General features: G+C 38.0%; 6 protein-coding genes across 11 annotated transcripts in view; 5 read left to right on the top strand and 1 right to left on the bottom strand.

Moving 5' to 3' along the window:
- Positions 1 to 23,447: 23,447 nt before the first annotated feature.
- RpS4 (ribosomal protein S4) lies at positions 23,448 to 25,718 on the top strand. The gene is made up of 6 exons (XM_046624785.2): positions 23,448 to 23,533; positions 24,119 to 24,377; positions 24,666 to 24,763; positions 24,841 to 25,012; positions 25,129 to 25,258; positions 25,541 to 25,718. The coding sequence occupies exons 1-6, from the start codon at positions 23,531 to 23,533 to the stop codon at positions 25,665 to 25,667; spliced, it is 789 nt and encodes a 262-aa protein (XP_046480741.1). The 5' UTR covers positions 23,448 to 23,530; the 3' UTR covers positions 25,668 to 25,718.
- Positions 25,719 to 26,128: 410 nt separating this feature from the next.
- On the bottom strand, positions 26,129 to 33,324 carry Spt5 (Transcription elongation factor subunit Spt5). The gene is made up of 14 exons (XM_046624779.2): positions 33,144 to 33,324; positions 32,488 to 32,755; positions 30,910 to 31,001; positions 30,748 to 30,835; positions 30,480 to 30,647; positions 30,121 to 30,353; positions 29,546 to 30,044; positions 29,118 to 29,469; positions 28,667 to 29,032; positions 28,361 to 28,584; positions 27,908 to 28,266; positions 27,406 to 27,807; positions 27,138 to 27,313; positions 26,129 to 26,968 (listed from the first exon to the last, which is right to left on the bottom strand). The coding sequence occupies exons 2-14, from the start codon at positions 32,721 to 32,723 to the stop codon at positions 26,726 to 26,728; spliced, it is 3,438 nt and encodes a 1,145-aa protein (XP_046480735.1). The 5' UTR covers positions 32,724 to 32,755; positions 33,144 to 33,324; the 3' UTR covers positions 26,129 to 26,725.
- A 901-nt stretch (positions 33,325 to 34,225) lies between these two features.
- ND-B17.2 (NADH dehydrogenase (ubiquinone) B17.2 subunit) lies at positions 34,226 to 35,912 on the top strand. The gene is made up of 3 exons (XM_046624787.2): positions 34,226 to 34,585; positions 34,736 to 34,818; positions 35,482 to 35,912. Exons 1-3 carry the CDS (start codon positions 34,491 to 34,493, stop codon positions 35,718 to 35,720), a joined length of 417 nt encoding a protein of 138 aa, XP_046480743.1. The 5' UTR covers positions 34,226 to 34,490; the 3' UTR covers positions 35,721 to 35,912.
- A 5,044-nt stretch (positions 35,913 to 40,956) lies between these two features.
- On the top strand, positions 40,957 to 48,223 carry ImpL2 (Ecdysone-inducible gene L2). Of its 2 annotated transcripts, XM_046624781.2 has the most exons (9): positions 40,957 to 41,145; positions 44,360 to 44,474; positions 44,814 to 45,035; positions 45,377 to 45,441; positions 45,527 to 45,611; positions 45,982 to 46,171; positions 46,755 to 46,954; positions 47,036 to 47,158; positions 47,256 to 48,223. In XM_046624781.2, the coding sequence occupies exons 3-9, from the start codon at positions 44,814 to 44,816 to the stop codon at positions 47,274 to 47,276; spliced, it is 906 nt and encodes a 301-aa protein (XP_046480737.1). In that variant the 5' UTR covers positions 40,957 to 41,145; positions 44,360 to 44,474; the 3' UTR covers positions 47,277 to 48,223. The 2 variants fall into 2 exon arrangements, with proteins under 2 accessions (XP_046480737.1, XP_046480736.1); XM_046624780.2 differs by lacking the exon at positions 44,360 to 44,474.
- An 18,609-nt stretch (positions 48,224 to 66,832) lies between these two features.
- On the top strand, positions 66,833 to 68,893 carry LOC124218252 (uncharacterized). Its single transcript, XM_046624788.2, has 5 exons — positions 66,833 to 67,044; positions 67,127 to 67,365; positions 67,439 to 67,553; positions 67,637 to 67,690; positions 67,765 to 68,893. The coding sequence occupies exons 2-5, from the start codon at positions 67,195 to 67,197 to the stop codon at positions 67,806 to 67,808; spliced, it is 384 nt and encodes a 127-aa protein (XP_046480744.1). The 5' UTR covers positions 66,833 to 67,044; positions 67,127 to 67,194; the 3' UTR covers positions 67,809 to 68,893.
- A 2,201-nt stretch (positions 68,894 to 71,094) lies between these two features.
- Positions 71,095 to 71,706, top strand: part of LOC124216152 (uncharacterized) — a 10,283-nt gene continuing 9,671 nt past the window's right edge. For 4 of the 5 annotated variants that reach the window (XR_011176850.1, XM_046620336.2, XM_046620337.2 and 1 more), the window contains exon 1: positions 71,095 to 71,467. The gene's annotated coding sequence lies outside the window, so the exon portion shown is untranslated. The remainder of the gene's footprint in view (positions 71,468 to 71,706) is intronic. The other variant, XM_046620335.2, reaches the window with a different exon arrangement.

The following is a 71,706-nucleotide window of genomic DNA, read 5'->3' as shown; positions in this document are numbered from 1 at the left end:
TAAAACACAAAGGGGTGACAAGCCCAACGGTATAGTGTAAAAACAGAGCGATGCGTTTTTTCCAAACGTACATCTTAATCAATTAATTATTAAAATTGAAGTTGATAATGTTAAAAATTGATAATGTTATTACGTTCCGAGAGGAACGTTTCGAGTCGATTCTGATTCACTGCGTGATTTAAATTATTCTCCTGACTTTCGTAGTTGGTATATGTAAATCTCGGGAATCCGCTGATTAGCTCCTCAGATCTTCTCATTCAACTCGCCTACAATTCTAAGAGTTTGTTAGGTAAGGCTCGTGCCAACCATCACTACGCGTGATTGAAATAATTATTTATAACAACACTTGGGTTAACTACACATTTATTAACAATCTCCTTCTAGATCTCAATGGTAGTTTTACAATTGTGGTACAAACTGATGTTAATCACTATCGCAGTCACAAACTGTTAATAAGTCTCGGAGGTTCTGAATGTGATTTAATTCTAGGATTTCAGTAAAGTTCTGATCTGCTCTCTATGATGTCTGAATCTTCTCTTGTGTTCTCTATGATATCTGAAGTTCTTCTCTTCTATTCTATTCTCTGGAAGGGTTGAATTGGAGGGAAAGTAGGAGAAGTTCAAAAGGAGTCGCGGTTTCTCGCAGGTCTCGGATGATTGGTTAAGGATGATGAAATAATTGGGGGTAAGGTTTCTGGTTAGTGCATGAGATCTCGGTGGTGGATGAGCGCGAGGTGGTTGGTTTACGGAAGCAAGCGGCGAAGCGCTAATTGATCTTATCGTCATTAAAATGAAGGCGCTATCCTGAATTCTGAGAATAAGGGTTTCTTTCTCTGTGAGCTATCCATGATTTCTCTTCCCACGTTTCCGGTGTTTAGTCTACTCGATTATCTTAACTATTGCAGGTGTTAATGGTTTTGGGTTATTGCGGTTGAGATCGTAAATCAAAGGTTTTATGTGAAAGCTAATGTTGAAAGGTTAATGTTTAAAAATTATTGTGACCGAAAGGACGAAAAATAATTTGAAAAAGCACATGTGGATCATCCGACGTGTGAGCGGGAAAAGAGTTAAAGGTAAGGTAAAATTAAGGTAATAGACAGCGCGGCAGCTCAAACTCAAAGAGTTAAATAGATAGGATTATAGCATGGTTAAAGGTAAACTCAGTCGGTATTGGTTAGGCTCTATGTATCAGTGGAGTCTAAATTATGCTAAGATGTTCGATGTCCTGTCTTAAGTTAACAGCATTAGAATGTGCAACAATATTACACATTTCTAACAGTATACGTTTATAATAATGCGGCTCAACTTCTAAGGTGCTGGCTTGATCATAATTAAAAGCATGATCAAATCCGATAGAATGTCTCGTGAGAGCTGTGTGATTGTCCTCATGTTCAAAAATATTGCGTTTGTGTTCCTCTATTGTGGTATGCAACCGTCTGCTAGTTTGATCTATGTATAGACTGTTGCATTATTTACACGGAATTTTATACACGACGCAAGAACGTTTATCCAAAGGTAACAAATCTTTACCTGAGTCGAATAAGGAAGATAAGTCGTGAGTGTTTTTTCCGACAAATTGAAGGTTGAATTTAGAAAATATTCTGTTAAGTGTTTCAAATAGACCAGCCACATATGGGATGCTAACAAAGTTTTTTTGAATGATAGGTGCGACGGTTGTGTTGATGTTGTCAGAATCAATAACCTCCACAATTGACTTATATTTCGCTTGTATATGTTTCTTAAGAAGGACGGGAGCATAAGCGTTCTTACGTAATACATCGTCTATCAAGGACAAATTCTTATTACGAAATTCGCTACTGGATAATCTGATTGCTCTGTCAACCAAACAATTGGTCGTTCTGATCTTGTATAATCTGGGATGGTGAGAGTGAAAATTCAGGTACCTTTGTGACCAGGTGACTTTGTGGAACCAATCAGTTTTGATGAGATGATTTTCCTTGATTATTAGAACTTCCAAGAAACTATTCATCATTAGTTCTTCTACCTTGGAATCCCATTTTTTGCGTCGTCTCTTTAGGACCTGTGCCATCGCCTTGCACTCAAATACTTTGAAATTTCTTAAATCCGGTTTTAGACCGGTCCACATTTCTTCTGGAGTCTTCCCAGTGATTTCTCTGATTGGAGATCTGTTATTCAGGTAAACAGCCGTAGCTACCGTTTCTCCCTCTCTCAACGATAGTGCTGTTCAATCTCGAATCACGAACTCACCTTCGTTGTTGGATCAGATGTATTGTATTTCTCTTCCGGTCTGTTTTTCCACAAACGTTTTCATCTCCGTGGTGCTATCTTTCTCTTGGTCCTTTTTTTTCAAGAAATAGATAAACACTTTACGACTGAAATCATTGATTAAGATTATGAAATATCTCGATTCTCCAATAAATGCACTCTCCATCGGTCCACATAAATCTGTATGTATGACTTCGAGCATTTCCTTAATATATTTTCCTTCCTTTGGTAATGGTTTTTTTTTGCAACCTTAGCCTTGACGCATGGAATACTAGGTTATTCTTCAATGTTACTCAGCTTTATTCCTGTTGCTAAGTCGTTACTGAGTTGTGATATACCTCGGTAATGAAGATGACCTAGTCTCCTATGCCAAAGTTCCACTGTTGGTCGCTCTATTGCGTAGAAAGCCTTCTCCTTTGCCATCTTGAGTTTGTATACACCTCCTTCTAACGACATTGTGCCTAGGTTGTTCCCCTCATCATCGCAGAACTCGCTGATCTTTACAGAAAAATCTACAGATAAACCCTCTTTAACAATTTGATTTACTGGGAGCAGGTTGATTGTGCTTTTCGGCATGTAGAGCAAGTTGTATCTCTACACTTGTACTCGTGGGAATCTCTAGGTTCATATCTCCGATTGACCTTGCTGACATACCTTGGTTTTTTCGCCATAGTCACTTTCTTTACTGAGCATATCGTCTGGTTTTTCTATCCCTCATCCTTTGTCGAAATATGGTTCGATGCACACGAGTCGACGAACTAGTTTCTACCATTCATTCCCGTCGATGGTAGGAAATTCCAATACGCTTCACCTTGTGTTGGCGCTTTCATCCTTTTGCTTTATTCGCCTGTACTCGGTTTTTCGATTAGCTTCGCTTTGCATTCGCCAGCAAAGTGTCCTATGCGCTTAAACCGAAAACACCGTACACTTTTCGAGTTTGGTTTTGTTCCGGTTGTGTAGAATGCCGTATCACTGTTCGCACCCTTAGCCATCTTCGTATTCTTGATGTCTTGCAGCAGTTTTGTCTTTATCGAATCTGCCGTTATCGCTGTTCCAGAGTTTTCCAGACCCATAATCATGGGGCGATATTCGTCTGGTAGTCCTGTCAGAAGTAGCGTTCCTACCTTCTCGTCCAGTACCTTAAATCCTACGCCGTTGAGTTTGTGGGCTGTTGTAATTATAATGTCTACATAGTCTTCAACGTCTTTACATTTTTGTAATTGAGGAGTTACTAAGAACCTTAAGAGGCTGACCTTGTGCGTCAATCCCAAGTCTTTGAAAGTAGTTTGAAATTTTTCCCATACCTCTTTCGCAGTGGCGCACTCCTGAATATGCACATAATTTATGGGGTCTACTGATAAGATAAGTTTCGACTTAGCCTTTGTAGCCTTTTTCTCGTCAGCTACGTACTCTTCCGTATCGATTACGTACGCCCACAGGTCATCGTGTTCCGGTAATGCTTGCATCGCGAATTTCAATGTTGGGAAATTTTCTCTTCTATACAGCTTCTCGACGAGTAGTGTTTGGTTTAAGCTCGATATTCTTTACGGGAATGAAATTTGTTAGCAGCGAATCGCCAATTATTGCTGAGAAATAACAGAAGGCTTTCACACGTATCTCTCACGTTGAGCGGCAAGAAAAGTTTTTCTTTTGAGGTTAGGTTACCCACGCCTCGTATTTTTTATTTATTTTTTTTTGCTCCGTACGTACTGATACAAAAATAATATGATTGACAAAAAAATAATAATAGATTGAAAAATGATAATAGAATAAAAGATATATTGGATACAAAACAAGACGGCCAGTGCTGGCCTCGACTGTCGAATAAGCGCGAGGGGTTTTAAATCATGAGTTTACCTTTTCAACATTTTGTGCTTTCCCAGATTATTTCTGCTCCTATGACCTCTGCTCCTTGTGGCATTCTGGACATTTATGTTCTTATGTAGTAGATTTTTGTTTATCTAAGTTATCAGACCCCCGCATTTACTGCTGCTTCATCTTTCCTAATAATGTTTAAATTTTTAACTGCTGGGTTGAACCTGGAAGTTAACGATAGTCTGGTCTCTGGTAAGCATAGTATATCACATTGTTAAGCTGATTTATCACGTCGTGATATTTGGAACATATTCCATTTAGGTTCCACCCTATAATCTCCATTATCCTTTAGTCTATTTATTCTCAGTTGAATTTTAATTAAGTTTCCAGAAGTTATGTGCCATACAAATTGAGCCCGGGGCTTCTATCCTCTGGAGCTGAGAGATCTTGATTCGGATGGATTCCTCAGTTACCCCTCTCTTTTCCCAGAGGGGGTCGAGGACCTGTCCTACGTAGTTCCAACTCAGGCAATCTTGTGAATACAAGATGACCTAGCCATCTGGCCTGGCCATTATCGCCTGGGATCGCCAGATTGGTTATTTCTTAGAAATGGGGGAAGAGATGAACTTACGTCCTGTTTTTTCCATTACTTCATTAATGGCCAGTGCCTCTGCTTGGCTCAATATTCTCAGTAATTCCGAATCCTTTCTATGCTGACTTACCAATTTTCTTCCAATATCCTCGACTACCTCCTGATTGATATTAACTTTATCGATTTTAGAATTTAGTTCTGAGGTAGAATGACTTGTCGCAATCTCCTACTTACGAAATTCTCCTGGCCTGCTTTCTTTGTCTTGGAGATTATTAATACTGACTGCTCCAGCACTTGGCGGAAGGTCATCACTGGGTTAAAAACTTAGCTGTTCCTGTTTCCGTGATCGTTACTCCATGATTTGCGCCGAAAAACTGCAGGGTCCACGCCTCCGTCTCCTTGTAGTCGGTGCCCAAGGAATTTCTAAGTTTTATCCCCTCTTCGTTATAATTAAATATAATACAGTTATCGTCCGAAGCGCAGTGTGTTTCCGAGCAATTGGCACATTTGACATGATTATCGCAGCCCTTCGCCTATGTCCTACTCCACATCTGTTGCATCTCATGGGGTGGTTGCAGTTGGCTTTATGTCCGAAGCGCTGACAGTTAAAACACCACACTCACCTTTTGAAATGAGGTGAGTTTAAGAATATCCAACAGATTCTTTCAATCCATCTATATCTTACTCATGATCATGAAAATTAGAATTAACTTGTCTGCAATAAGTTTTCCTTGTGAGAGAGACAGAGAGAAACGGGATTATTATAAGTCCTGGGACACTACGATCCCCGAAAGACTTTGCACCAAGTACACACAAAGAAGATAAACAAAACCAATAAAAAAAAAAGAAACAAAAATTACGATACATCAATAAAAATAAATAAAATGAGGAGTAAAATAAGAAAATTAAAAAGTAAAAATAAAGAGTAGTTAAGAAAATAAAGATTGAAAAAATAAAAATAAGAAAACAAAAAATAAACAACTAAAAAGCACGAAAATACAAAGTACAAAAATGATGCTACCCCAAAAATTCAAACATCCAGTTATAACTACAGCTTAGGGTGGTCCTTATTTTGGGTAAGTCGGAATTTCAAACCTCTCACCCCTTGCATATCTCCCATTTGCCAAAAAAAAAATGTGTGCAAAGTTTAAGCCCAATCGGACAACGGTTTACCCGTGGCCCAAGAGGGTCAAAGTTTAATATTGGAGCCAAATGGTAAAAACGAGCTTGAAGGCCTTGAGATATGCAAGGGGTGAGAGGTTTGAAATTCCGACTTACCCAAAATAAGGACCACCCTACTACAGCTAGTTCACATATAGGGCTTAAAATTTAAATTTCGAATTTTACCTGACGGTAACAGCTTCTACGAGTCTAGTCCTGAAAGTCGAAAGCGACCTTGCTTCATGTACAGCCAAGGGAAGTGAGTTCCACAGGGAACAAGTTGGAAGCAAGATAGACAGATTTTTGGAAGGCTGCCGTTCTGGCATACGAAAGATAAAGGTCATTAGATTTCGACCTTACGTCCCTCTGCTGTACAGTTTGTTTCCGCAATACACGCAAGGCGAGATATTGGGGTTCCTGTGTGACTAGGAGTTTAAAAATAAAAAGGCCAAGAAAGTATTTCCGCCTAATCTCAACTGATAGCCATCCCAGCACGTGATAGAAAGGGGATATGTGCTCAGCCTTTCGCACATCAAAAATAAATCGTACGCAACAGTTGAGCGCACGGTTCAACTTCCCATTGGTTTCATTAAAAAGAGAAGAGATCCCAAGACAAAGCCCTGAGGCACACCCTAGTCCAAGGGTGCCCAGGCAGACATCGTACTAGATTGACCTACAACGGCTTGGGTGCGACCCTGGAGGTAACTTGAAACCCAAGTCAGCACGTGCTGAGAGAGACCAAGAGATAGGATCTTGAACAGAAGGGTTGCATGTACGATGGTATCGAACGCTTTACTAAAATCGAAGAGCACTAATATAGTGACCTTACGACAGTCAAAACGCAACGAACATCTTCTGTGAGCTTCAGCAGTGCGGTTTGCGTACTGTAGTCGGGTCGGAAGCCGGACTGACGTGGGTTCAACAACATGTGATCGTCAAAAAATGTTTTGAACTCCACCAAAACAATACGCTCAAGCAACTTAGAAGTGAGGCACAAGTTAGCGATGGGCCAAACTTGCTGGAGCGAAGATGGTGATTTTATTTTGGCTAGCGGATGAATACGAGCTCGCTTCCACTCAGCTGGGAAGATAGCGGTATTAATGGACCGATTAAACAAAGCCAGCAAGTAAGGGAAGATTACCAGCAGCGCATCTCAGATGTTACGCAAAGAGATGTCATCAACACCCCGCGACTGTGACGAGAAATGAGAAATCGCATCGCGAAGAGCAACGGGAGGGATGTCGCCAAAGTAGAAAAGTGAGTCATCGTACACTGGCGGGGGAAAACTGGCGAAGAAGCTAGCTACTTCCTCATTTGCCGTAGGACGCTGAGACACAGAGGCGAAGTGGATTTTAAACTCATCAGTACTGAACCTGCTGAAATCATTATGGTGCAAAGGCATAAGGCCAAGGAGCCTAAGTTCATTCCAGAGCAATCGAGAGTTGTTCATTCCAGCAAGTCGGCTAGTATAAAATGCAGTTGCGAGCGGCAGTGATGCGTTTATGCAAAGTGTCCCTGGGGTCACGATACTGTAGAAGAGAAGTGTGGTTACGCGATCGCTTGTAGGCTCGATAGTAAACGTCCCTGGTGCGAGCGAGGGACAGAAGCTCAGGTGAGATACACGGAGGCTGCCGACGCTTGAGATGAAAGGTGCGATGTGGCGCATGCACATTTAAGGCCGAAGTGATGTTACCGTGCAGGCACGAGAGCATTTCGTCGACAGAGGCAGCTGGGTAGAAACTGATCCAATTGCCGCTTTCGAGCTGTTGAAGAAATCTTTCCGACGAGAAAGCCCTGTACGAACGCGCGGTTATCAGCTTGTCCGCAAGAGGGGGGGAATTAATCGCGATGGTGATGAAGATCAGATGAACGGTGCATCCGTCTGCCCATGGCCGAGAACAGCATTCAGATCGCTGACCAAGCAGAGGTCCAACAGTGAATCCGCAGTGTGCGTATGATGAGTAGCCTCCGACGGTAACAGGTGAAGAGCATGCGCAAAGCAGGAGTGCACGTTTTAAGCATGGTAGGAGTTACCGAGCTGGTCCGCGTTGTAGCCGCCAAAGACTAGAGAGAGGCTGTAGTTGTTACAAAGCAAGCCATAGTCCTGCTCGAAGTTAGCTAGGTTGGCTGTTTGGTGGCCGATAAACAACGGAGACTAGAATAGGTGGAGCCTACCACGGTTTGACTTCAGCAATAGGGTACTCAGGGTTGGAGGCGTATTGCAGAATGGAAAGTTTCCGACAGTCGATACCATGCTTGATATTGTAACAACGGGGGAAATTAAGAAAGGACTAAGAGAATCAAAGGGTTCTCTGTGCGATTTAAGCGAACGCCGAGCCAAAGAAGTCTCACAAAACAAGGAATATTTTAGAAAGAAAAGAGATATATTTCATTACGATGCTCTCTTTTTAAAGTCTAGAGACTGACTCATAGAAGATACTTCTTCCCACTGAGGCCCGACTCCTGTGGATTTCCAATTCCGAACTAGGAGGAGTTCTGAATCTTTCTCCTGGGCGATGATCCAGTCTTCTTTATTTTCAACGAGAGAAATTTGACGAACGTTAAGCGAGGGATCTTACTGTTTAATTAAACGAGAGCACTGTTCGCAATCGTCCCCGCACGGACGACGAGAAAGTGCATCAGCATTACCATGCAGAACTCCGGGACGGTGTTTAGTTTCAAAGTCATATTGACCTAACCTCTCCAACCATCGAGCTACTTGGCCTTCAGGTGATTTGAACGAAAGAAGCCAAGTTAAGGAAGCATTGTCTGTCCGAATCAAAAATTTCCTTCCATAAAGATAATGATGGAAATGGCAAATAGATTTTACCATCGGTAATAATTCCCTACGGGTAACACAATAATTGCGTTCCGGTTTAGACAAGACCCGACTAAAATAACTAATAACGTGCTCTTGGTTATCCTGAATTTGAGACAAAACCCCACCTATACCACAGAGAAAAGCGTCAGTATCTACGGTGAATTGAGAATCGGTGATGGGATAAGCTAATATCGGCGATGAAGTTAATAATTTTTTAAGGAGAACAAAGGCTCCTTCGCATTCGGAAGTCCAATCAAAAACAACTTCAATTCCTGTAAGAGCATGGAGGGGTCTCGCTATAGAAGCAAAGCCCTTAACGAAACGTCTGTAATAAGTACAAAGTCCTAAGAAACTTTGAACCTTTTCTTTTGAATCCGGACGAGGCCAATTCGAGACCTTTTCTATTTTAGAAGGATCTGTCTTAACACCTTCCGCTGAAACGACGTGTCCGAGAAAGGTTACTTCTTTTTTGAATAAATGACATTTTTTGGGACTCATTTTTAGACCAGCTTGGAATAAACGACTAAAAACCTGCTCAAGATTTTCCAATTCTTCATCAAAAGTCTTACCGAACACGATAATGTCATCGAGATAAACTAAACAAATCTTGCCAGTGAGACCTTGAAGGGCGAGTTCCGTCGCTCTTTCGAAGGTAGCTGGAGCATTACAAAGGCCAAAAGGCATAACTTTAAATTGCCAAAGTCCACTTAACCCTGTGACAAAAGCTGTTTTCGCTTTATCTAACGGATTCATTTCGACTTGCCAATAACTGCTCTGTAAATCTATCGTAGAAAACCAACGGGCACCAGATATTAAATCAAGGGTATCTCCTATCTGAGGAAGCGGATATGCATCTTTCTTGGTGACCTCGTTCAACTTTCTATGATCTATACAAAACCTGTTGGAATCATCTTTTTATTGACTGAGACAATAGGAGAAGCCCACGGACTAGAAGACGGCTCAATAACATCTGCTGTTCTCATATCTTCTACTAATTTTTCAACTTCCCTGCGACCGTTTAAAGGAAGCCGTCTAGCTGCCTGTTTAATCGGAGCGTTATTCCCTACATCTATCGAATGCTTAGCGATGGTACATCTCCCGATGTCGGCAGAGTCTTTAGCGAAAGTCTCTTTAAAATCGTTAAAAAGGCAAACGAGACTGTTAGTCTGAGCGATATCTAAATCTTTAGAAGACCTAGTAAAGAGTTCCGTGAGATAAGAAGGAACGACTAAAGAGTCCGAAACATGTTCTAAAACGCGCAAAGACGAGAGGGTTTCTTTCTGTTGAGAACAGTTAATATACCTAGACGTTTCGAGGTTGATTTTACGGTAACCAGAACAGAGAGTCGAATCCCCGGTAGAAATGACGCAGTTGTGAGCGGAAAGAAAATCTACGCCTAAAATGCCTTCATCTTCTATATCAGCTACTAGAACTTCATGTGGGGATTGAACACAATCCGCTACTGTTACCTGCATGACCATCTTACCTACGACAGGGGTAGTTGCTCTGGTAGCGGTGCGAATAGACACAGAATGCAATTGAAGCAAGAGACGAAATCATATCAGGACGAACAACGGAAATTTCGGCTCCGGTATCTATCACCCACAAACAACCTGTTCCGTTAACGGAACCTTCAGCATATAGGCCGGTACGACGCAGGCCTCTTACCACGAACTGTGAAACAATAGGGCTAAGGAACTTGGAATAAACCGACAATTTGTCTATTCGCACCGCTACCGGAGCAACTACCCCTGTCGTAGGTAAGATGGTCGTGCAGGTAACAGTAGCGGATTGTGTTCAATCCCCACATGAAGTTCTAGTAGCTGATATAGAAGATGAAGGCATTTGAGGCGTAGATTTTCTTTCCGCTCACAACTGCGTCATTTCTACCGGGGATTCGACTCTCTGTTCTGGTTACCGTAAAATCAACCTCGAAACGTCTAGGTATATTAACTGTTCTCAACAGAAAGAAACCCTCTCGTCTTTGCGCGTTTTAGAACATGTTTCGGACTCTTTAGTCGTTCCTTCTTATCTCACGGAACTCTTTACTAGGTCTTCTAAAGATTTAGATATCGCTCAGACTAACAGTCTCGTTTGCCTTTTTAACGATTTTAAAGAGACTTTCGCTAAAGACTCTGCCGACATCGGGAGATGTACCATCGCTAAGCATTCGATAGATGTAGGGAATAACGCTCCGATTAAACAGGCAGCTAGACGGCTTCCTTTAAACGGTCGCAGGGAAGTTGAAAAATTAGTAGAAGATATGAGAACAGCAGATGTTATTGAGCCGTCTTCTAGTCCGTGGGCTTCTCCTATTGTCTCAGTCAATAAAAAGATGATTCCAACAGGTTTTGTATAGATCATAGAAAGTTGAACGAGGTCACCAAGAAAGATGCATATCCGCTTCCTCAGATAGGAGATACCCTTGATTTAATATCTGGTGCCCGTTGGTTTTCTACGATAGATTTACAGAGCAGTTATTGGCAAGTCGAAATGAATCCGTTAGATAAAGCGAAAACAGCTTTTGTCACAGGGTTAAGTGGACTTTGGCAATTTAAAGTTATGCCTTTTGGCCTTTGTAATGCTCCAGCTACCTTCGAAAGAGCGACGGAACTCGCCCTTCAAGGTCTCACTGGCAAGATTTGTTTAGTTTATCTCGATGACATTATCGTGTTCGGTAAGACTTTTGATGAAGAATTGGAAAATCTTGAGCAGGTTTTTAGTCGTTTATTCCAAGCTGGTCTAAAAATGAGTCCCAAAAAATGTCATTTATTCAAAAAAGAAGTAACCTTTCTCGGACACGTCGTTTCAGCGGAAGGTGTTAAGACAGATCCTTCTAAAATAGAAAAGGTCTCGAATTGGCCTCGTCCGGATTCAAAAGAAAAGGTTCAAAGTTTCTTAGGACTTTGTACTTATTACAGACGTTTCGTTAAGGGCTTTGCTTCTATAGCGAGACCCCTCCATGCTCTTACAGGAATTGAAGTTGTTTTTGATTGGACTTCCGAATGCGAAGGAGCCTTTGTTCTCCTTAAAAAATTATTAACTTCATCGCCGATATTAGCTTATCCCATCACCGATTCTCAATTCACCGTAGATACTGACGCTTTTCTCTGTGGTATAGGTGGGGTTTTGTCTCAAATTCAGGATAACCAAGAGCACGTTATTAGTTATTTTAGTCGGGTCTTGTCTAAACCGGAACGCAATTATTGTGTTACCCGTAGGGAATTATTACCGATGGTAAAATCTATTTGCCATTTCCATCATTATCTTTATGGAAGGAAATTTTTGATTCGGACAGACAATGCTTCCTTAACTTGGCTTCTTTCGTTCAAATCACCTGAAGGCCAAGTAGCTCGATGGTTGGAGAGGTTAGGTCAATATGACTTTGAAACTAAACACCGTCCCGGAGTTCTGCATGGTAATGCTGATGCACTTTCTCGTCGTCCGTGCGGGGACGATTGCGAACAGTGCTCTCGTTTAATTAAACAGTAAGATCCCTCGCTTAACGTTCGTCAAATTTCTCTCGTTGAAAATAAAGAAGACTGGATCATCGCCCAGGAGAAAGATTCAGAACTCCTCCTAGTTCGGAATTGGAAATCCACAGGAGTCGGGCCTCAGTGGGAAGAAGTATCTTCTATGAGTCAGTCTCTAGACTTTAAAAAGAGAGCATCGTAATGAAATATATCTCTTTTCTTTCTAAAATATTCCTTGTTTTGTGAGACTTCTTTGGCTCGGCGTTCGCTTAAATCGCACAGAGAACCCTTTGATTCTCTAAGTCCTTTCGTTATTACAGTGACACAAATAAGTGCACTCTGCGTACTAATACCCTTTCGGAAACCGGACTGCCATGGGTCTAAGCAACCACTCTCGCGAAAAGAATCAGATAGCTGATTGAAAACAAGTTTTCCGAGCAGCTTAGAGGTAGCGCAGAGAATGGATATAGGTCGAAAGTCATTGTACTTTTGGCACTAGAGATTTTAGGAAGAGGGCACAGTGTGGAGTGCTTCCAAATTTCCGAAAAGACATCGTGCATTAGTGAGAAGTTGAAATATCGAGGAGGATGGGCACCACAACTGATGCAGCTAGATTCAGGTAGCTGACAAGGATGCCATCGCAACCCCTCGCGTTTGACTTTACAGGGATAGACACTTCTTGATCTGGGCTAATGTCACATACCGAAAGTTGAAGTCGGAGTCGAAAACGGGAGGAGGACAGACAATTCACAATCCTGCACTCCTCCCATATATTCAGAAATGAAGAAGTCGTTAAAACCATTGGTCGAGAGGTGGTTGGGTATAGCATGGCTTTTGCGTTTGATGAGGCCCATTTCCCGAAGTTTTTTCCAAAGCAACCTGGAATCTGTGACCCCTTTCAATTTGTCCGCAAAATATCTGCTGCGACCCGCACGGATCGTTGTTTGAACCCGGTTCCGAAGGGATTTTAAATTAACTCTGACCAAAGGGTTACGCGAGCGAAAGAAAGCCCTACGCGCAGAGTCCCTTTCTCTGATAAGCTGCCTGATTTCATCATTGAACCAGGGTGCAGGGGCCTTTGAGGGGCGAACCGTGCGCAGAGGGACACAGGAGTCAATTGTTAGTGCCTGCACCATGCAATCAACCGAGCTGGATGAGGGAACAGCTGACCAATCCCTGCAGTGCAGGTCCTGAGTGGAAGCCAAAACTATAGACCAATCTCACTACTGTCTAATATTGCCAAGGGTTTCGAAAAGTTGTTGCACAAAAGACTTTCTAACTTCATCAAGGAAAATGAATTGATCGCTAGCATGCAATACGGTTTTAGACAAGGCAAGGGCACAAAAGATGCGCTGGCTTTCGTCACAAATACACTCTATCAAAATATAGACAAAACGAATGCCACCATTGTCACTTTCCTGGATTTGGCAAAGGCTTTCGACACCGTAAACTTTGAAATTTTGTTCAGGAAATTATACAGATACGGTATTAGGGGAAAGGCATTAGACAGTATCAAAAGCTATCTGACAGATAGAACGCAGGTTGTAAATTTAAATAGCACCAAAAGCAAAGAAACAAAGGTTGAAATGGGAGTGCCGCAAGGTTCAATTTTAGGGCCACTGCTTTTTGTTATATACATAAATGATATTTTCGATGAATTACCACAAGGATGTATTGTTTCTTTTGCTGATGATACTTCGATAATTAGCACCGACTCAACTTGGGAGCAAGCAAGACTCAAAATGGTGAATTATTTAGATATAATTGGAGACTGGCTCAAACATAACAAATTAACTTTAAATGTAGAAAAAACTGTGAGCATCCCTTTTGGGGCTTATCAAGTCAGCATTCCGACAGAGTTCACAATTACCATTAACGGTATGGAAATAAAGAGAGTACAGTGTACAAAGTACTTAGGGGTTATCTTTGATAGTCATCTCAGGTGGAATTTTCAAATAGACCACATTATCAAAAAAACCAGACATTTGCTCTACGTTTTCTGGAGACTATCGCATTTCGCTCATAAAAAAATTCTGGTAATGATGTACCATGCACTTTTTGGCAGTATAGCTCACTACGGTATAATAGCATCGGGTGGAGCATACGGAAATGTAATGGACTCTCTTGAGAGGGTCCAGCACAGACTATGGAAGATAATTGCACGAAATAATGCTGATTTGATGGAACCTCTAAACATCCGCGAGACTTACACATTGGAGTCACTGCTATATCATTATGACGACTTGAAAACCAAATACACCCAATCGGGAAGCAATACTAGAAACAAAACCATTGCTATACCAAAGACCTCCAAAACTATAGGCTTTAAAAATCATGTGATTCAGGGAATAAAGAGCTATAACAGACTCACGCATGAGCTGAAAATATTAAAATGTAGTAAAAAAAATATAAAGAGGCAAATAAAGAGCTACCAAATATCACAAAGAAACTACTCAAGCACCGAAAAACTACAACAAAAATGATCATTTTATTTTATATTTCACATTATATTTTATTATATTATTATTGATAAACTTTCTTAGTTATATCTTAAATAACTATTTTGTTATTTTTTTCTCCATCTACTTTCGCCAGTCCTGCGCGATATTATTGTCCTTGGGACTATTAGTCTTAAGTCAAGTATGTATATGATGTAAATTGCTGGTTTAAATATACAAATAAATATACAAATATTGATCTACTTTGATAAATTAGATCATTAAAAAAAACTTACATGTATCGACATTCCTTAGCACTTATGATGTTTGGTACATGGTGTTCAAGAAGGAAGTGATTATCCATATGCCTCTACTGACAGACTATTCTCTTAATATTAATTATAACAACTATCTTTGATGTCATACATCTATTTACATATTTGTTGGTATGTTGGAAAATTGTTTACACAACAGTCAATACATGTACTCTTGACAATTTATATCATGTCAGAATAGAGGTGACTCAAATCCTGAATGTCAGTTCTTTTGTTGACAGTGTTGTTTTTAGAAATATGCAATGTATCATTTCCTTTATGATCCTATTATACCAATTAGTTTCTTTGTCCATAATTTTCACATTTTCAAAATCAAACCTGTGGCCTTCGACCAATGAGTAATGGGCCAACGCCGATGTAACTGGACACCGTGTTTTTATATCATACTTATGATTAGCAATCTGTTTTTTTAGATGCTGCGATGATTGGCCAATATAGCATTTATCACAATCTTTACAATCGATTTTATAGACAATGTTGGATTGTTCCAGTGTGGCTGTTTTTGATTTTAAAGACGTAAATATATTATTCAACGTATTAGTAATTTTGTACGAGACATTGCTGTTTTCTTTAGACAGTGCCTTTTTGATGTTTTGTGATAGGCCTTCAATAAAAGGGATTGATCCAAGACACTTGTGTTTACTAGTATCAATGTTATCCACATTGTTTTCTATGCAACTATTATAATGTTTATCTATTCGTTGTTCTTGTAAATGCCTGATCAGTTTTGCTGGATAACCATTTTTCTTCAGAGTTTCGCGTAATAATTTCAAATTTCGCTTTCTAAATTCAGCATGGGAGAGTATAATACTTCTATCAAATAGGCCTATTGCTACTCTTTTTTTATACTGAAGCGGATGGTGAGATTGATAGTTTCTGTATCTGGCAGACAAAGTTTCTTTGTGGTACCAGTCAGTTTTCACTATTCCTTCGTAATTAATTATCCACGCATCAAGAAAACTAATTCTATTGTTTTTTTCAATTTCATAAGTGATTTTTATACGTGGATGATACAAATTAAATGCATTTAGTAGTAGTTGGATGTTGTCCTTGTGCACACATGTTATTATATCATCTACGTATCGTTTGTAGAAAATTAATTCGGAGGGCAGAGAATTGATGACTGTGTGTTCTAGTTTTTCCGTCACCAAATTAGCTACGCTCAGACTAATTGGTGATCCCGTAGCTGATTGAATACAGGTTTGTGTTAAAATCGCCCACGATAACCACATTGTCGTAGAGGTAACTAAATCTCAACAATTTTGTTCAAAAGTAACCAACCCTCCCACTTTCGGAGGTCTGTAAACCAACGAGAACATTAGCTTCGAAATGCCCTGCCCCGACAAATCGATAATCAAGAACTCAGGCCTGTGAGGGAGATACGACATCTAGCGGTTGATTGAAAATATTACTTCATACTTTCCCATGCATATTCGTAATCTTATCAAACTAAATCGAATTCTAAAATTGTCGATAATCACAATTTTTGGCAAAAATTCGTCCAATTGTACGATAATTTATGGAGTTTATAAAAAGTTGTAGTTTTCAATAAAATGCTTATAATACTACGAGAAAGAAAATTTATGTTGTCTCAGTTCGAAATCGTAATCATTTTTCATAGTAAATTTTCAATTTTTATCATTTTTTGTAGAAATTCGTAATTTTCCATGCCAGCCCTTACGGAAAAAACCCCCAATTTTACCCCCAAAATAACCCTCAACCTCGTACCCCTTAATTCAGGGTTAACCTCGAAGTCGAAGGATTACTCCCAAGTCGAGGGTTTACTCCCAAATTGAGGGTTTACTTTCAAGTCGAAGGTCTACTCCCAAGTCGAGGGTTTACTCCCAAGTTGAGGGTTTACTTTCAAGTCGAGGGTCTAATCCCAAATCGAGGGTTTACTCCCAAGTTGAGGGCTTACCTCTTAAGTGAGGGTTAACCCCAAAGTCAAGGGTTTACCTCCAAGTTGAGGGTGAACCTCCCAATTGAGGATTCACTTTGAAAGAATTCTCGAGTCAAGAGCTTATTATGTCATTTTATTGGGATTATAGATGTAACGGTATTATAAAAGTGCATTACACACCATTAGTAAATACAATAGAAACTGACTAATCAAGAAGTTGTCTGGTTATTTCTCATTTGATATCTTAAGGCAATCATATACATATATTATATATGCATTTGGATATTCATTTTTATCATTGAATGCCAAGAAAATGATATATTAACATTATTAAATTCTTGTATATCTATACGAATTCGCGTTTAATATAGAAGGAGGGTATAATGTATTCCCACGCAGAAAAATAATCGTAAATAAAATTTAATCTACGTATACGTATAATTCATATAGCCATGAAGAATTATCTATACCCAATGCATTCCATTTATTATTATATTATAATGAAGATGTATGCGTACATGTACATACACTATATGAAAATATATAAAATATTCAGATTCGATAATTTTCAGATAATTTCTAAGAACTCTCATATGAAAAATCACTGAGATAATCGAAGAGGGTCAATGTTTTTGATTCACCGAGTTGACGTGGGAATCCCCATATGAGGGTTTCTCCGTCAACTCGGCCACGTTTTTTTCGACCATCTGAGATCTGCCCCATAATTGGTTATATCAAAGTACTACTAAAAGGTACTCTATGTGAATTTTTTCAAATTTTTTAATTCATTATTTGAGAAGTTGCCGTTTTTTTCAAATGAATATATCTCGGAAACTTGAAGTAACTGAAAAAAAATGACTCTACATAAAAGTTGTAGTTTTTTGTTAGCTTTCGAGAGGAATTGAGGAATGAAAAAATTTTTACGTTCCGGTAACGCTGATTTTTTACCAAAAAAGGAAAAAATTATTTTTTTTATTCAAGATGGACCCTTTTTTTGCTGAAAAAATTACAGAGTCTTCCAATATGTGGGACAATATCACCAAAAAATCTCCAGAGTGGCACGGGTCGAGGTTCTAGGGTAAAAAAAATTAAGCCACACAAATAATAGGTTACAAAATAATATTCTGAAAATCATAAGCAAAAATACATTTATAACTGAAAATTACCCTTTAAATCTTGAACAAACATATGCGCTTGAATCATTAGCCTATCACTATTCAAAATTATCAAAACTCCATAATGAATCAACAAGCAAAACAAGGTGTAAAAGCATATAGCTACCAAAAATATGTAAGACGACGTGTAAAAACATAAGCTACGTTAATGAGACAAAACTTTTTAATAGACTTCCAAATGATTTAAAATCACCTGGAACAAAAAGAAGTAATATAAAAATGAAATTAAAAATTTGGGTGAAAAATAACATTTAAAACATCTGATTATATATTTTCCATTATTGTAATAAAAGAAAAAAATAAACTCAATTATTTACAAAATCAAACTCTACAAAAAATAAATCACTACTTATTTACTACACTACTAGCAGACAGCTGGTTACTCAACTGTTTTGCACTACCTTGTGCACTTTTTTTTTTTATTTTTATCTTAGTTATTAAGTTATCTATAAGTTATTTTTAAGGTTGTATTCCAGTCCTATGTACAATACTTTTACTGATCAATAAATTAAATTCGGTCGAGGTTCCGGTAAAAAAAAAATTAATTTGTGTGGCTTTACCATCAATTTTTGGGAGTAAACCCCTAAATTTACCCCTAGGCTTACCCCCAAAAATTGAGGGTTTTCTTCCGTGAGGGGGAACTTAAGCCTGCGTGCCAGTAATAAGTAGGCCCGTTTTTGGCGCAGAGTTAGCATGTAAACTAGGTAGCTATCAACAACTGATCAACACTCAATAATCATAATATTTGAACTACCAAAGAACACGGACGCAGCAAGTGGCAGAAATCGATACAATTAAATCTGGGCTGAAATCTGGCCCGACTTTGTTTTCCGGAGTTTCATCTCCTTCTCTCTTACTTCCTAGTCATGGATTCAGAACCCCATTTAAGATAGATATTTTGTTCTCGATATTATCTTAATATCGATACTGATCTCTTGATATATCATTTGATATCAATATTGATATTTTTCATTCGATTCTCATCCCTAGTCCGAATTGTCGCAGAGTACTCGTAGGGGTTGAATTGCAGAGCAAGCCAGAAGCTGATTCTCAGGCTGAAGATCTATGTGAAAACAACGCCCACTAATAATAAGACTATGAATAAGACTTTCACAGGTAAGAAGAGACCAGAAGTATGCAAAGAGCGCAGTTTTTTACCTATTGAAGACAATACGCAACGTGAGAATACTAAACTGATCGGTGATGTAAGCTTGATAAAATCGCTTCTGCTTGGTTGGAAGTATTTCATTTTTTCCCCCTTTTTTACATCGATGACTAAGAAAAATATACCTACATTAAATGAACATTCACAAATATAAATTATTTCCATGTATGTGTTTTACGCCCTACACGATGATAATTTTTGATCACTTCTAACTTGATGTTATTTTATAATGTTAATGTCTTGTAATTTCCGGCATTATAATTATCTTCATTACTATTATTATTACTAGTACTGCTATTATTATGGGAGATAGTGAGACCTTGTTTATATAGGTATTATTTTTAAGCTGGTAAATTTGTACGTGGTATTAAAAGAGAACAGCCTGGTCAAAATGATTTCTACGATTTTCTACGAACTTTGAAAGAAATTTGAACATTTTGTACAAAACAATTTTTCCTACAGAATTGTAAATATGCATGATTTTTCATAAAAACTTGTTGATTTTGAAGAAAATTTGAATTTTTTCTGTAAAAAATATGCAAGGCACTACAATTTTTAAAGCAAATTAACAAATCTTTATCAAAAACCATACATATCTACAATTTTATACGAAACAATACGAAATGTTCCAAATTTAGTAAAAATTCGTAGTAGTAAAGATTTTTACTTCGGTCATTCGACACTTGCTTAGCTAAAATTGTTTCAGAATTCTTTTGGGAATAATAGATGCTATGATAACACTATTAGAAAAAATTGTCTTGCGTTCTTTACTATATATTTCAGTACAAAATTCCATCTATAACAACAATTACCAAGAGGAATGATTCTGGTGGAGGATCCTGCATTGACAACTTTTATATTAAAAGCAATGGTGTAAACTTTTAAGCTCATAAACTTGTATACAGCTTAACGGATTATGATCCAATACTGATACAATTAGATGCAGTTCGTTCATTAGAATCTACTCCCATAACTGAAATATACAGGAAAGTTGTCTTTAAAAACTTTACCAAACTAAATGACCTTGGTGATAAATCTAAAATGAATAAAAAAATTAATAAACGGAGACTTCCAAGGAAACCTTGGATCACCACGGCTATTATTAAATCCTGTGACATTAAAAACAATATATATAAAAAATGGTAAGTTGATCTTAATAATCAGGAAAAGAAAATGTGAACAATATTCTGATAAATTAAATGGAATTATTAAATTTGCAAAGCAACAAAATGGCTCAGAATATATAAAAAAGGTAGAAAATGGTAATGAAAGAATACGGAAATATATTAATAATAAAGTAGGTCGACAAATTAAGGGAAAGGCTAAAATAAGTAAGCTAGACTGTGATAAATGTGTAATTCTGAGGATGTAAATATTGCTAATAAATTCAATAAGTTCTTTGGTACGGTAGGCAAAAATCTATCCCAAATTATGGCATCGGTTGACGCCTATGTTAGTAATGAATCAAATAGTAGAAGCATAAGGGAGTCAATATTCTTGAAGTCTACTAATATCTCTAAACCAGTATAGACAATAAGTCTACTAAAAAATAAAATGACTTGTTTAGATCAACTACATGCAAACATATTGAAACAAGCTGGCCCGTATATTTATAGCTGAACTTCTAAGCAAGATTTTCAATGAATGTTTAGCAAAGGGATATTGCTCTAGGTATTTTTAAAAAGCGGAAATTGTACGCGTATACAGCAAATCAAAAAATACTACATTAGCATATATCACCGCACATACTGAATTTGAGCTAAGCTCAAAGGCAGGTATCAAACCTATGTACAGCCCGTTGTAAAACAACAAAATTAAAACAATAAAAAACTTTTCGAATTTTGAAAGAAGTTGGAGATGGCTAAAGTTACATGAACTTATAATCAGACGTATTACAAACGAAGAAAGCATAATGCCAAGTTTCGAGTGATCGGAATTGATAATGACTAAAAACGAACAAAATTTTTTTGTTGTCACTTGGAATGGGGGTCGTTAAGTCTGACAGAAGATGATAAAAGTGGGGGGAGGGGATCAAAAACTCAAAATTCGATGACGTCATTTATGGACGCTCCCTCTATTATGAATCTTCCAAGTGATTTTATTTTAACGATTAAAGAAAAAATTATAACCTGGGCAATGCCGGGTATTTCTGCTAGTCTTGAATAAATTGATAGTCAGCATGATCATTCAAAGAATTGCAATCAATTCTATATTAACCCTTACTTACCACACTTCGGTACAATCACGTACTTGCCAGACTGGGATGCTTCAAGCCCCAGCGACAAACATTGTTTTAAAAAATAAACTGTCGAACATTTTTACGTCAAATTTTTTTTTAGAACATTGTGCAAGTTTACCTTAAAGCTTCATGTAGTTAATATAGTCAATAATTAAATTTCAGTATACTAGAAAGATGCGATGGAAATTTTAAGAAAAAATGATTATTTTTCCAAAAAAATTCACGATTTTTTTTCATTTTTATTATTATTACCTTATTTTTGTTTTTTTAACTTTATTTAATTTAGGGGAAAAAAGGCCTAGGGGACTTACACCCCTAGATGGCAAGTAAGTTGTCATAAGTGTTTCGTCCAACAAAAGTATTTTGTTGAATTAAGTAAGGATTGTGTTCGCCGCATTTGACTATAGCATTTAGTTGAATCAAATGAATATCACTCGACTCAAACAATCCTTTCCTTCGCAGGATCTTCACATTTGCTGTATAATACTTCTAGAAAAAAAAGATTGATACAATTATAAAGAAATGTAAATAAATTTTTAAAAAAGAACCGCACAAAGAGACCGAGAATAGTAACCCAGTCGGAATGTAAAAAAAAGAAAATACCTCAAGTTGCATTGATTTAACAGCATGATTTTATTTTTGTAATCGTTGGATCGATGAGGGGGGGGGGGGGGGGGGGGTTCATCGGTAGTCTAATTCCAGATTTTCTAGCTTCGGCCGCCATATTGAATTAATAGTTCAAGTGGGAAAATATCAATCGTAGACAAAAAAATGTTCATAACAAAGTTGTAGAGAATTAAATTTACTACAAGTTTGGTTATTACCATTTTTCGTTTAAAACTAGAAATCAACGAATTATTTGATAATAAAAAATTCCCCCTTCATTCAAGACAAATGGTTTATTTTTATTTATTTTTCTTTTGAGTGGTCTATACATTATTTCACGTTTCTTTTCACCTATGTAACAAAGACTAAAATAAATTCAATGAATTGTCCTTACCGGGTGAAATAAACCAACAATCCATTACTATAAAAATGTATTGAATTTACTTTCAACGAAAGGTTAATAACGAATAAATAGGAGAGAAGCTAGGAGAAGCGAGAAGTTATGAAGTCACGGAAAATGGGTGAGCTTCAGTCGATATTTAATGACGGCTTATAATTGTTCAAATTACAATATTATTGAGTAAGAATTTCTTCTCTGCATGCACGATGTAAGGAGACTGTAGTGTGTAGATGTTTATGTTTACCCCTTTCAATCCTTTGCTTCCGATGAGAAGCCCGTAAGACAGCAATGCCGTCTAATAAATGAGATGCGGGTGTGCAAATCATTAATCTACGAGAGAATATTTGTTGAGAATATGTAAATTTGAACAACTGGTAAATTTGAAAAATTAACGACGGAGCCAGGAATCGAACCTGGAATCTAGCGATGCTTTGCCGGAGACTTACTCCACTAGACCACCTAGCCGCCCTGACTCTGTTGTCTTTAATTTCTCTCATAACCAGCGAGTTCAAATTTGTTTTCATGTGCCCGATTTGTATGAGTAAGAATTTCTTCTCTGCATGCACGATGTAAGGAGACTGTAGTGTGTAGATGTTTATGTTTACCCCTTTCAATCCTTTGCTTCCGATGAGAAGCCCGTAAGACAGCAATGCCGTCTAATAAATGAGATGCGGGTGTGCAAATCATTAATCTACGAGAGAATATTTGTTGAGAATATGTAAATTTGAACAACTGGTAAATTTGAAAAATTAACGACGGAGCTTCTTAGGTTAATAATTAAACTATAAATGATATTTAAATATTGTATAACGCATGTGGAAGCGTGATAAACTCGGATTTTCCTGGTCTATCAAAGTGAATTCCGGTAAACGTATCAACGTTCCACTATTACAATACATATTAATTTTCAATCTTTGTATAAAATCGAGTGGGTCAAAGAAAATCAAACTTGCGTTTTCCATCACTCCTATGTAATTTGAAAAACTGAAACGGAAGTAATTTCTGTCGATCAAGAAGGAGAACAGTATTACCGGTATTACCATACGGATAGTGGTTGCCATCTTATTTACGACGTCACTCGGGTTCGCTTCTTCTTCGACAGCCGTGTCCGCCTCCATAGCCTTCTCCCTAGTCTACGGTCTCTTTTCCGTTCAGAAATCCAAGATGGTAAGTTTGTCCTGTGACCGATGATACAAATCCTTAAACATCGCCAATATCACGCATCACCATAATAAGTATTGTATAAAATATGGAAGTGTAATCAACGGTGTGGAATATCATATCCGAATTTTATGTCAAATCGAAGAATAAAGTGCGATAAGCCTGTCTGAAGTGAACGTGTGTTTTCGGCTTGTGTCTGTTTGGCACGCACGCGAGCTCAAGTTATCCGTAAATGCTCCGAAATTATTTATCGCGTTATTTGACTCTCCATAAACATACATTCTTCCGGGAATAATTCTCGAAATCTTTCTCTACGCATTCCTGAGCCACCAAGGTTGTATTTAATCTGCAAGCCGAAGCAACAACATCACGACAGAAAACTTTCACCCTAACCGCGATTTGACAGTTTACTTAATACTTTCGCAGTTGCAGTAAAGAATCTTAGGCTCTTCTTTTCGTCGTCGTTTTAAAGTCAGGTTGATAGTCGTAGGAATTATTTTGCGACATAACCTCGACGGACTTTCACTACTGTTTATTATATCTGATGGCACGATCCAGAATCTTAACTAATTGCAAACATTTAATTTTCAGGCTCGCGGACCCAAAAAGCACTTGAAGCGTTTAAACGCGCCTAAGGCATGGATGTTAGACAAGTTGGGAGGTGTCTATGCACCTCGGCCATCAACAGGGCCCCACAAGCTACGGGAGTCTCTTCCGCTTGTAATTTTTCTTCGCAACAGGCTAAAGTATGCCCTTACGAATTGCGAGGTAAAGAAAATTGTTATGCAACGCCTCATCAAAGTTGATGGCAAAGTCAGGACTGACCCCAACTACCCATCCGGCTTCATGGGTAAGATGTGAATATTTATATATTCGTAGACCAAGTACGCTTAGCACAAATTGTTGTATTTCGGCCTTTCGAAGCTATGGTAGTTTGTCTTGAATAATACTGTAGTCAAAAGTTGGCCGATAATAAATCATCCTTCTTATGGTCACAGATACACCGTCAAATGGTTTAATTTGTATTACCCAAGGAGGAAACAACTAATAAAACATGGAATGTCTAACATATTAGTAATAATAATAGCCCTGCAACTATCAATGCATGCGCTTCTATACTTTCTTTATATTCTTACAGATGTCGTGACTATTGAAAAGACTGGTGAATTTTTCCGCCTGATCTATGATGTCAAGGGACGTTTTACCATTCACAGAATTTCCGCCGAGGAAGCTAAGGTATTTGAGCAACATTCAGGTTAACTTTTAGAGATTTACACTTTGCGGTGGTAATTATTCTGTGTTTTTATTTTCAGTACAAGCTCTGCAAAGTTAAACGTGTACAAACCGGACCCAAAGGAATTCCCTTCCTTGTTACCCATGACGGTAGAACATTGCGTTACCCAGACCCTGTAATCAAGGTGAATGACACCATACAGCTGGACATTGCCACAGGAAAAATTATTGACTCTATTCGATTTGATTCTGGTACATATCTTTCGCTATCTTCTAGATTCTGTGAATTGAAAATACTCGAATTTGTGTGCAAGTTCACCCAACGCGAATTTCGTAAACTTATTCCAATTTGTTGTCCAATTTTCAAGGCAATTTGTGCATGATCACGGGAGGCAGGAATTTGGGTCGTGTTGGCAGTGTTGTGAGCCGTGAGCGTCATCCTGGATCCTTTGACATCTGTCATATCAAAGATTCTCAAGGACACACCTTTGCCACCAGGTAGTGAAAAACCCCTTCTATTAAATATTTATCTTTTTTTCAATTTTGTACTTGATGAATTTGGCCATATCGAAGCTAAGGCATTGTATCTTGAAACGTGTCTAAGTCAAAAGTTGGCCAAAATGAAATTAATGTCCCTCCAAGGTCACTGTCAGGTCACAGCTCACCTTTCCGTATTACCCAGGAAGGATACAAACAAATTGTCATGTAGAATAATTTCAATTCGCGATTGTTCATGCACCTCGAAATAAGGTATCTCTAAACTTGATTTTTCTTTCTTAGGCTCAACAACGTGTTCATTATTGGCAAAGGATCTAAGGCTTACGTTAGTTTGCCAAGAGGCAAGGGTGTCAAGTTGTCCATTGCTGAAGAACGTGACAAGAGGCTGGCTGCCAAGGGTGGAAACTAATGTAAACATTCAAACAAAAATCAATAAACTAAGTGATTTATCTTGGTGAAATTCTTTGCTTGAATTTACTTACCGTGTCAACAGGGCGTCTAATGCTCCTTAAGTCCCGGAAAATGTCTGGAATATTTTGATTTATTCTGAAAAAGTTGACATAATACATTTTTGATTCAAAACTCCTACGTTTCATTTGTAATACGCGGCTTTGAACGTTCTTTCAATCATGCAATTTTTCTGGGTCGCCCAAGATCCCACTCTCTGCCGTTGAAATGTGAATTTTTACTGTAATACTCACCATAGACGTATACTTGGGAATGCCTATGATACTCACTGATTTCGCGTAAAACTGTGATATATTTATTCATAGCTTATTAGCCGACGCGATACTAAAAAAAACTCGCGTTTTTGAGACTTCACGAGACAGCGGTTCGTGAGGGAAAAATGTGAGAGTTAAACGACTGATATTAAATTTTGTATAGAAATTTATTTGTCAGCAGAAAGATCCCATCTAGATCGTTACAACTATTAATCTTTCAGGCCTATGTAAAGTGTTGGGATATCATAACTAATATTTCATTTCAATTAGGTACTATACGTAACGAGTAATTATCGCAAATCTTGAATGCAAAACAACTTAATGCATTCTCATAATGTTAGAGTTTCGACACTTGCAGACGTTTGTAAGATACAATTAATTCTGTTTTTAAATTTTACCGAATCCGAATGAGCGCAATGAATGATCCAACTGAGATTTTTTGCAAGTTCGTAGCTTAGAATATTTTGAATGAAGATTTTTGAATCCTTTTTGTGGGCAGCGTTACTTTATTTACTACATTTTCTTTTCATACTAAAATTGATCTGTTCCAGTAGAATTATTGTATTAACTTGTATCAAACTTTGCGTGGTACATAAGACTGTAAGATTGCTGTAGATATTCGACGCGGAACGAATTGCCCCTAAAATAACTTATTTCCTAAGATTAACGTCTGCACGGGTCTCTTTTAAAAACTGAGAATGCAACGTATTATCCGACTCTGTAACAAGACACTCGTGATAGCTTATTAAGTCGTAGAAGCCTTCATTTTACACAGAAATCGCAGGTGCAGCATCTTAACAGCGTCTGTACTAAGTTTAACGACCCCTTCTTGATTATCAATAGAAAGAAGAATTCCTACTGCTTCTCTATCTTCGCCGACGACAACTTTGACCTGATCGCCGCGAGATGGAACGACAGGCTCTAGTTGCTCGCATAAAAGATTCACCACTCTGTCTTCGGCAGGCAGAAAAACTGCGCACATACCACCCTGTAAAAAAAATGTGGAATAGTTTATTTGTTACAAAGAAACTAAGCGATATTACGTAATGATTTTGGTATCAGTTTGTGCACATTCTTAATCTTCTTGCATTGGTGAAAGTTTAAAGCTGATGTAATTTGTTGACGACTGTGACGTTTTTCACTCAAGTATAACTTACCGATATTCCACGGATTACTCCTTGCTGTCCTGCCAGAGCCGGATCCTGGTGAGTATCGCGTATCCGTACTTCTATATCCGGGGTATGCCATTCCGAGCCCATCATCATACCACTACTAGCCCCAGTGTCAAGTCCGGCGCCGGGTGTTTGAGGGTTGTAAGGACTGCCCGCAACGCCTGTATATTCGAGTGAAAAAATTATACAAAGGAGTTTGAACTAGTGGAAAAAAAACATGCAGAGAATTTCCCATAAATTTTTATTAATTTACCAGGCGTCATCGGGCTATAACCCATCGGTGACGGCGATGCAAACGCGCCGTGCGGACTCGTAGTGTATCCAGTTCCCGAGGGAGATGGGGTGGCCACATAACCGGCTGGACTCGGACTTGCGCTTGCGCTTGCAGCCGGACTAGGACTCGGCTGATAGGGACTGTAGCTCTGCTCTGAACCGTACATTGTCCCGGGTGTTTGGGGTGTGAACGGACCGCCAGTCGAAGGGTAGCCAGGAGCGTAACCCGGAGACCCTCCTTCTTCCATACTGTAATTGTCGAAATCGTTCGCTCGCGCTGGCGTGTTTGTCACAGCCGGGTCCCATGCTCCTGATTGACCAGGGGTACGAGAACCGTCGTGCGAAGGGGTCATCGAGCCATAATGAGGCGTGCGCGAGCCGTCTGCAAAAATAGAACAAGTTGAATGACATTTGCCACTGTTGTGTTTTCACTGATCATTCACCGTAGTATAAACGGTGTTTTAGATTTTTTCAGTACTCACTTTCGTACATCGGCGTTTGCGAACCGTGCATCGGAGTCTTTGAACCATCTCTAGCGTACATTGGAGTCTGACCACCGGCCGTGTAAGCCGGGGTCCGGTTGTAGCTACTGAATCCACCATCCTTGGTCGGCACGCCAACGTTCGCAATGTGTGAACGATCCACAGATATCGTTTGACACGTCGAGTGAAGTTCTACACGCGCCGTATTCTCTGTTGCGTCTTTTACTATTCCAACGTTACCTTTGTATGGCCCACCCGTTATCTTTATCGTTGTTCCGATGAGCTCTCTGTCACGTCTCGCACCTCCACCTCGGCCTCTGCCTCTTCCGCCACCTCCGCCACCTCTTCCGAACCCGCCACTGGTTAAATGAGAGCGTAAATTCATTGGTTAAATTTTTCTTGAGAGAAGTACATACGATTTTTGCGGCAAGAATTCTCATTTTAGATACCTACCCACTTGGATGCATCGGTGATGCGATTCTGGGAGACATAAATCCGGACGATGGCGACATCGCAGGGCCCATTCCAGCTTTGTTGCCTCCAGCTAGCTGAAGGTGTCTAGTTTTACATACGAATATTCCTCCGTTGTCCAGATACATTCTCGAGTGCAGAAACGCGAAACTTCTGTAAAGATGCTTGATCTCACCTCCTCTGCCTGCGTGCGGTCCATCGATTACCTTTCAAGTTAATTTGAGAATTGTGTTAACATTTTGGATACATTTTTTGGACTCGATGTTCTTAGAAAATCCGAAAACATACCTTCACTATATCCTTTTTCTGGATCGTGTTTTGCTGCGAATCTAACGCGACTGCGTTTCTGTTTTCACGACGCTTTGTAAGACCTTGAGGTCTCGCCTCGACTACTTTTCCGTTCATCGATAATACGTGAAAATTCTCGCGCTCCAAACGAACGATTACACCGACGGTCTGAACATCGAGCTGTACTAAATCACCCCATTGAAATTGACCCAGACTGTCAACGCCGGTTGCCATGTCAGAACAAAGTTGTAGATCTCGTGGGAGTACCTCTAGCTCGTGCATTGATAAATCGGAAAAAAGAACAACCCTATTTTGTTCGACACGTACAATCAGCCCCGTGTCTCCTTCGTATCTACCAGCTACTACCTGCAAATTTGAAAAATGGACAATTTGGAACCGTTTGAATAAAAGATAATACAAATACGGAATCCAAGATTTGTAAAAAGATTACCTTTGCATGATCTCCCATTCTAAAGTATTTTCTTAACTCATTTGCCTGGAATTCTAAGGCTTCTTTGAGTTCCTCGTGCTTTGGCATGACCATTATCATGTTACCATCAATTGATACAATTTTTCCTTGTAAATTCATCAATTCTCCCTCGCAAACTTCTACATTGTCGCCATTACTGAATGAATGAGTAACTGCCTGATCCTCTTTACCGGCAGAAACTCCTGTAGTCGGAGTGCCGCTTAGTTCTATGTCTATACCCTCGGGAGCTTCTTCAAATCTCTCCAGTTCAGAGAGCGTCGGTTTAACACCTTCGGCGATAATGGCACTTGTCGTGAAATTTTTGTAGAGAAATCTAAACGGTAAAAGTTCAGTTAGACCTAATTTTTTGGTGTTAGAAACTCGGAGCTTAAGTGATTAAAATAACAAACCCTTTTCGACTGTATCTGTTCCCTTCAAATATTAAAAAGTCTCCGTCGCTGGTCACCTCTCCACCGATTGCGCGGATCGCTTCTGGATCGAAAGGTTTCGCCGGTGGTCGTCTTTTCTTTTTGCGTTTCAGTGCCTCGGATTCACTTTGTGCAGTTCTTAGGGCACCTCGAGGTCTCGTGTAGTCTATTCTCGGTAGCAGTTTTAAATGTACTTGATTTTGCGCTAAATCCACATAGTCCACTTGCGCTATGTCATCCTTGTATATTCCTCTCTTTAAACGAACCCATTGCTTTGCCTTCAAGCCAGTTTGCTCCTTGACGACACGCAGTACATCCGTCATCTCCTTGATCGGAACCATTTGTTGTTTCCAAATACCCATTCTCAAATTACCGACGTTTTCTATAACGGCCTTTACATGAGGCTGTTTGTATGCCTCGATGTAAATATAACCTTTAACGCCCTCGGGCGCAACAACGGACTTTATTTGCAATGGTTCTCCTGCGAATTAAATAGGAAAGAGCGCTTAGCAAATGGAAAAATAAAATATTGCAATTGGGAAATTGAACCATCGTACCTGAAAACTGATATGTTATGAATTTTCGCATGAGTAAGAGCACGGTGGCTTTTTCTTCACCGATACGGCACTTGACCATCCAGAGATTGGGGTCCTTCACACCAGGCAAAAGCGTTTGCTGGGTAATTTCATCGCTCATTTCTTCACCCCCATCTCCGAAGTGACGCGAAACGACAGATTCGTCGGCATATTTCTTTCTGAGGTACTCTTCAATTTCATCTTCTTTCTGTGAACTAAATTCGCGGGATAGCTATTGTTAGACACTGGTCAACACTGATTATTGCACAGATATAGATGTGGTTATTTGGCAAACTGTTCCGTGTATTTCTTGATTTTTATATCCTTATCCTTTTACTCACTCCCACAGATTTGTGCCTCGACGTCTTCCCTCAATTTCAGGTGCAGTCGGCCCCAATTCGTCCACTTCGTTTCCAACAATTCCTATCTCCTGCGCTCCATCCTCCCATTCGTCGTCATCTTCAACTTCGTCATCCACTTCAGCCTCGTCGATAATAAAACCACCAAATCTGTAAGAATAGCAGGTAAACGGAATACTTGCCGTATTTCTTTAAGGATTATCAGTTAAAAAATCATCAATTAATGTATGGATCGGATCATGTAACTGACTTGTCTTTCTTCTTCTTTTTCCTGCTTGGTCTGTCGTCATCCTCGTACTCCTCCTCGTCATAATCACTGCTACCATCCAAATCTTCCCCTGAAAAAAGTACATGAGATCTCGATAATCACATCTGCCTTATCAAATCAGTCACAACTGTGTTAAAGACTCACCTTCTGGTTCTTCCTCAGCCTCAACTTCTTCATCATCACCAGAATGAGCTTCTTCAGCCTCATCCGCTCGATGGCTACCTCCAGCATCCGAACTTTTGCATGGAAAGAAAAAATATTATTCACAATTAAATTTCGGCTTAACAAGGCGACACTACACCAATGACATTTTTGTAATTTTTCATAGTTATGGTACTGAAAGGTGAGAACTCGAATAACAATTCCCCAAAGCTGTTCGACACGGCCTACAGTTTTCTAGAAAATCGATTTTGAAATACTACAAACGTGTTATGTACAATAAACGGTAAGTACCCGGCAGCAAGGTCCATGGCACACCGGGTAGCATACTAGGCCAGTAATCGCTGGATCGCTGGTACGATAACTACCATGAGTAACTTTTTTATATTCATTTACTTTTTCTTTTATATGTCGGCTCACATTATTTAGGTGTGGATTTGATCAAATTTATGTTAATCAACGGACATTTCATGATTTTCAATGACAGAGACAGATCTTGCTTTTGCTTACCTCTCGCTTTAAAAGTCGGGCTTATTATTGAAAATAGTAATTCTTAACCAACAATGTTTGTGATAAATTGAATTTTTATACAAAACTTGCTAGCCTTCCTGAAATTCTGCAGAAATCTTCTGTGCAATTGCAGCTGAGTTCCGCAGGTAGGTAATTCTAGGATATCGCTGTTCGGCCCATTATGGGCTTGTGGGAGAATTTCTGCAGAATTTCAGGAAGGCTGGCAGGTTTTGTATGAAAATTTAATTTATGACAAATATTAAGAATTTCAGCAGGTAGGTTATACTAGCGTGTGGGCCTACAATGGGCCAACGAGCCATTTCCTAGTATTACCTACTTGCGAGATACAGCTGCAACTGCACAGAACATTTCTGTAGAATTTCAGGAAGGCTGGCAGATTTTTTATGAAAATTTAATTTATCACAAATATTGTTGGTTAACCTTTAGACGGCCGGGATTTGTGAGTTAAAATAGCCCTTGAAAAGTACCCAAATTAGTGTCTGATATCATGTATCAACTATATACAAAATTTATATCACAGGGTCAGCCGATATATCGGTTTTCCGATCCTCTAGAGGTTAGGAATTACTATTTTCAACAGTAAGCCCAACTTTTGAAACGAGAGGTAAGCGAAAGCAAGATCCGCCTTTGTCATTGAAAATCACTAAATATCTGTCAATGAGCATAAATTTGATCAAATCGACAAGTAAGTGATGTGAGCAGACATTTAAAAAAAAAGTAAATGAATATAAAAAACTTATCAGCAATTCAACGATTACTCACCTGGTACGCTACCCGGTGTACCACGGACCTTGCTGTCGGATGCTTACCGTTTAATGTACATAACACGCTCGTAGTAATTCAAAATCGATTTTTTCGAAAACTATATGCGGCGGGGTCGAATGGCTTTGGGGTATTGTTATTTCAGACCTCACTTTTCAGTACCATAGGTGTCAAAACTTACAAAAATATCATTGGCATAATGTCCCTTTGTAAAAGAACAAGATTATTGTGCATGACTTGGTGCTTAACACAAATTTAGTATTTACTAACCCAGAACCGGAACGAGAGCGTGATCTCGATCTTGAATGACTTCTGGATTGTGATCTTGATCTGCTTCTGCTCCTACTTCTCGATACGCTACGAGAACGGTGTCCACTACCTGCGTCGCTACCGACTCCAGATTTTACCGAACGGTTGTCTTCAGGCTCGCTTTCACTTCCACCACCACCACGGCCTCCCGCGTCACTGTCATTGTCCGAAAAATTACTAGCCTCTGAATCTGACATTTTCTTTATTTCTTGGTGTGGAAATTTCGCTCCTGAAATACATGAGTAATAATTGCAGTAGCTTTAAATATGGTTGCAGCTTATGATACTCAATAGTGCAAAGAAATTGGAGTGGTACTGAAGTTGAAGCATTGAGTAAACATTTCAACAGATAATTTAGAAACTGTTTGAGCCATATGTGAGGTTACTTGACTGGTTAAATGTGAAGAAAAGAAATTCTCACTGATAATTGGACGGTTTTCAACAGTAGCAAAGATTCTTAGCCTTAATTAGGGGACTACCGAGATTTGTTTAGTGGGTAAATATACACTCAGCACCTCATGAATTAGGTATAAAAATGGAGACAAAAGTATGATTTCTTCAATTGTATGGAATAATTACTGTTGATCGCCAGAAAAGTTTTTCTAAAATTTTACTCACCTTAACAGCAGAAAAAGAATATTATCCAACAACTGTGTTACAGTTATGAAAAATACAGTATTATGGTACAATCGCAATCAACTCGATAATAATTATCAAAGCTTCTCTCACTTCACCGAGATTCACTGAGTAACTGAATCAAACTGAATGTAAGCGTATGCATGAAGTTGGCTCGAAACGGTACTTAGAGCATAGACTACTGCAGACTACCTATGTCGGCAACTAGCCCCCCGGCACTCGACTAGATTTTAATATACCAGGCAGTCCGCCTCAACGTCCCCCGCCGCTACGTAGCGCTGATAGTAACTTGCTCTACCCCTACGCCCACTTCACCCCCCGGCGGCAATCACCGCCCGCAAATCTGCTGTCAGCATTGTTTACATTGTTTCTAACCTCGACATAACGCATATAACCGATATAAACTATAGTTCTTTCTGGTTTTTATTGCTTTTATTCGTACGTTTACAATGCCTTCGCCTGTTGTACCGGGCGGTACCTCTGTCTACCAAACGAACACGGAAAAATTACATTGTTTTACTGTGCCGTGTGATCCCGAAACCCTGGAATTGTCGAGGAAAGCCATTAAATGTACGGACATAATAATAAAGTCAGGGTTCTATTGTATCAATTCCTACTTCATTTTCTAGCTATGATATAAGTATGTGTAATTTCTATATAATAAATTTGGAATAACAAGATTCAAACGGGTCGTACGTAGACCCGCGCATTGTGAGCAGGACTACTAGCGCCACGTAGTGGCGCGGGAGATCAAGATAGACTCGAAAAAATTGGATTGTCAGGGGGCTGTCGGTAACCTCGTAAAACTGTGGCCATAGTGATGAAACAGCGAGATATAGGTATGTCCCCGGGCTCCCCGGGTTACCCTGGATATTCTGTCTCTCTCGCTTTGCATTTGATTGGCTGAGAAAAGAGGTATCGGCGAACCAGGTTGTAGAGCGAGAGAGACAGGCTGTACATGGCGGACATGGCATAACTACTCCATCTCACGCCTCTGTCACACTTTCTGTAACCGTGAGGCTACCTCCAATAGTATATGCTCTAAGGACTGGACAAACTTCTGGGACTAGCGAATCTTCAATAAGATCCCAAAAATTCAAAGTTGACGAATTGAAGACTATTTAATCGTATTCCAAACATAAATTAAAGAATCGCTATAAATTTTAGATTCGCTATCATTTGGTCATTCATCTTTATTGCTTAGCTATGGCTTAGCTTATGGTTCTAAACAGCGTATCGAATTTCTCGCAGCCATTTTGTATTTACATAATTTGTTAACATTTACATGTCTAGCTGCAGCAGACAGTCAACGTTGTTGATTTAAAAAAGATGGCGAAATTTTTTGGAGTTGATAAAGTCGTGAGATTTTTCCAGATTGTAAGAGATAATGGTGGCATACGAGGATCATTACGAGCTCTGTACAGGTTTGTATCGTACAGCGTTTTTTAACTATTGGTCGAATATTGTTTCGACCTAACCTATACTAACGTTCATTTATGCTATCAAAATATGAAGATAAGCCTCTTCGAGTTACGTATTACCATCAACGCTTGTTTTATCATTATTTTCTGTAGACGGGATGAATTGAAATCAGGAACTTTGATTGGCGAGGACAAATACGGGAATCGCTACTTCGAAAATAACATGCACTTTTATGGTAATTATTATATTGTTAAATTAATGCTGAAACATCATCTTATACCCTATTCTGTCGATCTTGTTCTTAGGTGAAGTTTAGATTTCTCAATTACTTCTTTCCCAATTTCTATCACCGGTTTTATATTTACATTTATACCTGCTGTTACTGCGCAGTAAATACATCACATGATTCACAAGATGCTAACTGTAGCTGGAGCCAAATATCGTTGTATTTTCAAATAATGTTTACAACATCCAACATTCCCAGCATACAAAAGGCGTAAGCACACGCTTTGTTTAGTCGCAATCCTTAGCTGAAACAAGAGCTGTAAGACTTGGGTTTAAGCAATTTCTTTTTCTCTTCTCTTCTTTTCTTTTCTTTGTTCTTTTTTCTTCTACCCACTTACCGGTTAAAGGGAGAAGAGAAAGAAAGCAATAAGAAGTAAAGAATGCTTCAATGTCGTCTACTTTTCAAATTCACTTGGCTGTTTTATTTTTTATTACATAACCGCCTACTTTTGCCCCAGATTGCCCTTGAGCCAGACCATAATATTGACCTTGTGTAAATTAATACCTTGTGACAATTCTGTTACAAATATGAAACTACAAACATTTCCAACTGTTTGCTTCTCTTTTTCTATAACTTCGTAATTGATAAAACTCGTTTGTTGGGCCATTTTAGGACGCAATCGTTGGGTTGAATATGCCGATCATGTTGGTCTAGACTACAACGCATCTCAAGTGCCTCCCGAATGGTTCGGCTGGTTGCATTACAAGACTGATCTACCTCCATACAAGGATCCATCTCGTCCCAACTACAAGTGGATGCTTGATCATACAGAAAATATGACGGGAACGAGAGATGCTTACATGCCTTATAGTACGACTCGTCCTAAAATTGAAGCGTGGAAACCCAAGTAAGATTATTGCCAAATCTAGAGTATGATGAAAGTAGAAAATAAATTTACAAGCATTACAAACGTGAAAAACGTAGTCGTAGAGACAAGCAAAAGAAATGAAACCCTTAGCTAAATTATTTCGTATATGTAACATATATTATAGTACGCTGTGTGTACAATTATTGCAAATAAATCGCATCTCTATTAACTTCAATATATTTACAAATTGTGTCAATATATGAAATATGAACCAGACTATCCTCATGGTGTTCTTTGAATGATTGATATCTTCCCAAATTTTTATTTCTTATCATTTAATATATATATATATCACAAAGGTAAAGAAGAAAAATTTTATTCCAAATTCAGTGCATTTTCAAATCTGATCCTGCTCTATTTTTTGCTGATAACGAAAACAATAATAATACTTGTTGTTATAATAAGTAATATTATTGACACAAATGTTCGATCACAAATTATCGGTATTGACGTTATTTCTATTATTATTGTCATTATTATTGTAGTGAAAATAACGCGGTGTGGGATTAAGAAATTACGACCATGCGCTGTATTTCAAGATATGAATTGCGTGCGTAGCTGCCGATTTTATTTTGCACTTATTACGTAGAGTCCTTGACTTTCACATACAGCTGATTTGGCGGTGAGGGAAGTGGAAGAAGAAGAAGAAGAAGACTACGGTGAAGAAGAAAAAAACGATGTGAAGAAATAAGGAGTTAACTGGCGTTGTTCTGTAACATAAAACGCGCGAGATGCGAAGAAGATAGTAGTAGTAGAGAAGAGGAGAATGGGTGCTGCAGAAAAAAAAGAGTAAAAATTGATCGGAAATGGGGCGACGAGGCAAGGACAAATTTTAATCTACGTATTGCACACAGCATAAGCATAATGCACGTGAATCGGCATTCATATTGAAAGCTGAAGGTGATCAGGCAGGATCCGGTGATGTCCGGCGAAAATTGGCGCGAACTCTCGCAACCGATAAGCCACTTTCTCATCCTCACTTTATACATATACGTACACGTATATGGAGGTACATTAATTTCTTTTTACATTCATACTTTATAAATGTATATATTTACGGCACGTGTTACGATAAACGTGTTTATCTGATTCTGATGTAAAAATTAATGAATTATCGATCGCGCAGCGAGAAACCCCAGTGATGTGCCTTAATTAGCAATCAGTCGCAACGAATGACTTTGTACAGGGTTGGGCTCGCGCGTAAGTTAAACACTGACGCAGCTATGTAATTCTAATTTAAGAACGCACCGCGTCCACATCGTCGGGCAAACAGTGTAAATATGAGTTGAAGAGTATTATTCTCGCAGACAAATGCAATTCTCGAATTTCAAAGCACAATCTTGGAACCACGATTTTTTCTGAGATATGAACGAGTCAAACACGTGTGACTGGTCAGTTTCCAAAACCAACCCGAAAAGTCGAAAAGAAAATACTCGACCATTTGATAAATGAATTTGAATTATGGTATAAAATCAACATGGCCCCTGTTTGCCTCTCGATTCGAATTCTATTTTGGCTCTAAAATGGTTTCCAGCGCTGGTCGTTTTACAGACGTTATTACACGCCGAACAGAATCGCGGCAAGAATAGTTTAGTTACAAATTCGCTGCCGACGAAAGCCCAGCGAACCGAAAATTTAGATTGCGAAATTCTATCATACGCGCCCTCTCCGCTGTTTGCAATTGACCCGCGACATCATGTACCGCAGAACAATTATATCGTCCAATTAATTGTACTGTGTAATACGTGCGTTGACGCCTTCTTCGTCTCTTTTCCACTATCCGCCTTTAACCATCTATCCGTCGGTCGTAAGCGGTATTCGTGTTTGTCCATTTATTAACGATCAATTTTGTTCAATATATCTTTTATTAATAGTAATATCAGGAGCAGCGTGACGCCCTTCTCCTTTCTTCGTGGCCACTCATCCTTATTTTCTTCCTATTAATTATCACCCTCGGCTCTATTTCAAGGCTCTGGCTGTTGTACAATTAGCCGTAATTAGACATAAATCATCAGAACGAGGAAAAAGGGATGCTTTACCCAAGTTGATTTCAAAGGCGATCGTCTTTTGAGAAATTTTTCATTTAAAAACTGCAAACCTGCTTCGTTAGGGTAACATTTTATCCACACAAAGTTCATCTGTCCCTTTATCTATTTTCCATATTATATGTGACAGGCATATTTTATTTGGTAAAGAGACCTCGTAAACTGGAAACATGTTTTCGTATAAAGGGAAAATTCATTCCAAATTTTCTGATTTTTCAATCATTTTTTATAATTTTTTTTTTTTTTTGCAACTGATTTTGCGAACGCAACATCTTTCGAGAACTTCGAGTATGGTGTTACGGGTGTACTTTTCTTGTTTTTTTCTCCCGTGTTTGCGGTTTTTTGTTTATCTATTTGTATGTATACAGCAATGTTGGGCATTTTTTTCTTCCCTGGCTTTTTTTATTTATTTTTTTTTTTAATTTCACTCACGATTCTTCCTCCTCACCTTTTCGCCACTCTGTCGTCTTTTTCTCACAGCCAAGAATATAAATATGGAGATTAAGTTCTGACTGCTGTTTAACCTTGGAATTAGCATGGGAGAAGCTGAATTTATCGTACCTACAGAAAGATTTTGCCCTCCGTTTTTCTTCTCCTCTTTTAAAGTTTCTTCCTCGTTCTTTTCATTCGTCATCTTCGTCTCTTCGTCTCTGACTTCGTCTTCCTTCGACTCTGTAGTTCGTGCAGGAATTCGCATTGCATACATGTAGGTTGTTGCGCGTTCACAATATATTCCTATTTGCAACATTTCGATGCATCGTTACGTCACAAATTAGCTACCGATTCTTCAATTTTTGTGCATATAATATGTATCCCATTTATGACGCGTATGTACATACAAATACATGGGCACTCGTAACACCTGTGAGTGCATATTCGTATATTATTAAATCTCGCTCGGTTCCCACGAAACCTGTTTTCCACGCATTGAAATCGTTCTCGTTTTATATATGTATGTATACCACACACCGCATGTACGGCGATGAATCACTAATTCTTTTTAAAAAAAAAATCACCGTACACTCTGGTGTACATATGTACTACATATACACATAAACATATACGAACGTGCGCACCTTGCACCGGTTAAACCACCCACCTAAGTTATAGTGAAGACACGCGGATAATAGGAACGGGGTATTCGTTTTTATTCCCATTATCATTAGATATTACGTATGTACAAACGGGAGAATTTTGTCTCTCCCTTGACAGAAGGAGGTCGGTATGTGTTAATGCGTAATTTACGGCTCTCTCTCTCTCTGTCTCTGTCTCTTTTTCGTCCTCTCTCCTTCTTCATATACTTCTAGGAATCAATTAGTTATTAGATATTCACGGACAAGAAGTAATAACGTCAGAGGAAACTACGAATCGTTGAGACAGTTTCCTGCATTCCGCGGAGAACACTCATTGTACTTTTAAGTATAATATCAGAGTATACCTACTTGAATTTTCGTGCCTGAAAATAGGATAAAGTGATCTGCATTCATTGCAGGATAAAAAATAAGGGAAGAAAAAATGAAACGATTCGTTGTTGAACAATTTGTTCGCAGTTGGAAATAATGACGAGAAGGATGACGAGGAGGAGGAGGAAATAAAATGAGGCAATATAATAGCCGTTTGATTTTCAATATATGCATCATTAGCTAATGGTAATGATAATTGAAAGATTGTTCACTTTTCGCTGCGGGGGAAACGCGTCTCGTTAGCCAGACATGCCGATATATATACTATACATACATACCATCAACCTGTATAATTATTTACATAACATATCGACATTGTTATACATTATACGTATTTTGTGAAAAAAATTTAATTTGTGTCAATTGATTTTTGTCTCCGAAATATTGGACGACGTTTTTTCTTGTTTGCTTCTTTCTCCTCGCATCCGTCACGTTTCGAGGTGTCCACACTGCGCATAGCGTTGGTATATATACATAAGTGATACGTAATAAGTCGAAGTTCTTCTCAGAACGAGATAACAATTACTAGATTCCAAGATTGAAACCCAAAGACGGGATGACGACAGAACCGTGAGACAGAAGCTCACTGTAGCTTTTATTCTTTTGCAAGCTGCGCAGCGCAGGGTGGTAATTTGCATCATGTGCTGTAACTTTAATTACCATCCGCAGGCAGCACTCGAACGGATTCGGCAGAGCTGATGATACTTCCGCGAAAAGTGTAACCGTGTCTCTCGTGGTTACCCTGAGCTTGTATCGATACAGATATACCAGCAGGCATTGAATGTGTGTATATAAGTAACGCGCATACACAGATTCGGAGTATGTGCGTATTCGTCATCGGATGAATTGAACTAGTTTTAAAAAGATCAAAACGAACTTCCTCTTTACGTTGTAATGATGATCGTTCTCCGCTTTCGTTCTTAATTAACCGCTTCTTCTTCTGAATGTATGTAAAACGATTGACACGCCAAATTCTCCTTGCCGTAAAACCCATGGGGATAGAATCGCATATGCGAATACCGCAGTTATACTTGTTTCCGTTATGACTTTAATGTTACGAAAATTGAAATCTCACCGTGATAATTCATGAAAATCGAGGACCGGGGAAAAAAGAGAAAAATCGTTCCTACTGTATACGGACAGAGATTCTATTTTTTAATGTTACTTGTGTAGAATTTTGTTTCCTCATTATTGCATTATAACTGGCGTAACAGCATGTGCAGTGTGAACAGTTTAAAATCATTTTTCCGTTGTTACCAACAATCACCCCTGCAGCAGTTGCCCCTTGCAGCTTTGAAATGTATATACGCAGTGCAGTGAAAGAGTGTGAAAGGGTAGTTGTTATAGATTTATCAAATGTAAAATCAACGGCTACAATGCGAATTGATTGATACCGCAGTGGGAGAAATTTCCAAGAAATAAAACCTTTTAAGTGGTATAATATCAGGCATACCTTGCATATATATATATAAAATATGCTTACGTATGGGTTGCGTGCGCACGTTTGTGTGTGCCTGCGTACACCGCGCGGTACGGAGAACCAAGTATACTAAAATGTTGGAAATGATTGGTTGCCATGGGAAACCTCTCCCCCTACCCGCCTTAATCCTAACCAGCGCTAGCCAATCCAGTAACAGCGAGGGACAGCATTGTTGTTTTTGAAACGTATAAATTGACCGACACTAACCCTCTGCAAATCAGTTCCCAGGTTGAACGCGGTCTTATATAAAGAGAGTTTTTTCACGTAGATAAACGATAACGATATCGCGCATTATTTACTGCAACGCGTTCTATTACACAGAGCATTCGGATATAGATATTGTAAAAAGGTTCGGCTAATTGTCGTCCTATCGTACATATCTGCCGCTGTAGCTTCTGTATATCCTCAGTCGTCTCATCGGTGAGTAGAAAATAACATATTATTGTTGCTTGCGTTGTTGCATTGGCGTTTTTATTGTTGAAAGAAAAGAGAACGATAACTCGGGTGATAAAAAATTCTATAGATATCACGTCGTTATCTGCACATGATAAGGCAGTAAAAAATGCATTTCCAATTAAACGTATCACGGTAAGAATATATACGAATTGTACAGATAAAAATGACCATATTCGCTATAATTATCGTCAGCACGACACAATGCTCAAATTTTTTTGGAGTTGATCCTCGTTCCTTCTTCCGCCTGTTCGGCTCACCGGAATTTTTTTTTTTTTTTGTTAGTTGTATAATTCGCTATCGGGCAAGGAACACCGTTTTCTTTCTTCCAATTCCCGAACTTTGGAATTATTCTAGTTGAGAGGGATTATAGTTTCTTTGTTTCGTGTTTCTCTCTCGTCTTTTTCTTTCAAGTAACAGTAGAAGATTAATTTCAGTACGGATATAAATGACGAGAATAATTCGCGTATATTGCATATACAGGTGCGATACGCTTTTATACCTATGCCGTGTAATCACTGCAGCACGAGGGAATTGTGGTCAGGTAACAATTTATACACGTCCATCCATCCTGTCAGCATTAATTGCAACCTGCATCGTATACCTGGATACGTTGGGTAGAACATAGATATGCCGGGTATCAGCGCTGCTACAATATTCCGGGAAAGTTTAAAAGAAATGATACGGTGTATCTTGCGCAGGGAATAAATAAAGAAATATAAGGAATGAATGAATGAATGAATGAATGAATGAATGAATGAATGAATGAATGAATGAATGAAAGACAGGGAAACCAGATATAGATAATAAACAAAACATCGTTAAGCTTGCTCAATGATCAGCGGAGTTCCACGATCGTATTTGATTAAACAGGTATAGGTGTGCGCATACATGGTTTATTATACATTGTACCTATGTTCAACATGTATAATATGTATAATAGACACATGTGTACACGTCTCCATTCTCCCCGTACGTGTAACTCGCGGTCGTTGTATTGCGGAGTTAAATTACACACAAAAAATTTATCGTTTACGACATCCGGACGTGAATAACTACGGGTGTGTGTGTGTGTGTGTGTGCGTATAATATCGTGTACATAAGGCATTATTCGCGCAACTCTGCAGCAGCACGTCGTCGCGCGAGGTTTGCGTTCGGCACATCAGCCAATTTTTCGAATCGACTCATAGAAATACTTACCGACGTCGCCATATTTATACCTTATTTATATATATATATGTATACGTATATTATGTGTGTCTGTAAAATGTATGTTTAGTTGATCGCCCTTGGCTCTGTATTATTTATTAGATAGATTTATCTTTAAAACATGAAATTCGTGACACGTGCCTCTCGCGATCTCAAATCTCGCGGTCCGCGGCGTCGCCGCACGATTCTCCGCGAATTTGAATCTCATATCGCTGTAATTCGGCGTAGCTGGATGAATATATATACATACATTTGTATGTGTATATATATATATATATATAGATATATACATACATGTGCCTAATATCCAAATTCCATAACATATCTGGTGAATCCACATAAAATATGACGAAATCTATGATTCAATATCGATATACAGATGTATCACGAGATATGCACGTATGTATATACGTATTTATTCTCTCATCTCTCTCTTCCTCCCTCCCACTCCCCCTCCACCCTCTCTCTCTTTCTCTCTCTCTCTCTCTCTTGCTTCGAGCTCTTCTGGCTCGTCGCATAAAGTTTGCCACTGGCCCGCGCGCCAAACGATAATCAAATGCGAACCTCATCGAGTTTCTATGAATAAATAAGCAATGTCCGGTAGATTTCTTTACGTCATCGTTTTCTAGGAGAACCGGGTCAACGGGACCGAAGGTAAGAGCATCTAGAGATCCGACTGATAGATGTACTCTCCTGTGTGTGCATGTGTGTGCGCGTGTACTTGTAATAAACGTGCATAAGAGAAGAGATTTTCGGAACTTTACGGCTCGTCAAGTTTCACACACAGCGCGACTTTTATACGCTCTGCATGTGATTTTCTCAAGCACTAAACTCGGATGCATTTATCAGACGGACTCGGCGCGCTACGCGCGTCGACGCTCACGTGTATAATAATAAGCTGCGTAACTCGTAAGCAGAGCGTTTTAAAAGACCAAACGATCGCGCGATGCGGTATCCTAATTAACTTATACACATACATCAAAAGTTTCCGGAGAACTCGTTTATATGTATACATCGTCCCGGTTTGTGCCAGTCAGCAGCAGTTCCTTGTCTCTCTTTATTTCTGTATAATTTTACCGCAATTTTTCACCCGCACACGAATTATCTAAACGAATCCGCGGTAGAGTTCCTGTAATTTAAAGCTAACAACGCCCATTTGTTGGATGCCTAATTCGGTGCGCTCGGCTTTACGAAATGCCTGAAATTGTGCGTTATCAAAACATCGAGTCATTCTTGTACTCGTTAAACGGAAAAACGGGCCGCAGGTAGGGACTCATCGTGATGCCTACGTGCTACTCCGTACGTGTGCTACTGATAATGTTTAATGTGCGGTAGTACGATACGGTCAAATTTTAGCTGGGACCTTTACCCGTCTGATCTATGTATTATTCATAGATCCGCGGGTGGATTTATAAGGCCTTACCGAGGGTTTATAAATATTAAAATACATCCTTCTTGGCCTTTGGGGTTTGTATGTGCATATTATTATAACATTGTCTCCGCATAACAACGTGGAGTAAGACACGTATGCCGCATCCTAGTCATCGCGGCCAACAGAACATCGAGATGAAATATAGGTTCGATTATCATAGACGTTTTTTGAATGAACCTCAAGTCGTAAATCTTTAATACGGGGTTTAGTATACTGTTTTTTAGTATCCTATTTTTTAGTATTCTCTCTATCTCTCTCTCTCTCTCTCCCTACATACGAGCTTAGGAAATTTATGTTCGAGATGTTCGGAAAGTACCCGGGATATCTTACACGCCTTTCGGCTCACTCAATAATTGGCTAGCCCGTTATTATTGCCGGATCGGGTTTGAACAGAGCAATTTATTGCTGTATAATGAATCAATCAATCATAAATCGGCACAATTTTCAGGCTGCAGCGCCGTTCGAATTCAAATTACAAACACATTATTAGATAACGCAACCGATAGTTAATGTATCCATCGAATTTTTTTTACCACGTAGTTTATCCCCTGAAGGATCGCGCCTCGACGTCTTTTCATGGTGAATTTATAATTCATTCGATCGCTGCGGGCAGGAAGACTACCAATCAACTATCGCTAATTCCTCATTCATCCATGTATGTATTTACTTACGTAATTCGGAATTCGCTGTACCATAGGTTTAATATCTTATTATTTGAACGTCGCGAGATTTTTTGCTATTAATGTTCAGATTTCGCCGTGGTTACAGGCATACTAGGGTGTCATTCTCCCTTACATCAAATCGTCTAACTATTACTCTGTGATAATAAACCTCCAACCATTACTGTCTAACTATAGTTGAGTTGTTATCGACTAATTATTGAAGACGACGTATATTCTCGGATAATAAATCTAGTTTTCAATCTATTCGAGGCTCGCAAAGTGAAGGGAAAGGTTATGTTCATTATTTCAGACATAGAAGTCTATGATTTCAGATGCATCGACTGGTGTTGATATGCTCGGCGGGCTTTCTGCTCGTGTCTACAATTCTCGAATTTGCGAATGGCAGCCCGTTGTCCTTCCTGAGGGGTCGCGTCCAAGAAGCCGACGATGATCGGGTGATCGAGGGGAATGAGATCGATGGTGACGTTGTGGTGGCGCCACCGGTTGTCATCTCTCAAACGCGACAACCCGTCAAGGGAAAAAATAAATTTAAGGTAAATGAAGATGTAGCCGTTAGTTACAGTACGCTTTCGAAAATCTGAACAACTCTGTGTCATGTCCTCTGACCGAACTTATTAGGAACTTATTCCATTATTCTTTCATCCTCCCTAACAATGGCGAGTAATAATGCACTGCGTGAATGGGAAATCCTGGGTAATTTTGCATTGCACGCGTGGTCCTGAATTCGAAACCGTAGATCACCGAGATGAGATTTTTCCAATAAATCGAAGCTAAGAGTATGAAATAGAATTTTCATTTCGGCTTTGAAGATTCGTTGGGAATGAGATTGTATTGGCATTACTAATTCTCAAATGTTCCAATTTCGAAATTCTAGATAATCAACAAGGAATGGGTACAGATGCCGAAAAGTCCGCCAGGTGCTATCAGTGTTCCCTTAAGGTAAATACGATTTTTGATTTCATTTGATTTCGTCTCATCCACAAACTGATAATGGGAATTGATTATCTCAATTTTTCTAACGTAGATCACACATTGAATTGGAATGTGAGGCGATTGGAAGTCCTGCGCCTCAAATTTATTGGCTTCGAGGAACAGAGCCCCTACGCCAGGTATCTTAAACTGTTGTTTGATGTACATGAGATCATTTCAGGGTCACAGAAAATTTAACTGTATATTAAATCAAACACAGAGTAAAGTTTTTATTGACGTCAGCTCACTTATCGCTTTTGTAAGGATCTATATCCCGGGCAGTTGATATACTTTAGTTTGATGCCTTATGCTTTGCTAGAAAGGTGATATAAGCAAACGTTAAAGCCGCATTTCCAGTTCAAGTAGATGCTGCAATACTCGTAGCATCTGATAGTGCAGATGAAATCCAATCTTTGTAATATCTACAAAGAAGAAAATCGATTCTATATCGAAGACTGGAAGTGATATTGCTCTTCCATTATTATAATCATATTTTTCTTCATTATATAGCTAGATGAAGTGGTTGGAAATAGCGTAGCAGATATTAATACTACACCTTCGGTTTGGGGAGGTATTGCAAGAACCAGATCTCGACTTGTCATTGACTGCGCTTCACCTAGAGACCAAGGCATCATTCACTGCGCCGCTGTCGCTGGCAGTAGGATAGTTCTTTCAAAGCCAACCATGCTTATTATCGACGGTAAGGATTCTTCTTATTTCTTATAGCTACACCGCAGTCCTGAATGTGCCAATACGGTAAGGATTGCAGCATGGACTGTGTGAACCAAAAGACTATTTCAAATTTCAAGAAGTCTTAAAAATAATTCTGCAAGTCGTTGTGTGCAAACGAAAAGTATATTTTTGACCACATCGAGAATAGGAAGATTTATATCAGTAGTTAAAACCGCAGTTCTATTTCTATACTGCATTAACATATCGGCAATATGGGATACGATCGTATAATACGAAGTTGTATCAAATTTGAATAATCAAATCAGCTCGTGATCTGAATTTTTGGAATCGGCTGCCAATAGACATATGACCATATCTCTAAATAAATCATTTCTAACAGCTGCTGAATATCAAATTGAAGTCAGATTTGTAAGGCACAAAAATTTATGCAGATTCAATAGGGTCATTGATTTCTAACTGTATTGTAGGCTAGAATTTTCAGAACTATAGGCGTCTCATATCTCATCAACTAAGTATTTAAAAAAAATGAAATCACTATTTGCTCTCCATAAGCCCTCCCCCTTGGTATATTTAAACCACTATTTTTTCAGAACTCAGCAAGGGTAACGGTAGCAGCTGTGGAGCAGAAACTAAACCCCGAGTCACTCTTTATTCTCCAGTTATGCTAGCAGCTATAGGATCGACGGTCACCTTGCCATGCCGGGCTAACGGAAGACCTCGCCCCCCTCGTACTCTTTGGCTGGACAATGATGACCGGCCTATAACATCTTCCTCTAATCCTCGCTTTAAGGTATTATTCGATTTATCTGTTACATTATTCGTTTTCCTTTATCATATTCCTGTAGAATAATTTGAAATATCTTTGCATCAGGTCTTGGGGACCGGTGAGTTGGTGATTTTTCCCTTGAATTGGGACGACATGGGTGGATACACATGTATCGCTCAGTCTGATCGAGACGAGGATGCTGCCAGCACGTTCTTATATCCAACGCTGGTTGGTTTTTTGCAATTTTATAAAATTTCATGCATGAATCTGGAGTTGAGTATGAACAATATCTTCACTATTTTTTTTCCCTGTTTCTATTTTACAGAACGATGAGAACAATAGCTAAGCAAGTAAAGGGGCAATGCGGCAGCGTACAAATAAACTCGGTCATTGGTGTACTGTCAAAATTGAATTCAACGATTAGAGCAACGAGTCATATTTGCATACTTATATATTATAGTTGAGTTGCGTTACTTTGAGATGCATTCAATTAAATGTTCTAGTCACTAAGCGTTAAGTAGTGTTTATTTTTGGAAAAGTATTTCTTTTTGAAATTTTCTTTTAGTTGAAAAGTAATTATTAGAAAAAGTAATAACATTCCGCTGCTTAATATATTATGATTCTTATTTTTATTATCATTATTATTATTATTATTATTATACATCAATATATCGTATTTGGTTTGAAATGGGTAAATGATGTAGTGTAGGGAATCGTACGTACTTCAAAGTATTCAATTGATTATTATTATATGTTAGTTAACATTGCCAAACAGTAAATACGAATACATGTATACACTCATTTATTGTCATCAGCACTTTTATTACATTACTCAATAATATTATCAAATAATAATATATATATGATTTCATATACACCATAAATGCATAAAACAACATCGTAGACACGCATACATTCCATACAGATTATAGTACAATTCAGAGTGATTGTTTCTGTTCCTATAATATTATTATTTATTACTCGTAAGATTGATTTCTATTTACGAATACGGTATTCTATACATGCTTGTACATTTTACAAGTGCATACATACATAAGTAACAATTTTGCGTTGCATAACGTATTACCCTTCTAAAAATTTTCTAAGCACAATATAATTGTTTATGTTAAAAATAATTTGCAAAATGAGAGAGAAGGTATGGAGTATAGTTTCGTTGCTCTCTATTAAGGAAATAATAAATTTACAATGTAAGGACAAAATCATGAATGTACTTAATCAAAAATGAATAATAAAGGGTAAAAAATATTAAATTAATAATGAACAAAAGTTAAATTCAGATTACTATTGAATTTGTACCAATAAAATGTTTGAAAGAATTCATATGGTAACCTGGATAATTACTCTAGGTTACATGAGTGAAATGGTGCTACGTGACAAAATGGTAAGATTCAAACTGCCGCGGATGATGTATTGTGCAACTGCGCATGTGGGATAAAAATAACCGTTGATCCCATAGCCGTATAAGGTGCCGCTGACCTGGATCTAAGAGATGTAATCGATCGAAGCGCCCTCTGCGTAAGTTTCCTCGGTTCCAAACCATTCGAAGGTGGTACTCTCCACCGGGGAGTAGCGCAACACAATATTAGACAAAACGCGGTCGGTAAAGGGCCTGAATCTGAGTCGGTAACCATACCAGCAGGATTGACTCGAATTTTGCATGCAAATGATGACGTCATGCGTATAGCGATTGCATCACGACCGAACTGATTATTTTGATAGTTTTATGGTGAATATAGCAAATTCAATTTATTGTTCTGTGAAACACCCTTGAATATGGGACATTCTTTGACGAATCGGACAGATTTAGATAAAAATGGACCGACACAATTTTGATGTAGCTTAAAATTGTTTCACGGGTTCTATATCGAAAAAATAGGGATACGTGTTCGAGGATTTTTTTATTTTACATATTTCGTAACATAGAGGGGATCGAAAATTTGATAATTTGGTGTTTTCTGGCACGGAGAACTCATTTTCAAAAATTCATAACGCCGGTTCTGTTTGAGCTGAAAAGTTGGTTTTTTAAACCCAAAGCTAATAAAATGAATTTTAATGCAACAATTGTTTCATTTACGATTATTCCGAAATTTATATTGTTTTAAACAATTAATATGTTTAAATCGATTTTTAGCAATTGCCTTCACCTTGTAGCGAGTTCTCAGCACGACCATCGTATTCTACGTCAAATTATCTATCAATAACGCATTTATATTTGATGGAGAAATTATTATTACTGTAGGAAAAAATTAATTTATCCAGCGCGGCACGTCACATCGGCGCGCGGGTTCCATTGCACGCCTCATTATCTTGCCTCGTATCGTTTTCTTATGTAATATAAATGATTACTGTATATTCTCAATTGAATAATAATATTCAATAGCAAGTAAGACTTTATAAAAAATGTAACAAAAAAATAATCAAATACAAAATATTATTGTGTCAAATAAAAAATCAATTTATTAAGATTTCAATACATTATTTTTTAGTTAATAAGTACCTCGTCCTGCTGTACGTCGTAAAATATTTACATTTATTCTTGAAAATTTGTGTGATTCCAACCTTTCTTGAAGAATTGGAAACAAAGCAATTCTCATTGTGTCAGCAAAAAAACGGTTGTACAAATTTTTAAACGAAAAATACTATAGATATTAAAAGTGAATGTAAATATTGTGAGACGTAATGCAGAACGAGGTGTTTATTAAATAATAATAATGTATTAAAATCTTGGTAAATTAATTTTTTATTTGCCACAATAATATTTTTTATTTTATTATTTTTTTGTTAAATTTTTTATAAAGTCTTATATGCTAATAAATAATATTATTCAATTAAAAATATAGAGTAATCATTTATATTACAGAGGAAAACGATACGAGGCAAGATGATAAGGGGCCGTCCATTAATCACGTGATCTTTTTTTAAGCATTTTTCAACCCCCCCTCCCCCTTGGTGATACGTGGTGAGGTTTAAGACTACCCCCCCCCCCACCCCCCCCCCCCACCCCCCACCCAACATCACGTATATTTTTAGTATCTAAAAAAAATCTAAAATTTTTCAGAATATCTTAGAATATTATCCTAAGTACAGATATAAAATATAATCTTATCTTATTCTGATATTAAGGACCATGATAAAAATAAATACACGTGATATCTTATTACACCCCCCCCCCCCCCCCCCCCTTGTAAAATTTCGTGATTTTTGTCAACCCCCCCCCCGCCTTTCAAGCCTCACGTGATTAATGGACGGCCCCTGAGGCGTGCAATGGAACTCGCGCGACGATGTGACGTGCCGCGCTAGATAAATTAATTCTTTTCCTCCAGTAATAATAATTTCTCCATCAATTCAAAATACGTTATGGACAAAAAATTTGACGTAGAATACGATGGTTGTGCTAAGAACTCGCTACGAGGTTGGGGCAATTGTTAAAGATCGATTAAAACATATTAATTGTTTATAACAGTAGAAATTTCGGAATAATCGTTAATGAAAGAATTGTTGTAATAAAATTTATTTTATTAGCTTTGAGATGAAAAAAACGAACTTTCCAGCTCAAATAGAACCGGCGTTATGAAATTTTGAAAGTGAGTCTTCCAAGCCAAAAAACACCAAATTATCAAATTTCCGATCCCCTCTATTTTACGAAATATGTGAAATAAAAAATCCTCGAATACGTATCCCTATTTTTTCGATATAGAACCCGTCAAAAAAAATTTCAGCTGAATCAAAAATGTGTCGGTTACAAAGGTGTTCGGTTGTAAAAGAATGTCCCATATACATTAAAACATATCGCGCAATATTAGTTTTACACAGCACGAAGTATTTTCAAAATGATTTCATAAATATCACCATTCACCATTTGTAGATATTTGGAAATATGTTCGAAAAATACGATTGAAACAAAACGGGTACGAATCGTGGTCTCGTTTTATGAAGTTACGCCATCGGTCGCCCCCCCCCCCCCCCCCAACTCCGCTTCTCCTTGTTGCAAACTTGAATGGTCATGTTTATTTTCCGTCCATGCATTGCATTGTATTCGATTATTCGCTCAGTCTACGGATAGTGACTGTGCGCGAGAAAAAAAAATCTTTGTGTCGTCAGACGACTGTGCTCGAACATTTTGTAGTTCGAAAATAAAGAGTATTTCTCATTCTTCTTCAGAGGTTTTCTATGAGGTACACACATAATTATCTCTGGTGAGTATTTATACATATATATATTAGGGTGGTCCTTATTTTGGGTAAGTCGGAATTTCAAACCTCTCACCCCTTGCATATCTCCCATTTGCCAAAAAAAAAAATGTGTGCAAAGTTTAAGCCCAATCGGACAACGTTTACCCGTGGCCCAAGAGGGTCAAAGTTTAATATTGGAGCCAAATGGTAAAAACGAGCTTGAAGGCCTTTATTTAAGTAGACCAGCGAAAAAAAATCGTAGCAGGCTATAATCCACAAGATTTCTAACTAAATTCACAACTAATTGAATGTACTGATACCGAGTTCCGCCAAAAATTTCTATGTCGAGTTGTAGATGTACGTATTTGTAGATGTACGTATGCTGTAGAATCTACGTATTTACATCTACAACTCGACATAGAAATTTTTGGCGGAACTCGGTATCAGTACATTCAATTAGTTGTGAATTTAGTTAGAAACCTTGTGGATTATAGCCTGCTACGATTTTTTTTCGCGGGTCTACTTAAATAAAGGCCTTCAAGCTCGTTTTTACCATTTGGCTCCAATATTAAACTTTGACCCTCTTGGGCCACGGGTAAACGTTGTCCGATTGGGCTTAAACTTTGCACACATTTTTTTTTTGGCAAATGGGAGATATGCAAGGGGTGAGAGATTTGAAATTCCGACTTACCCAAAATAAGGACCACCCTAATATATATACATTATACAGTTGTATAAAACGTGCACCCCGACTTACGTTTTTTTCGACTTACGCCGTCAATGCCGTCAATACCCATAGCGTAACTTCGGGGTATTACTGTATCGGAATCATTCTGAAATTGTACATCGCTTGTTACACACAACTCTACTGACAATAATGAAATAATTTTATGTTCGAAGCTATTTTACTAGTGAAAAGGGTTTCAAAAAATGATTACATATAATTTCGCAACACTTTATTCATGTTACTATGGATATATGAAACAATTGTTGACATCGACGTTGAGGATTATTTTTATACCCTCTGAAATATTAAATGCAAGGAAATAGTATCTGAGATTCGAGGTAAGTATGAAGCTGCGGGTTGTGCGAAACAGTTCCTTCTCCCGGTTGATGGGAGTTTCTAACATCCTTTGCGAAGTAATGTAATTTGAACATAGTTCACCACTCCATGAAGATATCCTCGCGGCATGTGACATTGTGTACGTCCAACGGTTACGACGGATTATCCTGTAAAATATAAGCGTGTTCATTTGGTTGTTTCGCTTTTTCAATGCAGAATCCATAACATGATTAGTACTTGTCGATAAAAATATACTTTGGCAGAGAATTCGTGCCCTCCCCTCCTTATCATATAAAGAGACATACAAATACATGGGTCCTCTTCTGTTCTCTTACAACCATGTGTCGGCGCCATCTCACTATACCCAAAAATGTTAAGAGTGAATGGTCGAATCTGATGAAATGGAATAGTGTGATTAAAAATTTTGATCATCTTGAATAATCCGAAAAGTTGAGATAATTCTTTTGAAATTAAGATATTCATTTTTTACGAATCACTCTAAATTTCACCGTGTTCAATATTTTACTACCGATAGCAGATATCTAATGTATGGTCATTCGGAATGAATATGAATGGGAAATTCATCGTCAAACCCGACGGATTATTTGTAATCGGAAAGATTTTTTACAGAATGTATGAAATGGTAGAAGCCTCGCCAAAAAATGGTACCATTAAACAATTCGTTCGTTAATAACAATTACAATGTTCAATGTTTCCGGATAAACCAAAGTTTTCTACGAAAGCTTATCCTCTCTGCTCGCGAATGTGCTGTGAATAATTTTTCTACGTCAAATAGAACCGGAGATGAGATATTAATTCTTCAAGTTTACTGCGCGCTCATTTTGCAACAAAATTGAATGACTCGACGCTTCCGGAAAAAAAATCGTAGAAATAGGTTTTGACTTTTTATGGTCACATATCACTTCGAAAAAGCTTTCATTGTTTTGGAAAATACGCGGTCATTTTTTGTCAGAATGATATTTCTGACTCAAGAACCTAAATTTCGTCCCAACTGACTTTTTATGGTTTATACATATGATGACATAATAACAGTCGTAATATTTATTTTCCTTAAGATTTGAAATTTCTCGCATATTTGCATCGTACTTAGGGCATATGTCAACACGTGTAAATTTCTCCAATTATCGGAAAAGAAAATTACCGTACGATTATAATAATTGAACTCTCCGAGCATTCGAATCTAGGCTCCGATAAAATTGTGGTATTCGCAACGAAGCATTCAGCAATTCTTATGTTCTGCACACTCCTAACGAAAAATCAAAATGATTATATATGAAGAGAACAGAGAAAAGAAAATTTGAAACACGTATACAATTTGGTTACTCAATATTTTGAAAAATGTATAACAAAACGACGATCAACACAAATGTCAACAAAACGACGATCTTTCGAACACCACTCTTTCGAAGCAAACGTAAACGGACGATTTGTTTTCTACATTTTTTTTCTATACTATGAAAATGCTGGAAGTCTCTCCCCACTCCTCAACGGTATACATTTTCGTAGAAATACAATGAGCATCATGGGTACAGTGAGAACACTCTGGGGCGAGTGTTTCCATACTTATGAACGGTAGTGTATATTCATTTGAAAAAAAAAACGGCAATTTCTCAAATAATGAATTGAAAAATCTGAAAAAATTCACACAGAGTACCTTTTAGTAGTACTTTGATGTAACCAATTATGGGGCAGATCTGAGATGGTCGAAAAAAAATGGCGGAGTTGACGGAGAATCCTTCCTTTTCGGGTTAAATTCCGAAAATATCGATTTTTGTAAAAAAAGGTGAGAACCGAAGTTGTTCAGAATTTGATTCTTAACAAGTTTGTTACTATTCATTTATGCCATTAAGTTGAAAATAAACAAGATAATGGAAATATTTCGAATTTGTCGTTTTTTCAGGTTTAATTCCAAAAATCTTGATCCTAGAAGAAAAACTGTAGGAACTAACTTGTAGAGAATCAAAATTTATACAACTTTTGTTTTTACGGTTTTTCTGTAAAATCAAAACCTGCCGAGTTATTCAAGAAAAACCATTTTAACCTAAAAAAACCATTTTTCGAATATACGCATAAGCATGATTTGGTCGCCATTTTGAATTTACACTCCCAGTGACCCCCCCGAGACAGCTGTGAAAAAAAATTTTCGTACAAATTATTTACAAATTAACCGGGGAATTTCAATATCAATTCTGACGATGACTCAAGAAATTAAAAGGTTGATCGAAACAGAAATCCGAAAAAATTAAATTTCCATTTCTTTGAATGAAAAAAGGCGATTTCCCGAAAAATTTCTTAGGAACTTTCGACTCCAATTTTGACAAGGATTCGCCCTGTCAAGTATTTGCTGTGAATTACGAATCACCCTGCATAGCAAGTGCAGATTTGGCAGGATTCTTGTAAATGATATCTATAATTGCATAACAGAAATTTGCAGTATAAAACACTTACCATTGCAACGAACGATTCGTTCGTCGACGCGTCAAATTTAACCTTTTTTCGGTTCAGCCGTGCGACGTAACTTATCCATTGTTGCACTCACAAGATTACTGTTGTTTGTAACAAATATATGTATACACACTGGCCGCGTGAAAATTTGCACGTGATTAGAACTTGTGACACGGCAAATTACCAAAACACTCGCGTTTGCTTCGTTCGCCGCGAAAAGTGGATGTAGACGGTACGCGAGGAAACGCAGAAGTGACGGCCGCGCGGATAGTGGGGACAGTGGCGTGTGAGGGATAGTACTTGGAATCCGAAGAAGTTGATTCCTTCGAGAGTTCCAAATTTCTGTGAAATATTATAGGATTGTGCTGGACTTTGATGTACAGCAGTAACACATACCCTGACTTTTCGTAGGTCGTATACGATGCAGAAACCAACCCAAAACTCGCTAGCGTATCCGTAGCGTATACCATCTACGAGAAGTCACGGTATGTAGTTTTATAACGATTTCCACCTAATGAGTAACTTTCAGGTAGTTCGTCTGGTGTAAAAAAAAAATTTTGGTAGCATCATTCAGAACTAGGCGTAATTGACAAATGAAACGAAGCAAATAAAGTATGAAATCCTTATTTGTTGAGAATTAAAAACAGAAAAAATTGGCAAGCAAATCTTCATCAGAATTTTAACAAGGATCGGCCCTGTAAAATATTTGCCACGAATCTTGAACCGTTGTATGCAGTAATTGTATGTATGTACAATGACATAGATTTTTTGCGGGATGTATTTCTAGTATTGTTAAACACATCCGGTTCAGAAACAATTTCGCGTATGTATTAGGGTAATCTTTAAAACAGGCTCGGACGATTATCAACCGGCCCACCCCCCCCCCCCCCCCCAAATTTGCTATAAATAAATAAATAATGGTCTGTTCAAGAGCACAATTTTTTATCTCAACCCTAAACCCTCACGCCTATACTTGCGTATTTCCTGCAATTTCGGTATTTATTTTACTGCCGCATCTAATCTTTCGGTCAATAATCTGTAAGTATGACAATTTTGCGGACATCGATGCTACTATTAGATGAGGATATCCGGAGCGTATATGGGGCATTCTATGTCAATTATTCGCCATTTATATCTGCCTTTTCGACGAACAGGAATTAATGGATAGGTATTTTCGTTTTTGGTAATGATTTTCCATCAAATCTATGAAAAAAGGCAGATTTAAGTGGTGCGTACTCGATGTAGAATGCCCCAAAACCCTTCAATAAAATAAAAAATAATAATTTTCTTTGCGGAAGTACGACTCAAAACGAGAAAAGAAACAGTATGTTATTTTAATATCGGGTTTTGGAAAAGCCATGAGCATTTAAAAAAAAATTGTGCGATATTTTGATAAATTTATGGTGTTTGGATGGGTTGAGACAAACATCTAAAATATTTCAGAAAGACTGCTTTTGGCAGGTACAAGAAAGTGTAAAATTTTCAATAAAATCAAAATTGGTCGGGGTCACGGGTTGGTCGGTTTCGCATGGAATGCCCCGTTCACGTATAGTCGGGCTACGTGCGATTACGAATAGTTACCGCGATTGTGAACTGATGTTACCATTTCCCAACGATGCCTTATAATATGCACGAATTTCAAAATCTAACGGTTATTCTGAGTGAGTTGTACATTTTTTCGTATCCACCTAATAGCCTATGCTCTCGTCGGCACTGCAGATTGTTGCTTTAGTAGAAACATAGGACATGTGCGTATTACCATGTCGTTTTACCATCTGGTACCGCTTCGGTTGACTACAGCGCTTCTGGAGGTTCAACGTTGAACTAAATTACAGACTTCTCGTGCATCGGAACGGGCTCCTGTCACCTGAAAATCGCCCGCACAAATCGTGCCATATTTACAGAAAACTGACTAGTGCTATAGGTTTTCCCGGATTACGTGTGTGTTTTTGTACGTCGGTATCTCCCTGGCAAAAGTGAAAGAAATTCTGATATCGTACAAGCGGTGAATATTCAACAAGTCGCTAGCCCGATCGGCCATGTTTGACGCGACGTGATTTTATTGAGTTCATCATTATTTTTATTAGACGTTATCAGTGATTTGCGATAGTAGTGACTGAGATACAGACGTACAATTTTATTCAAGCTATCTTTTGAAAATTTTCCCAGTCAGATTCGTACCCCCGTTTTATCAGGATTTGTGCGGGCGATTTCCCCGCTTCTGACGTCACGAAATATATATATAGGACATACCAGGTCAGCGGCACCTTATAAGACTCCATGTATGCGTTGACCTCCGGCAAATGCTGCGGTGACCAATCAGGAGCCCGGCGCAAGTCCGGCAGCGGCTACCTCCGGCATGCCGCACCGCACTGCGTTGAGATCATTCGGCTAAAGTCGAGAACCTTCGGGGCCATTCGGAATCTGGCAAAGCTCAAATCATGTCTCAAATAATAGTCAACGCGACGTAGGTTATGTCGTATAAAACAGTTTATGAAAACAAACCATCAATAACATCAACAAAAGATTCCACTATGGAATATAATTGTGATGACGTGAATGAACTTGTAATTCATTACGTGAGAAACCGCTCGGAATTATGGGATAGAGTATTCCTTTCTTTTAGGTTATGTAGCTATCGTTTGTATACGTTTTTACGACGCATCTTCGATTTCCGTACGTGGCGTGGCGCTAAAGTCTGCCGCGTGCATGGAGTCGCCTTCCGCATGCGTTTGCCGGAGCTCGACGCATACATGGAGTCTTAGCTTTATATGCCTATGATCCCTTATATACAAGGCTTTTCTCCTGATATCAGAAAAATTCTTAAATGTAACATTGCATTGTGTATGTGTGATTGAGCCTGATGTGTGTATGTGTGCAAGTACCGAGCGCGAGCGAGCGTCGACGGCGTCGTCAGTCAGTCGACACCAGAGCCTTGTACCAGAGATGCTACTAGTATAGTTACAAATATTGTGTCGAAGTCATTCGTTACCTTCCACGCTCTGTTCCTAGTATTCCCAAAGAATGTAATAAAACCTATATTGGACAATCATCATAAAATTTGAAAAAAAGAATATCCAAACACAAATCAAATATTAAATGTCATGACAGCGACACTTGTGCTTTAGCAGCTCATGCTTTACAATTAGGACATTATTTGGATTTTGACAAGGCAACATCTGAATCAAATTGGTATAAACGGAATATCAAAGAGATGATCCATATTAGTGAAAACAACAATACCGTTAATGGATGTACGGATATACAAAATCTAAGTCATCTATATTTAGATATACTATAGTTAAAAAATTTCGCGCCAAACAACAGTTATGGTAATTCTCACTTTCGACAATTGACTACAATATCGAATTATTGATTCTGGTAATAGATCGTAATCAATCCTCCTGTCACTTCCTTCCATCATGCCGTTTAAACAACATCAAAGCGGAAAAGGTTGTCACTTATTCGTAAGTAATTTTTGTAACGTCGCTCTCCTATAATTTATATTCCAATTCTAAACCTTGTATATAATCCTTTTCTAACATGTGCTTCTATTTTAATTTATAATTTTTAAATCAAAGACACAAACTATTACAATTTTAAAAAGAAACTGAACCGTCATGATTTTGCTGCCACTTAATAAATTGACAGTATATGGTTTCTGAATAATGAATTTACCTGCTTTTAGAATTTATAAACAAAATTTTACTAATTATTACTCTATATAAGGATAATGTAAAGAATGTTTAACAAAACAATTCTGTAATTTTATTTTAGTCTGAAGATGGTCGGCAGGGCCCGACCGAAACGTTGAATTTACATGTTTTGTAAATAAAATAAAATTGATGTAAAATGACTTTCAACCGACGAAAATTTTTTCTTACTAAAAGACGACAAGGTCACGAATAATATCTAAATGAGTACAAGACGACTAAATATCGATATTAAATAACATGCGGTTACGAAATATGTAAGAAAATTAGGAACAAGCTGAACGACATCGTATAGTCTATCAGGTGTGGACATTTAAATAACTTATAAAAAACAGTCACAATCATCAAAAACCACAGCCCCAGAAAAAGTATTGGTAGTATAACACTATTTTGTACAAACAGCTTTCACTAACCTCTGACCTTTGACCTCACAGTGTTACCTTATTGAATGTATGCCGATCACTGCGTGCTGCATCTACAATTTTTTTTACCAATGTAATGCAATCTACTGGAATTTAATTTTATTGTGTATTCCAGGCTCGGACCGGGCTCTGCTTTTTTTGCTAGAACTATTAATGCAACCTATTGCCGGATAGTGAGGCATGTTGTGTCCAGAGCTAAAAATTAAAATAATAAGTTTAAGAATGGAACACGTGTTATTCATAGTTTACAAATAATACTACTCCACAATTAAAAGTAAATTTGAATGCTTTAAGGTATAAATGTATCGGATATCATAATCTATAAAATTTGAAGAACGATCTGTCGCGATAAATTTCTATATACATACATATACTTACAGTACATAAATTTATATTAATATATTTCATTCGCCACTATACCACTTGATCAATATCATCGCCTACCTTTTGCTCGTTACGTTGTTCTTAAACGCACAAGCGGCATGAGCAGTACGTATAAATACCAAGTCCATGATACGTTGCACTACATCTACATCCTTTGACATTTCCCAAGCAACAACATTTGTCTAACAGACATCTATAAGATGCAAATCAAAAGTTATCTTTCGGATTTTCAAATTTGTGAACGAAAAGGCAATTATAAGACAGAACGTTTTGTTAACGTTGAATAGTTACCGTAAAGATCATCACTAATGGATAACTCAGCGAGCTGGGTGAATAGTTGTCTACATCCACACTTTCTTTGGTGTACACGTCGTCATTTGAAAGTGTCTAAGTATATGTTATAGTTCGAGGGATGCCATAAATATATCTTTCTTAAGATAACATTTCGTAACCCAAGGTAGTATACAACTATCGATATCTATCAGCTAACAATTAAGACTACATATAGATAACGCTAGTTAGTCATGTTATCGCTATCGAAACGTAGATGACGTTTTGTACGCCGAAAAAGGTAAATGAAAGACGTTCTAACCAAGCCAAAACTGCAGGTCAAACCAGATTGTATTTGGCGTATTTGGCGTTCCTGTATATCGCACGGATATTTTACAAGTATAATTTTAGCTCGATCAGTGCAGTTATTCGGTATAATAGTGCGTTATGTAACGAGGGAATAAAGTCAACTCTTATTCCTGTGTTACATATAGGACTATATTTCCGTCTCAACTATGGCTGTAATATTTATTTGAAAATTGGGATTTTTAAATTGACCGCGGCGTAGGCAATGCGGTGCGTCTTGTGGGCAATTGTTTGCGCTCGCTTCTTTTGCTTTCTTCAAGGCGCTCGTTTCTTCTGAATTTGGATTTCCGCTGATTTGGATTTGCGGGAAATATATGCCACTTTCGCCTCGCTTTTAAGGTAAAAAAAGTTGACTTTATGGCTGAATCAGGAATAAACACTATAATGGGCCGTCGCTGGTTTTATAGTGATAACAAAGCTAATTCATATTTCTTATGGGCAGGAACATGCATTTACTTATTTACCGAATGGAATAGTTCAATTTTTTCAATAAAAGGATTGATTGATTGAAGTGAGTGCGAAGAAAAAAAAATTCGTCAACCTTTCGCGAAGGCAACAACTTCGACAAATTCGTCAGCATTTGCCTGATTATTCTGCGCTTTGTGATATATCCACGCCTGCCTTTGAACAAAATAATAATGACTATGCTGGGCCAGATGAGCGCGAACATTATGATCATGATGACGATATGTCAGAACAGTACAATCATAATGAATAGAATAATGTTCTGATATACAATAATTGTCAAATTGATTATCCTACAGTTTATGAAGTCGAGTCATTTGATCTGACTGCATTTCTGTAGAGTTGGCATGTTCAGAATACCCTAACCTTCATGGCCACTGATCAACTTTTGAAAGGTCTTTACAAGGCAGAACTTGCAAATATTCCATATTCTGCAAGGTCATTAGTTGGCACACCTCGTTCAAATACTCATAGCACTAGGTTCTGGTTTTTTGTCAATTTTTCTTGATACATCAAAAATTCCATCTCATTTATATTTATTTGTTAATGTGAAGGGTAAGAATTCTCGACCTCGTAGATAATATATTATTGAGTCTTGGTGAGCGGTCACAGAAATATGATTCGGCAATCTTTAAATTTAACAACGACACATATGCACAACAATTCGGGTTGCCCATGGGATCCCCTCTCTCTCCAATCTTGTCAGATCTTGTGATGGAAGACCTAGAAAGGTCATGCATCAGCAATCTAGATTTTGATTTACCCTTCTATTTCCGATATGTTGACGATATTTTAACTGCTGTCCCTAAAGAAAAAATAGACTACACACTGAATATTTTCAACCAATATCATCCACGATTACAATTCACCATCGAAATAGAAGATAATAACGCCATCAATTTCCTGGATTTACTGCTGATACATAACATCTCTAAAATCAAAACAGATTGGTTCCACAAAAAAACTTGGTCTCAAAGATATTTGAATTTTAATTCCCACCACCCGATGTCCTACAAGATAGGTACCATCTTTAATCTTGTTGACCGAGCCATCAAATTATCAAGTATAGAATTCCATGAAAAAAATTTGTCACTCATACATAATATTTTAAGATGGAATGATTATCCACACGGCCTTTTACACGAACATATAAATAAGAGACGCTTCCATATCAATAACCTACTTGACAATAATATTGACTCTGCTTCCGCAGACGACAACAATAGACCAGCCACTACATTTATTCCCATCCCATATGTATCAGGTCTCTTTGAGTCACTGAATAGGTTATTTACCAAACACAATGTCAAGTTTGTGGGAAAAAACTCAAAAGACTTACAACCTGTCTTTGATTCGGGAAAAGATAGGATCCCTATGGGCAAACGATCCAATGTTGTTTACAAAATACCCTGCAACGATTGCAATCAAGTTTATATCGGACAAACTGGCCGCCATCTAAACACTAGAATCAAAGAACATCAACGCAATGTACAAGATAATGAGGATCGACATACTGCTCTAACCAAACATGTGACCAAAAAACAACATACTTTTAACTATGACAATGCAAACATCCTTTGTGAAGAACCCAATTATTATAAACGGTTACTACTAGAAATGTGCAATATTGTAGGACACCCAAATTCCGTTAATCTTAGACAAGACGTTCAACATCTTAGCAATATTTACAAACCGCTGATTACCGCCCACATATCACACATTGTTTAACCTTAACTAAGTACATAAATTTGTTGTCCCCATGGCACATGTTTTTATAAATGTTTATACTTGTTCACCTTCACTCTGGGTCATATTTGATTCTCCCATCAGTCGTTGTTTACCAGTTGACTCAAACGGTTTAACAAAAATTGTTCAGACATGGAGAACAGGGTCACAATGATACCAGTACCATTGTTTGGACATCGTTTAAACTATTTTAACTACCATAAACTCTTTCTTTAAACCTTTTGATACATTGACTTATAGACAGTGAAGATACATAGTTTTTTTAATTAATTACTTTCATATTTTTGACACCTATACTTTTAACAATTGGAGAAGTCGACAACGATTATTGTCGTTCTATTTGATGAACCTGCGCTCGCCAAACTGTATTTTACGATTCTGACTTGTATCTTAATCCTCTTTCCTATAAAAGGTAAATTACTCTTTAAGTGTTATCACTTTATAATCATAACAGATATTTAATATGTACTCACTAACCTACAATAGACAATAGCTTCAATAGTATTACATCTATAGTAATTAATGTCTTATTGTATATTTAAAAAAAATTTTTTGTTCTTGACAGTCAAATAAAAAAATTAATCGTTCTCAGGAGGGCCCATATCCGGGTCGAAACGTTAACGAAAATACGTTATACATTTCTATGACCGCTCACCAAAACTCAATAATATTTTATTTGTTAATGTCGATGGCATTCCAATATCCAGCAGTTCGAAGAGCGAATAATTGCCGCCTATTTTAGGTAGAATGGACGATCCGTCATTCCCTAAAGTATTTTCCATCGCAGTATGTCATGGCACTGGGAAACCTTCATCATATCAGGAACATAACTGTAATATTGAGTACCTACCTTTACATACAGAAGGATTCAACTTCAATAATCATCGTTTCAGAATTCATATTAGTAATCAGAGCATTTCTTCCTGATACTCCGGCCAGAAATCTTCTAACTTGTTTTCCGGGAAACAACAGCCGTTGTGCTAAATGTTTGCAGGAAGGTATTACCATACAGTACCGTAGACTGTCCTTGTTACTGATTCACCGTTACGTACAGACAAAACTTTCCGGGCTTGGGCTACCCCCTGATTTTGGAAACGTCTGATCGGTATTAGAAGATATAAATATTAGCATGTCAAGACAATTCTTATTAGAGTATATACATCTCACGTGCCTTGGTGTGATGAAATAGCTCCTCACAATATGGACAAATGAATATAAATCGTCGCAAGCGACCCGAAGATCATTTCATTTTATAGATCAATTTTTCCGTACTTTCGCAACCAATTTTTCCCGTGAATTTGTTCGTAAATGTCGCACTTTTGACGAGCGCCACCACTGAATGTCGCGTATGTTTATTATATCTGGGTCTTATTTTTTTTCAATTAATTTTACCAAACGACCTTCTTGCTTGTTTCAACGGCTTGAATTCTGCTGCTGGGATCTTATCCTCTCCATAAAATTGCATAAGTAATAACCAATATGCCAATGATCTCTTAGTTCACTTTGTAAAAATGATGCGATGTTTGTACGGCGATGAGACGATGATTTTTAATGTTCACAATTTAATTCTCATTGCAAGTGATGTTCTGATGTACGGGCCACTTGATTCATTTAGTGTATTTCCATTCGAAACTTTCTTACAGACGATGAGGAACAAATTTCGTTCAGGAGCACTGCTTTTGTCTCAGGTGATGAACAGATTAGCTGAAAAATCAAAGTCTGCACCCTTGAACCATACGTCAGTGCGTTCGGGTTATAATTTGCAGAATAAGAAAAAAATGGGTGCCCTTCCAGATGGTTGGCACAATGCATATGATAAAATTGTATTCCTCACATTTACATTGATTAACAAACCTCCTGATAATGCGTGATAGCCGAAGGATGGGAATGTCATACACATTGAGTTCATCTGTTATCGTGAGGACTGCCATGTCCTGTTATTGTTGGTCGTCAATTCATAAATTTGCTATCCATGAAACATTATCCTCGTGCTTCCCGGCAATTAACCCTTAAACGGTAACGTTGGGTCATTCGTGCCTCGGCAAAACTAACTCTCATTGGTAGCTCGAGGAGGAGGGAAGGGAGTCCGGCCGAACTGTGCTGGAAAAAATTGTATTGTAGCAGGCTGCTAGAACCCCGAGCACCGGCGCCGTAATCCTTCACCACCCGTCGTGAGGATCAGAGATATTTTCGAAAAGGCACGAGTGACCCGACGTTACCGTACATGAGGGCGAAAAGTGCAAACCGTCACAGGATAGAAAGACTTTTTTGTGCTGCAGCAAGTCTCGCAAGCCTGTCTGCGAAGACCACAGATACGATATACGCATTGATTGCGTCTAATTTTAGGCCAATCTCTTGTATTTTTCTACTAAATATTTTTTTTTTTTTTAAACAATTCATGAAAAAATCACAAAATTAAAAATAAATGCTATTTTCATTAATAAATTGATGGAAAAATATGAAAATGTCTTCTTTATTAAAAATTTCGTACATTTACGCATTTTTTAAAACCGATTTTTCATGCTCAAAACTTAAGCATTCCATTCATTCGTATCGCCATTCAAGTTTTTTTTTTGTTGAAGTACAACTCTTAAACTTTCATTTCCCGCTTGGATCATCAAAAAATATTAATTTGTTCAAAACTTGTGGATATTTGAAAAAAAAAGCATTTTAATTTGCTTATTTAATTATACAGAATTAAAAAAAAAATCGGCAATATTGTGAATTATTTTTATTCTAGGATAGTCAATAAGTCACCATGAATTTTTTCAGATTTTTTAAAGCATTTTAAAGCACTTTTTTAAGCATGGGACACGAGTGACCCGACGTTACCGTTTAAGGGGGGAACCCAGTTTAGACCGATCGAAAAATCGTCTTTTTTTTATTGCATGAATCGTTAGTATAACTATTCAAGAATATGTAGTCTAAATTTCAAAGCAAAATTCCCATTAGTTCGAATGCAATGAGCACTTAAGTGACCGCCCGTCGGTTCTGTGAAGAAGCGCACGGTAATTATAACGGTGATGGAGATTCGCAAACTTTCACAGCAATTCTAAATTTGAATCCCTACGGTAATGAACTGAAAGTTGTTAAAAGTGAATGTATAAGCCATGTTCAGAAAAGGATGGGAACTCGGCTCCGAAACATCCCGAAAGATAAAAAACTGGGCGGAAAAGGAAAATTGACAGAGGCGTTGGTGAAAAAGCTCAGCACGTACTACGGCTTAGCGATTCGAAGAAATATAAACAGCGTCGAAGACATGAAGAAGGCTATAATGGCAAATTTTCAGCACATGATATCCACAGACAACAATCCACAACACGACAACTGTCCAGAGGGAGAAGATAGCTGGTGCAAGTGGCAGCAAGCTAAAGCACTTGGAACAGAGCCTGAACCGCACCCTGCCCCATTACACCCCGACGTTGAAAAAGAAATTCTTCCGATATACGAAGATTTATCGAGAGACGATCTGCTGACGAGATGCTTAGGCGGTCATACGCAGAATGCGAACAAAAGTTTCAATTCAACCGTTTGGCGACTGGCTCCAAAGCATCTACATGCTGGTTTAAAAATAGTCGAGGTTGCAGCATTTTTGGCTACTGCATTATTCAATGAAGGAAATTCAGCCCTTCTAATGCTGATGAATGAATTAAATATCGTCGTTGGCTCACAGAGCTTCAATTATGCCGAGAGCATGGACAGAAAGCGCGTGACGAGACAGAATAGGCGCAGCTCATTGGAGACGAAGGAAGGTCGTATAGCTCGTCAAGCGGAGTTGCAAGCTAAAAATGACGCATATGAGCAAGAAGAGGGATTGCTATATGGTGCTGGAATAGCTGATTAACCGATGAGCATTTTTTATAATTAATTACTGCCTTGAATTTCAAAATAAAAAATGCTCATCGGTTAATCAGCTATTCCAGCACCATATAGCAATCCCTCTTCTTGCTCATATGCGTCATTCTATTATTCAATAGCACAGCGGTATTGAGGCAGGTAGCTGGAAAAGAAGGGCCTGGGCGACCGCTCCGTTATAATTACCGTGCGCTTCTTCACAGAACCGACGGGCGGTCACTTAAGTGCTCATTGCATTCGAACTAATGGGAATTTCGCTTTGAAATTTTGACCACATATTCTTGAATAGTTATACTAACGATTCATGCAATAAAAAAAAAGACGATTTTTCGATCGGTCTAAACTGGTTTCCCCCCTTAAGGGTAGTCAAAATGACGTTACCCTCGAAGGGTTAAGTATTTTTTAAATTTTAGAGTTATCTGGACAACGAGCATGGCGAATTGATGAGATAAAACAAAAAGAATTTACTATATCTTCAGTAAATTCATGTTATGTTTTTCGGCTGATCCATACCGAAACATAGGTTTCTTATCAGTATCTTTTAAGACTGGAATTTACCCTTCTTGTCATGTTTTTGTCAATTTTTTATTCTTGCCGTCTCTTGTTATTGACTACACTTGACATCGGCATTATACTATTACTAATTGCACACGGCAGGTTAAAATTTTTGTTCTACTCGTTGCGACTTTTTCACATCAACCATGCCACCTATAATACTGCCACCCATTCGGAAGAGTAACCAAAATATTCTACGTGAGTAATTTCAATATTTGTTTCACAGATAATGTCCAACCCCCTCCAGTAAACAACGTTGCTCGCATATCAACATACCAAAACGCAGGTGAGCAACTCCAACGGCTTTATCAGGGTCAAGCTGCATCTATTTGTTCGTTTTTCGTGCCACCACAATCGAATAAGTTACAACGATTCAAAATAATAAAAGTATATAACAATCAGCTAGTGGACTTGCAACAATTACAAATAGTTAACGTGATTGACAACCAACCGCCTGATTTGCGAAATAACACGGAACCAACGCAGAAAGAGGAGCATGTAGAGGCAGAGGAGTATGTACAGGAAGATGACTACATTGAAGATGATAACCAGGGTGGAGAAGGTGAAGGTGTAGTCGAGAATGTTGAAGTATATATTCACTCCCCTACTATTTGCCGTATGTACTTGACTTATGATAACATGCTTGCCATTTTTCGTTTCCTGCACAATGACGTCATTTTGGTTAGTCTCATTGTAAGATGGTTGCAGGGCAGAAAATCAAGAGCTCAAAACTATAATAAACAATCTCATACAATCCACCGGAAACATGGAACGAACGATTACCGAAATTTCGTTATTTCTTCGGAAGGGTGGATTGAACAATAACAGACCAAATCGAGCCATTATTAATTTCTTGGAACATTCATTCGATGCGTTACCTGATCTTCTTGCTTTTGATTATTCACTTGCGGACGACGAACCGAAACGCAGACAATTTGTAGGTATTAACATTTTATATTCCATTTTATCAATCTATAATATTTATATATTCATATGTCCACTCATTTAAGGCACAAAAAATCTGTGAACAGGATGGCCTAAATTTGCAAAAAGCTATCAGTAAAGCTATGGCCACCGTTATGGCAGATCAATTGACTACCAGGTATACGTGGAGTGGTCATACACGTAATCAAAGCATGAAGTATTACCATGTGAAGTATAATGTTATTGCTTATGTTCTCCACTTAAATGCTGTTTAATATTTACAGGAGCGGATAATATTTTACGTGTTTCAACGACAAAGTTCGCCCAAATCATCACAGGCAAATATAAAAATATTCTTTACTACAACGATTATTTTGCAAAGTAATTAATCATGGCCATGTCTTTTTAATAGATATATTACGCGGTGAACACAGTATTTCGATTCGTAACGTATAGACGAGAACATTATGCTGAGTGGTTACGTCGTCCGGTGACCGAATGAAAACTGCTGAACGAGCTGCAAGTAATTGTTGTAACCACAAGCAGGGCAGGTACAACCCAACAACAACAATCTGCGAATCGAAATTTAATCTTACCGATGATCATCAAAAATTAAGGCTAATACTCGATGTATAGGTATATTGCTGGTTGCGGTAGAATCTTTCTTTTATTTTATTCTTTTTTTTATCCACCCAGGTTGAAATTTTTTCTTATTTACTTAAGGGGGGGGGTAAGGGTTTGCACTTTCGAAAAATCGATTTTTTTGTCTTATCTTATTGTTAAACATTTCAAGAATATATTCTCAAAATTTTAAGTCGATCTGAACAAAACTCTTGAAGTTATTTTCTAGTTAGTTTCCTACCTTTTAACACTATAGCTCTCAGAGCAGGTATACAGCTTATTCACTTCTATCGTTCTGGTCCAATATCCTGTTTCGAGAATATTTTATTTAGTAAAGACAGTTAAGTAAAGCCATAAAGACATATTTTATATTTGTATGTATACTATACACTGTACAATATTTTAAAACGAGAGACGAGCGTCAGTTTGTCGTTGTACGTTCGATCGTGCGCTTGTGATTTTTTCTCAAAACTACTTTTTCAAAGTCCGTGTTCACTGCCATTTAAAAACTACTTGACCGATTCATTTCAAACTTGGTACACATTTTCTACATATAAAATACCTCCCCCCAGCATTTAGTTAAAATTCTTTTTTTCACATTAAGGGGGTTTCCCACCCACAAAATGGCGGAATTTTGCGTGGAAAATAGCAGTTTACATTTTAGATGGCCACCAAAAATTTTTAAATGAAAAAAAAATAATCAAAGAACATTGGGAGCAGGATTTGATGATACTTTGACTACATTTTAATGGTTTTTGATATCAGATAATTTCCGACTGAGATATAGTGAACACCGCAAATTGTTTTTTTTCTGAGACGTTCTGGGGCAAGCTCTGTCACCGGCTTGTTTTTCAACATTGCCGCACAAAAAAATTACAGAATATTGTTAAAAGTATACTTAATAATGTACAAAAGGTTTGACTAAATTTGCTCAATCCATACTTTTAAAAAAAATTCACAAAAAAAGTTTTTTTTTTACGCTGAAACCCTTACCCCCCCGCCCCCTCAATAAGAAAGATCTCATTATAAGTGTAATACGTCACTCGAAACCTTGAGACGAGTGTTTTTCTTTAGAATTAACGAAAAGCGAAAACATTAAGTTTGGCCTATTTTTAAGAAATCTTGATATTCCTTTATACGTCATTAAATAACTATGGTAGTAAGATTTTCTTTTCATTATTCTACAAGACGTAAGTACTCAAAAATCTACATCTCATTTGCTGCCAAGTATGCGAAATACGTCTTGTAGTACGTTGCACAAGGACATTTTTTCAGTTCAGTTTTTACTTTAATTCGTATGTTGAGTAGAAAATTGGCCAAGTACTTCGTACATAAATATAAGGGTTTGACTGAAGCTAACCAAATACTTGAGAACCTAGTCTGTGATTTCGTTACTTGTTTAATAATACATTTCATTAGCAGGGCATTTTATGCTCAATTAAAATAAAGATAAAAAAATAGGATAATCGCACTTGCATCGCGCCGAAGCTGTGACGTTTTTTAATTTAAAGTTTATAATACATGTAATAGTGTAAAAATACGTGTAATATTGTGGTTGTATTTTTTCATCATGGAATTGTTTATGTAAATCGATGCACTAAATTAATGTGACCATCATTTTAAATATGAACAAGTTATAACAGAATCCTATCGGCACCGAAATAATGATGATAACATTTCTGTTTTGTCCCACATGAGACTTTCGTGGAGTGAGGGTATTTAACCGGGGATTATTTGTTGAATCGATTTTTGAAAAACTTCACTATTTATTATTGTGTCCGTTTTTTCTAATTTCGTCTACAACAACGCTAGTCCGATCGTGAGTTTGTGCATCGATACCAAGAATTTAACGTCTCTTCCACACAAGTTTTCGTTAACTGACTTGCACTAAAGAAGCACTAGTAGTTTGGTAGTATTAAAACCTATGCCACAAAGATGTTACGTTAGAGCAATTGAAAACACAGCCCTTTGCTTTTCTAGGTATATTTACTGCAGATAAACCATTCGAAGCACTGTTTTCGTATTGGTCGATTATTGTAACCAGTGCGAATTTAGGATTGGACAAGAACTTGTACCGTAAGTCTTGGTTATACGAGTGGCAATTTTGTACGTACGAGGGAAGTGGAAGCATCCAGGTATGCTTAAAATTAAACAATACGCGACCCTTCCGCACTTTGCAACCTTAGAGTCCAGGTAGGCCAGCGTGCACATCCAGCCGCCAACTGAGTCTTGTAAATGGGTAAAGGCCGTAGATAATTAAGTTGTAAAAATCCGCGCTGGCAGTCTCATATATACGACTCTTCGTTTATATAGTCGTTATTCGATATTTCTTTATTGTTTAGGGTCGTAGTTCCTTCAGCGCGGCATTATCTTGCCAGACCTTTGCCTTTTCTGTATGGCTTTACCTGACTTGCAATTTACCTTCCATGAAAGTCCCAACGGTAAAAGAATATGTAGATTAAAATAAGTCTATTTATATTGAAGAAACTGTGTAAACATATAAAAATTTCAACATCCACACGTTGAATTTTATTACAACTCACTAACAATTTATGATAATATTAATTTAGTGCATCGATTCTACATAAATAATTTCTCAAATCCCCAATCCGATCCTAGCCCTCTTAATGCTAACTACCGTGCTTAAAAAATCCGACAGAGATCCGACAGTCTGTGTCGGATTTTTTAAGCAGGGAATTGGATACCATATATAATCACTGATAGTGATCGTTTCGATAACTGTAATTTCGTCAACCTTGAATTACGCTACTTTTATAGCGATATATTTTTCATTCTATCTGAATGTATACCAAACAGACATCATTTTCAACATTAAATGGTGTCGTTAGGCCAGACATTAGGCAACGAATCCGACAACCTAAAAAAAACTTCTTTGCCATACGAATTGTCATCCTTCACGATTTCAAGATACCTCACTGACATGTACCGGATGTCTTGGTGTTGCTTGGGTTGTTCAATAATCAACTAGTTTGAAACTGACGCGCAAATGACTCCTATCAATATGGCTGCCGTTCTGACCTCCCCGCCCCCCGTCCGCTGCCGTCTTTCGGGACAGCCACCATGCCGACTATACCACTTTGCGCTTCGTCCATTAGCAGTAGTCAGCGGTCGATCTCCACCAGGGGAAGTTTGTAATGGTGGTTTGTCATTTATCCGAGGTATTGGGCTAGCGTCGTCGAGATTGGTGAAAAACATTAATGTTTAGACTGAGTGGTGTGCAGTTGAGTGAAAAATGTGATCGAATTTAATTTGCAAACGTCGTGAGTTTGAGAACTAAATAACTTATCTACTTCCTATTTGAAATTTCCGTAAAATACACAGTACCCTCGATTTGGCATAGGCCCAGAAACAGGGCTAGGATTCGTTGTTAGACGTCTTTGTTAAAACTCAACAATGGGCAAATGATTTCCGTGTGAAAAACTTGGAACAATCAATTGAAACTCGCCGCTATACCTTGGTGTCAATGTATCACGGTATGAATCGCTGAATGCATCTAAATAGCCGATACTGTCAATAAGGGCGCCCATTTTGTTTACATGATGTGTGAAAGCGGTTCGGTCCTGTTCTGAAAACATTGGTCACTTATCTAGGAGGAGGATGTTCGGCCCGTCTTCCCGATCTTCATCTTATTGTTTATATTTTCGTTCTATTGTTATTATCCCTAGATCATTTTCTGTCGATTATACAATCCCTCGGATCTGCTAAAATCAGT

The sequence above is a fragment of the Neodiprion pinetum genome, chromosome 4 (genome assembly GCF_021155775.2).
Source record: "Neodiprion pinetum isolate iyNeoPine1 chromosome 4, iyNeoPine1.2, whole genome shotgun sequence".
Lineage (NCBI taxonomy): Eukaryota > Metazoa > Arthropoda > Insecta > Hymenoptera > Diprionidae > Neodiprion > Neodiprion pinetum.
Note: the sequence above shows the minus strand (reverse complement) of the source record. Positions and strands in the feature narration are given on the sequence as shown.

Excerpts from the sequence above, each read along its gene's own strand:
- RpS4 (XM_046624785.2), top strand. Across the intron at positions 24,378-24,665 it reads CTACCCATCCGGCTTCATGG|ATGTCGTGACTATTGAAAAG; the intron begins GTAAGATGTGAA and ends ATATTCTTACAG. Across the intron at positions 24,764-24,840 it reads TTTCCGCCGAGGAAGCTAAG|TACAAGCTCTGCAAAGTTAA; the intron begins GTATTTGAGCAA and ends TTTTATTTTCAG.
- Spt5 (XM_046624779.2), bottom strand. The coding sequence starts at position 32,723 with ATGTCAGATTCAGAGGCTAGTAATTTTTCGGACAATGACAGTGACGCG. Across the intron at positions 27,808-27,907 it reads GCAAACGCCGATGTACGAAA|ACGGCTCGCGCACGCCTCAT; the intron begins GTGAGTACTGAA and ends CTATTTTTGCAG. Across the intron at positions 26,969-27,137 it reads GAGTAATCCGTGGAATATCG|GGTGGTATGTGCGCAGTTTT; the intron begins GTAAGTTATACT and ends TTTTTTTTACAG.
- ND-B17.2 (XM_046624787.2), top strand. The coding sequence starts at position 34,491 with ATGGCGAAATTTTTTGGAGTTGATAAAGTCGTGAGATTTTTCCAGATT. Across the intron at positions 34,586-34,735 it reads TCATTACGAGCTCTGTACAG|ACGGGATGAATTGAAATCAG; the intron begins GTTTGTATCGTA and ends TATTTTCTGTAG. Across the intron at positions 34,819-35,481 it reads AAATAACATGCACTTTTATG|GACGCAATCGTTGGGTTGAA; the intron begins GTAATTATTATA and ends GGGCCATTTTAG.
- ImpL2 (XM_046624780.2), top strand. The coding sequence starts at position 44,814 with ATGCATCGACTGGTGTTGATATGCTCGGCGGGCTTTCTGCTCGTGTCT. Across the intron at positions 45,442-45,526 it reads GCTATCAGTGTTCCCTTAAG|ATCACACATTGAATTGGAAT; the intron begins GTAAATACGATT and ends TTTCTAACGTAG. Across the intron at positions 45,612-45,981 it reads GAACAGAGCCCCTACGCCAG|CTAGATGAAGTGGTTGGAAA; the intron begins GTATCTTAAACT and ends TTCATTATATAG.
- LOC124218252 (XM_046624788.2), top strand. The coding sequence starts at position 67,195 with ATGGAACGAACGATTACCGAAATTTCGTTATTTCTTCGGAAGGGTGGA. Across the intron at positions 67,366-67,438 it reads AACCGAAACGCAGACAATTT|GCACAAAAAATCTGTGAACA; the intron begins GTAGGTATTAAC and ends CACTCATTTAAG. Across the intron at positions 67,691-67,764 it reads GTTCGCCCAAATCATCACAG|ATATATTACGCGGTGAACAC; the intron begins GCAAATATAAAA and ends TCTTTTTAATAG.